This window comes from Aulonocara stuartgranti (genome assembly GCF_965226115.1).
Source record: "Aulonocara stuartgranti genome assembly, chromosome: 17".
In the NCBI taxonomy this organism is placed as follows: Eukaryota; Metazoa; Chordata; class Actinopteri; order Cichliformes; family Cichlidae; genus Aulonocara; species Aulonocara stuartgranti.
The window spans coordinates 17,448,666-17,499,946 of record NC_138953.1 but is presented as its reverse complement, the minus strand read 5'-3'; the positions used below and the strand labels follow the sequence as shown (position 1 = coordinate 17,499,946).

General features: G+C 41.9%; 1 protein-coding gene across 4 annotated transcripts; it reads left to right on the top strand.

Moving 5' to 3' along the window:
• Window positions 1–1,831: 1,831 nt before the first annotated feature.
• Window positions 1,832–49,771, top strand: ptpro (protein tyrosine phosphatase receptor type O). 4 transcript variants are annotated; one of them, XM_082510433.1, is made up of 28 exons: window positions 1,832–1,850; window positions 7,255–7,714; window positions 17,178–17,439; window positions 19,557–19,712; window positions 20,631–20,783; window positions 21,079–21,600; window positions 21,679–21,840; window positions 21,993–22,189; window positions 22,318–22,438; window positions 22,551–22,744; window positions 22,830–22,941; window positions 23,573–23,736; window positions 25,174–25,294; window positions 26,400–26,536; window positions 29,191–29,329; window positions 29,895–30,015; window positions 31,648–31,716; window positions 33,995–34,078; window positions 39,483–39,518; window positions 40,966–41,047; window positions 42,500–42,590; window positions 43,056–43,132; window positions 43,250–43,384; window positions 44,015–44,137; window positions 44,225–44,379; window positions 45,523–45,658; window positions 45,846–45,967; window positions 46,520–49,771. In XM_082510433.1, exons 2-27 carry the CDS (start codon window positions 7,490–7,492, stop codon window positions 45,948–45,950), a joined length of 3,879 nt encoding a protein of 1,292 aa, XP_082366559.1. In that variant the 5' UTR covers window positions 1,832–1,850; window positions 7,255–7,489; the 3' UTR covers window positions 45,951–45,967; window positions 46,520–49,771. The 4 variants fall into 4 exon arrangements, with proteins under 4 accessions (XP_082366559.1, XP_082366558.1, XP_082366560.1 ...); XM_082510432.1 differs by lacking the exon at window positions 1,832–1,850 and adding an exon at window positions 5,124–5,201; XM_082510434.1 differs by lacking the exons at window positions 1,832–1,850; window positions 33,995–34,078 and adding an exon at window positions 5,124–5,201.
• The last annotated feature ends 1,510 nt before the right edge of the window (window positions 49,772–51,281 follow it).

Here is a 51,281-nt window from a genome sequence, read left to right as displayed (position 1 = left end):
TATATTACGTTTAACCCGAGCAGCGAAAGTCCGCGGTGATGTGAAAATGATGTGCCGGGAGTTGTGCCGTTCTCGGCCGCATCAGTAACCCTCGAGCTCCCGGCTAGCTATCGAGCTGGTGGGTAGCAGACGCCTTCGAAAACGTCGACGCACTTTTGCAAATATGCGATATCTTGATAAACCGAGCAGATATTTGATGTTTACACAACTACTTCCTCGCCTGAAAATATGTTAAAAGTTTATTTTGTGACCCAGAAAGATTAGTATGAGTAATTTTAAAACTTAGTAGCGGCCGCCATTGTTGGAAACTGGAATTTGGCTGGGCCGTGCTATGAATTCTGGGATATGGTAGGCCACGAAGGACACACCCGACCCATCCTTAAAATTCGGGGAAAAGGAGGACGCATTTGTCGGCTACATTCGGAGGAGTCTACAAATTTGGACAGCCTTCGGCGCGTCGCTGTGACGTAATCGGTCTACAAATGCGGCCTCAGGAGGATGCAGCCCATGAATTTGGACACGACCAGGGTCTGCAGCCTTAAAGGCCGTGTCACTACCCGATCCGTACCGGAAACCCGATCGGTACCCCGCATGCGCGAAAGGTTTCTACTTCCGGTCGTAGCGTTTTACGATAGTTATGGGTCAGAGTATCTGTTAAGATGTTAAGAATAACAAGTATATCTTAAAATGTTTGCAATAATGAAGCATTTCAGTACAATGTAGACAAAAACGAAAAATAAAAATAAAGTTACGGATCAGGACTCTCCGATCCTTACTGCGCATGTGTAAAGTCTGACGTACAAATCGGGTCTACCCGATCCGTACCGCGCATGTGCAGATGTTTTCTTCTTCTTCAGTTCGTTTAATGGCAGTTTACTCCCCAGTGTACGAGGATACCGCCACCTGCTGACCGAGCGAATAAACCCTATTATAAACTGAATTATCGTCATTACAAACGTGTGTTAAATCTGATTTAGCGATAGTCGAGTGTGTTTATGCTTGTCTGTGAGGAGAGGATTGTTGGAATAGTGATGATGATGTGCGCTATCACTGTCAATTGTCAGTAAACACTTAATCTGGCTGATGAATCTACACGTGAGATATTACAAAGTCTGCATTATTAACTCTGTAATTAGGCGCCATTCTTCTTATTTTACGGCGCTGTTGCTCAATCGGGGGACGCTCTCTGTTGAGGAGAAAAGCATGAATTTCTTTGTATACGGATTATCCATTGTTTAAATGTCCCGGGCAGTCGAAAAGGAGGCAGAGCTGTTGAGAAATGCTAGGAGCTAACTGGGCGCTAACCGTATCATTCAAATATATTGAATGTCGCAATGTTGGCAAAGAGAGGAAGTGACGTAAGATTTGCGCATGCGGGTACCGATCGGGTTTCCGGTACGGATCGGGTAGTGACAGGCCGCATTTTAAGGCCGATTACGTCACAGCGATGCGACGAAGGCTGTCCCAATTCAAAGGCTGCTCGAAATGCGGCCCTCAAATGCGACCTTCATTTCCCTGAATTTTAAGGATGTGGCGGTGTAGACTTCGTGGCCCAACATATCCCACAATGCATAGCGCGGCGGTGGGTGTGCATAATTTTGCCGAAAAACAAGAAGAGTAAACTTTAAGTACTGAATATTAGGAGGGGTGATCGTGGCTCAAGAGTTGGGAGTTCGCCTTGTAATCGGAAGGTTGCCGGTTCGAGCCCCGGCTTGGACAGTCTCGGTCGTTGTGTCCTTGGGCAAGACACTTCACCCGTTGCCTACTGGTGGTGGTCAGAGGGCCCGGTGGCGCCAGTGTCCGGCAGCCTCGCCTCTGTCAGTGCGCCCCAGGACAGCTGTGGCTACAATGTAGGTTGCCATCACCAGTGTGTGAATGTGTGGATGACTGGATATTTAAAGCACTTTGGGGTCCTTAGGGACTAGTAAAGCGCTATATAAATACAGGCCATTTACCATGTCACTTATTTATGTGCAAATGTTTAATAACGAAGAACATTAAAACATTACTGTTGGCCACATGTCGGCAAAGTTATGTGACATTAGTGATGTTTGTACTAACTTGGTTTTAAAGCTTTTACTTTAAAATATACACCGTTCAATAGCTGACCTTAATCTTACAGAGAATGATCAAAGCTCATGTAGAAACAAACAAACAAATGAACAAAAGATTTTCTCCTTCATTTCTGTCAAACAAAGCTATATGAAACGTTTCCAGCTGTTAGTATCATGGTTGCTAGGCAACCTGGGCAGCGCAACTGAGGCTAGACCGTCCCATTTCACAAGCCTCACACTTCCGGCCTTAGCGGTCTTTAAGTACGCGGCCCTCGAAGATCGTTGAGGCTGCGTACTTTAAGGCTGCAGACTCTGAATTGGGATACAGCCTGTGTTGGAAGAAAGATTGCTATGAACCATACCTAAAAGCAGGTCAAAAGAAAAATAACGGTATAGAGACAGACTGGGTCCGGATGCAAAGAGACGGTACTTGCAAAAAATAGCGTGCATTGGAAATGTGGACCCGTATGAAATAACGGCAGTGGAGTAGAAACCCTGAAGACCAACCGCTTTTGACGTAGCCTGATATATTTTCGTACCTGTGGAGTCAGCGCGTACACAGCGAACCAATTTCGCAATTATAAATGTCTGGAAGCGCACATCCAATTCACCAACGGTTGGGTACAAGATTTGACTATTTTTAAGCCTGCACGTCGTGAATACGTCATCATTCAAACAAAGGTAAGTCAGCTTGAGTGCTGCGAGTAAAATGCGTTTGATTTCCTCCCGAACATTCAGATTAGTGCAGCATAAATTCATTCATGAGGGAGAATTACAGTGAGAACATGTGGAGGCTGTTAGAGGGATAACATAGTGAGTTCAGTGCATTGATGTGACATTGTCCTGAAGGATTTAGTCATTCTCTATGGTTAAAGAAATTGCACTAATTAATTCATATTTATTATAAATAATCCTTATTACACATCTTCTACGCATTCTATTTTAGTTTTATACATTGATTCATGACCTGCAGAATCTCCTTATCATGTTAGGTGATTCATAATTGTCACTTAAAATCGAACTTTATGCTTTCTCCCTCTTGAAAGTGTTTACATCCTTGCATTACATACTTTAGGTAAATTTTTTGCTGGCAGATTAAAAAAACAAAACAAAAAAAACCCAGGCAGATTTAGAATATAACATGCAGCGTTCTTTAGATGGATGCATAAAAAGATAAAAAATTACATGTATGTGCCAACTTTCTAAACACTTTTACATTTATGATAAAGTAGATTAAACACATTTATGTCGGCCTTGGCTCATAGTTCTTGTCTTTAAATTAACTTTGCCTGTGTGTGTTTCAGGTCCTGCACTCTCAAAGACTGAATGAACCAGCATTGCAGCCATGGGTCACTGTGAGCATCACAGGGAAGGTTGAAGCCGCCCACTGCACCTGTATGGCCGGAGTCGCAGAGACCTGCAGCCATGTCGCTGCTCTTCTGTTTAATGTAGAAGCAACAGTGCAGATCCGTGGCACAAGGACTGTTACAGATGAACCTGCATACTGGGTTTTGCTGGGTAATATGACCAAGATACAGCCAGTGGTTGGACATAAGATAGACTTCTCCTCTTCAGCTGCCCCAAAAAAGGCTCTTGATCAAAACATAAACAAACCATCCGTAGTGACAGGTAAAAGAAGTTCCACCTGCTACCGTGGAGGAGTTGTCTGAACTGATGGGAAAATATTTCTCCAAGCATAGTTCTGTTCTGAATAACCCATCATGTTGTATTTAGGGGGTCTACATTTATGCCTGAAGTGCACTGCCATGTAAATAACTTGCATTTACTGAACATGTTCTTACTAAGTACCTCTGTTCAAAAGTTGAATAAAGAAACAAACTAATGTTTGCCTCTTTTATTTTAAATTAAAACCACTTTGTAGAACATCACATCAGTAGAATCAATGTCATGTATAGTTTACAAATGACAAAATGTTTACATAAAATCATGACAGCATTTAAATAATATCACCCACTACTAGCATTCTGTAATTTACTGTCTCTTTTGAAAACTTATCACTACATAAACAGCACAAGACTTTTAAGAGTATTTAACAAGAGCATTTTCCCTGGTTTTACTAACACACTGGGGCACATGTTCACCAAAATGCAGCAAACCTTCACCATCTTATCCAGGAGGGTCGGCTCTTCACCCACACATGGAAGAAGTTATCTGATTGGCAGGGTGGTGTGTAGCCAGGCCGTTCTCACTCCCGAGGCGTGTTGATGCAGCATGTAGTTTGAAGCAGGGATTTCGTAGTGCCCCATGTGTAGCGTTGGAACCCATCAGGATTTGTTTCATTCATTCCTTCGGCTGGTTTGCCTGCATAATGAAAAAAAAATTAGCAACTCTATGAATAGAACGTAAATCTACAAAATCACTCATTAGGATGTTTGTTCTAATTTGCTATGACCTCAGAGCGCATTGAAAATAAAACTAATAGGCTAGAAAGAGTGATATGAAATTATGTAGAACTTACCCGAATGAAAATGTCTGGAGCACCAACAGATATCTGTGGATGGTAGAGAACTGGATAGCAGCTTGTCTCACAGCTGCTATCCAGGCTAGACGCCTTCTTTTGGTAACGTCCGATACATGAGCTCCCTCACATTGCTTCCAGGTGGGGAAAGAATAAAAATAGAGCCCATTTTCCAGCTTATTCCCTTCCCGATCGTGCGATCTAACATTACAACTGACAACACAGCAAGGATGAACCATTACTCATGCTTTCGCTCCTTTTGCCCTTTGTTTGGCCTACTAAAATGGCGCCTCGGCAGCCTCTATGACGTCACCGAGATCCCAAATGAGACTGTGTGATAAACACAGTGTTTGGCTTGGTCTGCAGCCTCCTCAGGAACAGGACACACGTGATCAGCTGAACTTTCCCCCACAGTTGCTGTCAGAGGGATAACCTGGATTTCTCATCAGTCTTCGCTGTCTCTGGTTCTAAGGACGCTGCCCTTAAAGCATTTATCCAGCTAGGCTTTATTAGTGTACACCACGGCTGGTTGTCACGTTGTTTGTTACTGCCACACAAGAGGGCGCTGTGGAGCTCCTCTGGTATCACACGTTTCACCTGACAGTGTGGTCAGTTTGTGGACATCCACAGAACTCTTAGGGGAGGACGTATTTTGTGATGGGTCTTTGGTAGGTAACAGTTATTTTTCATCATGATCTTGTGTTTATATTGGAAGCTCTCACAGTGTTGGTCGTTATGTTCCCTCTAAGCTGCGCGCGTGTGCAATTGCGCACTGCTGGCACGGTCTCTGCGCACAGAAAAAAAAATCAAACCTGAATTGAAATTAAAATTAAAACTTTAACAATTCTGATTTGCAGTGTTAGTCAGTAAGTGACTGGCTGCTCCCATATGGGATTAGAACGATGCCACCTTATCCAATAGTCCAGCCAATAATGCGATTCACATTTGTATATGCGCAGCTAATCAACATTGTTGACAGGCTATGACAGCATCCTTATGTGCCAACACCGGTGTTTTAGCTAGAAAAGCAGTGTGGCTGATGTGGAGAGAAACCGCCTTAATGACAACGTGGACAACCATTGGAGATGTGACCAGGACAGACGGAACAATTGGCGGAAAAAGTGTGGACTTTATACCAGTTTTTAAATTGTGTTGATAGGCCACGAAAACCAGAGTTATGATAAAAATATTTGCAATGTTTGGTTTTCTTCCTGAGCACTATTGTTGTTTATATTTACTGCGAAGAAATGGTAAAAACGGCGTTTTATAAGGAAAACGCTCGAAAGCCCTCTCCGCCTGTGAGGAAAGATGAAACCAAAAAAACCCACCCTTTCCTATTGGTGGAAAAATGTACCATGTCAACCAATCAAAGAATGAGATGGCAACATGGCATTTAGTTGTTTAGGGAGGGGGGAAGTTTTAGGAGTGACGGCAGTGTTTTGAGATGTGAGAGATTTGCTACGTTTAGCGCAAATCTTGTGTTAGTGTGTAGTGTAGTCAATAGTTTTGTTGTGTGTGTCAGAACAATGAGGCGACTACTGAATGTTACAGGTGTTACAGGAGTGATACATCTCCTGTTGTCAGGCCTGCAGGTATCAGGCTGTTCTCCTTTATCTCATAGTGGACAGAAATTACTTTTTGGAGTGGCACAAATAATTTGTGTGACATCAAATTTGATGCAGAACAGCTGATTTTTCTGTAAATAGTTTGAAATGTTTATTTAAAAAAACGCCTTAGCTGCATTTTTAGGTAAACAGCTGCAACAAACGTTGTTGTTTGCATAACTAAGTTACTTTTTTGAAGAAGTAACTATATAATTAATTGCCCAACATTGGTCATTATTTACTGTATTTCGCAGACAGAGAGTTACAGGACTCTCTCCCAGACCACAGACTCATAATACAAGTCAGAGCTTTATATATATATAAAAAAAAGAAAGTTGTGTTTTCAAAATTGGAGTTCAAGTTATTTTTACTTCCAATAGTGTTAACATACTACACAGGTCATGAACAAGATTTCTTTTACATTTTTATTGTAAGTGGGCTAAAGCAGTTAATTAAAAGTAGTGTAACATAAATGTAAACGCTGTAATTTGATTATTTTAATAAACCATGTAACTTGGATGGATTTGATGCTGGCGTGACCACAGTGCACACGTCTGATGTTGCTCACAGTGCTTCAAGGGACCGCTCAGGGAATTTGTGTGTTCGCTCAGACACATGAAAAATTAGAGGGAACATTGGTCGTTAAAAACGGGCATGGGGTCATGCGTGAGAGATGTTCTCCAGCTTCTAATGGCAGACATGTTTTTGTCTCTGTGCTTGCACAGTGGTTTGTGTGAGGACGCCTGGCTTCCATGTGGAGACCGCTTCCTGTTCAGGGGCTGTTCATTTCTGTCTCCATTTAAAAACAGAAAAACAAATCTGTTTTGGAATCATTATTTTTACTGAGATCTCATTGTTGAGTACAGAGACAGCCAGACATGCTGGCTCTTTACTTTAAGTTACAGTTACTCTTGAGTTACAGTTGCTTAATCTCAGTTACAGTTACTTACTGTGAGTTATTGTTACTCTGAGTTACAGTTACTCTGAGCTCTGATGCAGTGAAGAGTGATCACTGCGTCAGTGAGCAGCAGAGCGATGTGATTTTAATGTGTGATGTGACGTCACGTGACGGTTGTGTTTTCTTCCTTGTGTTTTTTATGTTTGCGGTGAAATAAAGTTTGGAGACAGGATGTCGTGAGTAATTTCAGTCTGAGCGCCTCTCAGAGGGAGCTGATGAAGAGGAGGAGGAGCGGCTGCGGGGCGCAGGGCGGGGCGTCGGCGCGCAGCAGCAGCAGCAGCTCCATCACCGACACCGTCACCGACCTGCTGGCGTCTGCGGGCTGCGGCATGGACCCCGCTGCCCGGCCTGTCTGTGAGTGTGGGCCGGTCCGGTGCTGCTTCCCGCGGTTCTGATGGTGAAGGCGGTGCGCGCTCAGAGAAGCGGAGCGGACACAGACCTGTGCGCGTGGCGCGGCTCGCGCTCCGATGCAGCAGCGGGAGGAGGAGGAGGAGGCGCCATTGTTTGGATGCGCAGCAGATTGAGAGGAAGAAGGCCAGGGATCGCGCGCGCTGACCGGGACACGCGCACCATGCTGCACCCGTTGTTCCTCGCGCTCCACCTGCTCTGCTTCACCCAGGTAAGGAGCCGCACTTCCGGCCGCAGCGGCTTTGTTCGACCGCAGGAACCGGGGAAGGGAAGGAGGGAGGTGTGTGTGTGTGTGTGCGCGCGCGCGGCGGACACGCGACAGCCAGCAGCTCGATGTGTCTGCGGAAAGTGGGTCAGTCGGCTGCAGCATCACACACACACATAGACTCAGACTCACACACTCAGTCTCACACGCACGCCACACAAATACAGACGGACTCACACACACACACACCCATACACACAGACTATCACATTCAGTCTCACAGGCACACTGCACACACATGCGCAAATACAGACTCACACAAAGACACTTACATACACAGTCTCGCACACATCACACACACACACACACACACACACACACACACACACACACACACAGACTCACTCTTAGCTGGTGCATCTGGGTAAATCTACTTTACACTTACAGGTATTAGGAGCAATGGCTTTATTACTGCACTCCTGCACATGCTCAGTCTGTTCTTTGTAAAGAGACTGAGTGGTCATGTGTGAAGCCAGATGTTCCTGATGTTTCTGCTGAAGCCAGAGGTTACTATAGCACCCCCTGTGGGTGTAGTCCATCAGCTGTTGACATCATCACACAGACTCGTCCATTTGTGCTTGCTGTGTGTCGTTTTTGTGGGCACAGTAACACAAGTGAGGTTACAAAAACAGAGAGGTGCCTGACCAGTGATGATGATGTCACTTTTGTCATGCAGTGCTATTCACCGGGGTGAAGATGGCAAGATGATAATGGCCCTGTGACATGCCACCTGTGGACACTTATAAAGCACCCGTCGGTTTCACGGTTAAAGTCAGCCTGTTGTGAAGGACCAGCGAGTGTTGCGCTGATGCTGGACGACTTCCTGTCTGCGAGTTTCTGTTTCCTGTCCCTGTAAAATCATCTGGAAGCTGCAGACTTTTATTTCCTGTTCAGTGTCGAGATAGTTGTGAAGTAACGTGGTAGGTTTACAGTGTAACGGGTTCCCCTCCACCTCGTTATCCTCGCTATCCGCATGCGGCGTTAATATCCTGCTCTGAGCGCTATCTGATGCTCCAAGCTTCCAATTTCCTGTCTTCTGACAGCTGCTCTGATTCGAGGCGCTGAATGTAAAGAGTATGAAGAAGAAGAATTTATGAAGCATTTCCTGTTTCACTGACATCAGCATCTTAAGTTTTGGACTTTTATTTGGACATAATATGACACACATTTTAACAAATGTAACCGTGTGAGGAACTTTTACTTTGAAGAATAAATGTTTTATCCAAATCCAGATTTGTTTTTATCCAAATCTCCTGCTTTGTCTCTAAAATTTCAGGTTTAACAGCAGCGTACTACATTGCCCACAATCCTAAGGAAGACGCTGAAATCACTGATATGTTGCAGCTGTTAGTAAAACATATTTAAAATCAGTGCCATCAACTGTGGCAGTGGGCTGAAGGCCTTGGGAAGGTTTTATGTGGCCCGTGATGAACAAAGACTGTTCATCTCTCCACTGCACCCATCCACTGTTCATGTTGTAGAATGAGACAAGCCTGAATCTCCTCAGTGCAGGTGTAATTTCAGGTCTGGACAGGAACTTTAACAGCTAAGTTAGCTAAGAGCCATGAGGTGGCACATTGAAATTCACTGTACTACTGTGGCCACGCCCCCCAGTGAAACCTATGTCTCAGAGGTCCTTCAGATGAAGCTGACCAAAAATGAAGGCGACCTGATGAAATGTTGAGTTTGGCACCTGAAAACTTCAGAGAACTTCCTGTTTAGCTGTTACTTATGTATTCTGGCTTCCTACCACAGTCCAAAGACATGCAGTTAGGTTACGTCTACACTAGCCCGGATAAAATGGAAAACGGTGTATACATCTGAAAACACTCCGCGTCCACACTATTGTTTTCATTTGTTTTCACAGAGTTGTTCATCCACATTGAAACGCAATACAGGAAACACGTATTGCGTTCAAGCAAGACAATTCGACCTGCCTGATTTCTGTCTGCCGTTTATTTACTTTTCGGCTCTTTGAAATGTCGCGGAAAAGCACAGAGTTTTTTAAAACAATGAGGTGGAGTTGTTGCTCCAGCGCCCCTGCAATCCTGAAAAGGATAAGCGGCAGAGAATGGATGGATGGATGGATGACTTTTGTACATGCGGGTGTAGAGGTGGGAATAGGGGGCGTGTTGCGGGTCCTATTAGTGTTTGGATGAGCTTGGAGTTCAGAGGTCAGATAATAACAGCGGTTTTTTGTATTTTTAGGAAATTGTTTAATGTCAATCAGCTGTTCTCATTATTGTGGCTGTGACATCATCAGTGAGATTTATGGGTGATGCGTGAGCCATCACGTCCTCAGATCTGCATCATGGTTCTGGGGTCACTTCTGGACTGTAAGCCCACAGTAACCATGTGGCGCCGGCTGTGACTCAGAGATCTGTTTAAGTCGGCGCTCCACACGGTCTCTGAATATTCACACATTCGTGACTTTAATGTGCGTCTTGGATTACGTTGGAGGGTTTATCCCTGTATGTGACAGAGGGCAATAATGTGAGGGCATAATCAGAGCGGCGGAGGGTTAACAGAGGCCCGATTAGAATTTAATCAGAGTTAGATCTGCAGAGCAAACACTGAGCTTCTTCTTTGAGCCGCCATGTCGCCCATGCGATTCAGCTGCAGCCGAGTGGAATAACAACGAGTACAACCTCAGACACCCAGAACAGAGGCTGGACGGGCTTCTTTAGGTCAAAGGTTTATAAAGAGCAAGTGCCAGAATGATCCAGAGCCAATCACCACACACGACCAGTCTTCATCCTTCCTCATCCTCTCTGTAGAACATGGAAGGTTCTTCCTGCTTCAGCCCTCTTTCAGAATAACAGTTATCACAGCTCGACTTTGGGTTTTTATCTCCCTACTAATGGGAACGTTTACTTTGAAAGGTCTTATAAATAAGATAGGCTTCCTGTTGGCTTTGATTGTGTAATCAGCTGATGGACCTTTTACGTGTTGTTAGTCACATGATGATGGTTATGGTGAGCTGATGAAGAGAAGGTGATTCGCCACTTTTCCTGCTGAGCTCTAATGAAACGTTTAGGAAGGTCACTAAAGAAGCTCCTCCACCTCCAGCTCCACCACCATGATGCATTGGGATCTGATGAAGGACTGAAAATGATCAACTTCACCCTGAAGCTCTGTGTCATTTCAGAATCCAGACGGTGAGAACAGAAAGCCTCCACGGAGGGACGCATTGTCATTGATTGGTCCACAGTTTCACATGGGGCCATCTGATTGGTTGAATCTAAAATATATATGGAGCTGCAGATCCTTCTGGATCTTTTCTAGTGACAGGCGATGAAAATGAGGTTCACTGAACCCCTCAGTCCACATTTAAGGTCAAGAAAAACATCACTTACAGTAACGTGTTGAATTTAATTCCAGAAGTTAACTTTTAGTTTCCTTCCTCGTGTTCTTTACCAGAGCGTCTTCACATGAGTTAAGACAAACTTCCCTAGTGGACATTAGAGGAACTGCAGCTTTTGGAGTTGATACTTACTTATAAGAAGTTTCTTCTCCATTTTTTGATTACAGCAATGAGCCCCAGCCCTAAATGTCGGACATTTTACCTTATTGTGGTCACATTACCTCATTAGGCTTGTTATAGTACTTGAAATAATCAACCAATCAAGTCCCTGTTCCAGCTTCTTAAGTGTGGGAAAAACATTTTCAGTCTCTTTCTGTTTTTTTACAGATCTTGAGAGCCGTAAACTCGCTTCCCGGAGTTTGATGCCCGATGTTTGTACCTCTGCGTTCCGCTTCATTCGGTTTGGTTGTTGCAGCAGCTTCTTCTGTGGGAACCTGCTTTGGAGAGCTCGTTGGAAAGGTTCTCATTGTTCTGTGAATGAGGCAGAGAGCTGTCAGCCATCTTTTGTTATTCCGGTGAAAGGAAGCACCGCATGAAAAGACCTCTGAGCCTCACCAGGCTACATAAAGAAAAGTGGAGATTTTAGTGTAACACTCTTGTAAGAGAGAGGCCAGAAACATGATGAAGGAAAGGCCTCAGATTGGATTTCATCAGAAAAAAACACCAAGCTGAACTTTTCCATGCAGGAAAAATAGAGTCAAGAGGAATCTGCAGAAGTTGTGAGGCTCAGGTTGTTTTTAGAGTTATGAAATTTACCCTCACCAGACTACATTCAAAAAAGGGAAGATTTACTCTGCTCTAATCAAGCCAAAAAGTCTGAGGTGAGCCATAAAAGTCTGAAAAAAGCCCATCCAGAACACACACCCCCCCCGTCTTCCCCACCTGCCTCCACACAGCTTTGCAGGTTTGCATGATAATGCTGGCAGCTGCCTGAGGGTGAAGCCTCCCGACCCCTGGCTCCACCCCCTGTTGGCTGTCCGTCTGCAGCCATTCACAGGGTCACATTCATTCACTTACTCAGAATCACTTTCCCCTCATGAAAGGATGAGCTGGTGTCCTGACACAACTCTGAGGATTCAGTGTTTTTAGTTTTAGTTTCTACGCTCTGTTTGCTTCTTTCAGTTCATTTGTATTATTTAGAAATTTTAGTGTTACTTTAATTTTGATCTTTTTTATGATCAGCCTACAGTTGTAAGAAGTTCAGAACAAGTTTTACAATAGAAACACTCATCAGGACCTGATCATTAACACAGTTTAATACAGGGGTGTCCAACTCCAGGCCTCAAGGGCTGGTGTCCTACAGACTTTAGATGTGTCTTTGATGCAACACAGCTGATTTAAATGACTAAATTACCTCCTCAACATGTCTTGAAGTTCTCCACAGGCCTGGTAATGAACTAATCATTTGATTCAGGTGTGTTGACCCAGGGTGATATCTAAAACCTGCTGGACACCGGCCTTTGAGGCCTGGAGTTGGACACCCCTGGTTTAATAGAAGCCAAAACCTGCAGTTCCTCTAGCACCCAGCAGAGGCCAAAGCAGTGAGTCAGTCTCCATAGACTGTAATGTTAAAAACTTTACAGCAGAAATAAACATGTTTACAGCCTGATACAGAAGTGTTGTGGTCTCTATAGATAATTTCCCCCTTCATTACAACTGTACCAAACTTTTGTTAAGGAATAAAGATAAGAGTAAGTAAAAGAGAGGAATGAGAAGAAAAGCGTCTCTATACGCAGATGACACAGTTCTATATACAGGAGAAAAAGGAGACTAACAGTTTATCTGGGGTTTATATCAGGAGTTAGAGACACAAACAACTGCACAAGAGGAGAATATTATTGTAAGTCACCTTATTAACTTGCATTAGAGCTTAAAGTTTGCATTATTAGAAGCGTGGCCTCTACCTGCAACCTGCCTTATGTCAACTAATTTGAGTCTCTTAACTGGACCTCTGGACCATATTTGTGCTGTTGGAGCCTTTGGGAGCATTTTTAATTACTTTATCAGACCAATAATATGGCTGCTGTGAGATTACTGTACTAACAGGCTATCCAGGAAGTCTGAGCACCAGTTTTAGGAATTTATTTGGATGTTACCAATTAGCAGGCATCAGCGTCTGTATGTTGTTCCCATACAGTTTTTTCTAAGATGAGTCCAAAAACCAGTGACTGCTTCCATCTTTTATTTACAGTGTGTCGTTACAGACATTGATTGAAAGAAAATTGATCAGTGCTGACAGACCATTGATGTTGTTTTGTTCCTGTCTGAGTATGTACGGCAGTGCTTGACCCTCAGAAAGTCTGTGATCTGCAGAGAAATCGAAAACCTTTCTCTTTGGAAAAGTGTAAGCGGTGCTGAGTGTGTAGCTCTTGGAGCTGTAGGATTAGTTGGTGAGTTAATGAGTGAACAGTGGGTGAAACTAAAGATAACCTGAGGAAATGTGTTGCAGGTTTTGATGTTCAGGCTCTCAGAGGATCTTCTTATTGACCAAACTCGCTGATCAGTGAAACAGCTGGGGTCATGTGATTCTGGCCCGATGTGGGGGCTGGGGGTACATTAGTAGCATTGAGCCCCCATGCTCTGCAGCGTCTCCGTGGTAATCCTGCTGCGCCGCCACCCACCCTAAACGTGGTGCTCCTTTCATCACTGTTGCCATGGCGACAGCAGAGCAGTGGAGCCTTGAATGAGTCAGTGTGGATTTTCTCTTCCACTCTCACTCAGGCTGATGTCGATGGTTGCAATGTGGCGACAGCTCGGGTTGTCACGATACTTGAATTTCTAACTCATCACTGATCCCCAAGAGAGTATTGCATATATGGGAATACTGCAGTACCACAGGAAAAATTAGAGGCTTTAGTGTTTTTCTTTTAAATAGAGACTGGAACAATACAAACAACAACAGAAGTAACAACAGTAACTATGTGACTGGTACTTTAAGGTTGTTTCTGTGCAGCTTCTGGTCGACTTTTCTGCTTCGGTCATAAAGACAAACCGGTCTGTCCACTGACCTCTGAACTTCCTCCTGAAGCTGTGCCTAGTGTTAGTGATGGGAGGGGTTCTTTCAACTCAGAATAGCTGTCTGATCAGATTGTAATTTAAGTATTGATTAATATCTGAGTATCAATTTTTGCCATCTAAAATAAGTTTTCAAAACTTGATTGTGTGAAGCTGACATATACATTCAGCTCATTTTGAAACTTATTTTTACTCTTGGAATTTGAACTGGATATTGGTGCAGCCCCTTAATTGGTCCTCTGAAACAAGCTGTTTTAGCTTCTCCCTGAAAGCACACTATCTTCTGATTGACTAACTTCACAGGCATGCAGAGGGGCAGCACCCAGAGGTTATGAGGTGTACTACAGTGAAACAATATATCCACGACAGATAATAAGAAAATAAAGAATAGGTACCCTTTAATTTAGAAAGTAGAAAGCGGCTTGTGGATTGTGATTAAATATGTTCTGGAGGTTCGTGTTCCCATTAGGATCAGCTCATCTACCACCTCCATCAGGTTATTGATTAAGCTCTAAACAATGAGAGCCATGCTCCACATATGAATCAAATCAAAACAAAATGACATAATCATGAATTAATTCTAAAAAAAAAAAGTTTTGTTTTTCAAAATAAGGGCAACCTCCACAAGGTTGTAGATAGCTAAGACTTTCCACATTTTAAGAACTGAAGAAACCTCTTGAATAAGAGGTGAAATGCCTTCAAGAAATTTAAAGAAGTCCACCTGCCACCTGCTTGCTTTCCAAGCTCCTTAGATTATCGTGACCTTAATGACAGAAAACCTAGACAGACAGAAGAACAATTTCATTTTGATCCAACATCCAACTTCCTCCAAATACCCTGACTTCCAGCTTCAGGAAAGTAAAGAGGTACAGTTGAGTATCACCTGCATACAGGAAAAAGCTCAGTTAGATGTACTGTTGATGTAAGTACAGAAAAGAGGAGGACCCAGGATCGAGCCATGAGGTGCACCACACAGTCAGTTTCCTTTCCACAAACAAACCTATGTTCTTCCTTTTTCTTTATCTAACTCCACAAATAGACCTCAGCACCTCCTCCCCCACCTCCCTTCCCATCTTTATGGACCTGCTCTGTCCAAATACCGTACCACAGCAGTCATTAAGCCAGAGTGCCGGCCTGGCATTTTAAAAGGCCAAACCAGAGTAGGCTGAGCTTTTATTTGCCTCCTTTCTATAGAGAGAGAGAGAGAGAGATTTATCTTCTACAGTCTAATGTGGAGGCGTGCTGTTAGAGGAGGTGAAGCTTCGTAGGCGGAGGTCGTTCACAGAGAGTTTTAACAGCAGTTGAAGGAAAATACAAAAGTTTTATATCAGGCACAGCAATTACAAAGATGGCTCTTTGATAAAACTGATAGTTTTATTTGATTCTGCATACATCATACAGAACATTTCCCTCATCTCTTTAATGGCTTTTTGAGAGAATTTGTGTGAAACACTGAATGATAACAGTTTTATCATTTTTAGATCATATATACTGTATTTACACAGTGTGTTTTTGTGTTCTTTAAATAGAATTCAATTGATGTTTTCAACCTGAGGGTTTGTTTTTTTTTTCAGCGATCCAAATGTCTGTAAAGTCTAGATTGAGGTTACACTGTATTCTTATTAAGCACAGCGCTAAAAAGACAGTAAAACCAGAGCCTGTGTCCTGCATGGAGGAGTTGGGATAATGGTTGTTCTCAGCTGAAAGGTTCAGAAATGTTTCCTTCCTGGATGTAGGTCAGCTCCTGCTACACTTTACATTTACTAACATTTAACCCACTTCGCTTTCTCTGTTTGTCGCTGAATATTTAACGTCGTCACGGTGTCAGGGTAGATTCCATCATGCCTCGGTGCAGCACACGTTCGTGACTGTTTGAAATGTGGGTCAGGTTCTGTGTGGATGGATAATCTGCTGCTCCGCAGTCACAGCAGGTCGCAGTGCTTTCATGAAGCTGCTGTAGGCAATCGTGTCACTGAGCTGCTGCTGATCCACAAACAGGAAACACAGGCTCTAACCGACCGATCCGACCTCAGCCGGAGCGCAGCCGCTCTTAGATAAGATACATGGAAACTGACGGCACAATAAATACACAGAACCAAAACACACGAATCCAAGAATTAGTTTGACACTTCTGTATGGTTTTATCATCAGGAAGAAAAAAAAAACTCCTTTAAGGTGGAATCAGCTGACATCTCCTGTTTCAGACCAGGAACCAATCAGTGACCAGTATCAAATAGTGGGTTGTAACTGAATGAAATGTGTGGTGCTGTGATCATGTGATTCAATCAGCAGCGTGACCTTTATGCACACGGATGGTGCTTGGCGGGGAGTCGACCTCCTGATGTCAGATTTAACGAAGGCAGACCAGCCTGCTCAGCTCAGGACAGGAGAGACAAGAACACAAATCATCTTTGCGCTCAGAAAGAAGAGAATAGAATAAAACAGGCCGAGATTACGGGAACTCCGATGCTCAGTCTGAGGCTCCTCTTCACCCAGTCAAACGTGTTTAATATTGGTCATTAATTGATCACCAGCCAATGGGAGCCCTCTCTGCATCCTCAGTGTTGTGTCTTCTCTTTCTCTTTGGCCTGATTCTTAGAGCTCTGGGGCCAAAGCATGATGGGAAATCATATTCATGGACACTGAGACTGCAGGGGGTAAAACTGACGGCTGGCTGTTGGCAAGTGTGAGAGGCTGTGCAGCTTTTGAGCTGTTTTCACTTTTGATTTCTTAACTTTCAGAAATAAATCATGTTCTGTTCCATGTTTCTTCCTGGACTCCACCAGAGCTGCTCTGCATTATTCACAGTTAATAATAATCCTTCTTTATCTAAACAAAGCTGTCTCTTTAATAACCCCTATCCGAGAGCCCACTTTCTTCTGATTGGCCTATTCTGGGAATCCTGTTGAGGGGCAGGATCCAGTGCGTTTGGGCCTCACCAGAGCTCAGCGGGTCAGAGTGAAAGGAGCTGCTTCATCTAAGCTGAAATAAACTTTAACCTCTTTGTTTGCTCACATTTTTCTTTTTCAGAGCATGACGGCGTTCCAGGCGACCGTAAACGACGAAGGTTTGATTGTGGCGACTTTGGATAGCTCAGACCTGCAGGAGAACGTCACGGCGTATGCGGTGCAGATCTCTGGAGAACCTCGAACCATCCTGATCCAGTTCGTAAACACCAGCGAGCCTCTGCTGTACAACGCCTCCTTCCACGGCCTCTGCTACACGGTGGGGCTGCTGCTCAGACGGGGACAGGCTTGGTCCCGCCCCATGAAGACAGTTGCCGTGCTCACGAGTAAGAACCTCTCCAATCACGGGGTTGGGGGTTCAAAATCACTGATTCTGATATTACAGGATCGCACCATGTTTAGCTGCTGGCCTTTACAGGAAATAAACCTGAGAGTCACTGCTTTCCATTTTTAATAACCTGGAACGTCATTTTGGACATTTCTGATGTTTTCTGATGTTTTTAAAACCAGTTAAACGATCAACTGAAATAATCAGCAGACTGTTTTTACCTTCAAATTCTCTTAGCTTGATCATCATCGGTGACTGCAGAAGTCAATGCTGTAAAAGTCTGATTTATCTGGATTATTCTGTAGATTTAAGCTTTAAAAGTGGTTGAGGTTTGTTTAATTGATTATGTGTAATACAGGAGCATACAGGGAGTGCAGAATTATTAGGCAAATGAGTATTTTGTCCACATCATCCTCTTCATGCATGTTGTCTTACTCCAAGCTGTATAGGCTCGAAAGCCTACTACCAATTAAGCATATTAGGTGATGTGCATCTCTGTAATGAGAAGGGGTGTGGTCTAATGACATCAACACCCTATATCAGGTGTGCATAATTATTAGGCAACGTCCTTTCCTTTGGCAAAATGGGTCAAAAGAAGGACTTGACAGGCTCAGAAAAGTCAAAAATAGTGAGATATCCTGCAGAGGGATGCAGCAGTCTCAAAATTGCAAAGCTTCTGAAGCGTGATCATCGAACAATCAAGCGTTTCATTCAAAATAGTCAACAGGGTCGCAAGAAGCGTGTGGAAAAACCAAGGCGCAAAATAACTGCCCATGAACTGAGAAAAGTCAAGCGTGCAGCTGCCAAGATGCCACTTGCCACCAGTTTGGCCATATTTCAGAGCTGCAACATCACTGGAGTGCCCAAAAGCACAAGGTGTGCAATACTCAGAGACATGGCCAAGGTAAGAAAGGCTGAAAGACGACCACCACTGAACAAGACACACAAGCTGAAACGTCAAGACTGGGCCAAGAAATATCTCAAGACTGATTTTTCTAAGGTTTTATGGACTGATGAAATGAGAGTGAGTCTTGATGGGCCAGATGGATGGGCCCGTGGCTGGATTGGTAAAGGGCAGAGAGCTCCAGTCCGACTCAGACGCCAGCAAGGTGGAGGTGGAGTACTGGTTTGGGCTGGTATCATCAAAGATGAGCTTGTGGGGCCTTTTCGGGTTGAGGATGGAGTCAAGCTCAACTCCCAGTCCTACTGCCAGTTTCTGGAAGACACCTTCTTCAAGCAGTGGTACAGGAAGAAGTCTGCATCCTTCAAGAAAAACATGATTTTCATGCAGGACAATGCTCCATCACACGCGTCCAAGTACTCCACAGCGTGGCTGGAAAGAAAGGGTATAAAAGAAGAAAAACTAATGACATGGCCTCCTTGTTCACCTGATCTGAACCCCATTGAGAACCTGTGGTCCATCATCAAATGTGAGATTTACAAGGAGGGAAAACAGTACACCTCTCTGAACAGTGTCTGGGAGGCTGTGGTTGCTGCTGCACGCAATGTTGATGGTGAACAGATCAAAACACTGACAGAATCCATGGATGGCAGGCTTTTGAGTGTCCTTGCAAAGAAAGGTGGCTATATTGGTCGCTGATTTGTTTTTGTTTTGTTTTTGAATGTCAGAAATGTATATTTGTGAATGTGGAGATGTTATATTGGTTTCACTGGTAAAAATAAATTGAAATGGGTATATATTTGTTTTTTGTTAAGTTGCCTAATAATTCTGCACAGTAATCGTCACCTGCACACACAGATATCCCCCTAAAATAGCTAAAACTAAAAACAAACTACAAACTACTTCCAAAAACATTCAGCTTTGATATTAATGAGTTTTTTGGGTTCATTGAGAACATGGTTGTTGTTCAATAATAAAATTATTCCTCAAAAATACAACTTGCCTAATAATTCTGCACTCCCTGTATATGAAGGAGAATTATCCTCAACATGAGGATAATTCTCCTTAAAAAAACCTGTTGTTGCAAGGATTAGGAAAATGTTATTATTTTTTAAATTTTGCATATTAGACATGTAGTTCAAATAAAGGGCTTACATCTCTGTTCTGTAGTTCTGTGATCGTGATGTTCGACTCAGTTTCATTTGTCTCCTCAGAGCCGCTTCCTGTCCGCAGCGCTCAGATATTGGACTATAAGGAGGCTCCAGAGACTGGCGTGGTGTTTGAAATCGATCCTCCGACCAGAAACGTCTTCAGCAGAGTCAACATCAGCTATGCTGAAGGACAGGAGCGCCGATCGATGCTCTATAAAGGTAGAACATTTCATTCTGTTTGTATGAGTGGGTGCTATTTAGTGTAATTTAGTGTTTTGTAAACCAATATGAGCCTTCTGCCTGAATGTGAGGACAGTTATTGTAGTTCACAGTCTCACTGGGAGGTGAAGGCACGTGAGTAGCGATAGAAGAATGTGTCTGTCTGAATAAATGCCCGGCCCCTTCCAAACTGAAGATTCTGATTGGGTAGAAATCCTCCGGGGAACTCTGGTGCGCCCTTCTCTAATGGAAAGCATTTCTGAAAGCACGTTATTCCACTTAAAGCGGCTTGAGACAACTGATGTTGTGATTTGGTGTTATATATAAATAAAACTAAATTGAGCTGAACCAAGTTATTTCAAGTTTACCTGCACACACCTCAGTGGAGGCAAATATAAAGGAAAGAGGACCCAGGATTGACCCCCGAGGAACTCCATTTCAATTCAATTCAATTTATTTATAAAGCACCGAATCACAACAACAGTCGCCTCAAGGCGCTTCATATTGTAAGGTAGACCCTACAATAATACACACAGAGAAAAACCTAGCAATCATATGACCCCCTATGAGCAAGCACTTTGGCGACAGTGGGAAGGAAAAACTCCATTTTAACAGGAAGAAACCTCTGACAGAACCAGGCTCAGGGAGCTGCGACCGGTTGGGGGAGTGAGAAGGAAGACAGTGTAAAAGACATGCTGTGGAAGAGAGCCAGAGATTAATAACAAGTATGATTCAGTGCTGAGGGGTCTATTAACACATAGTGAGTGAGAAAGACCAGACCTGATTTCAGCTGCTCCAGACTCATAGTCGCTCAGTGCTTTGGTGTTCATGTCCTGACTGCTGACAGATGTTAACACAGCTCCAGGAATAAAGAGAGTGTTTTTGTGCTAACAGTTTGTTTCTGCTTGTTGTTTGTAGATTTCTACAGGGGGAAGACAGTGTTTAAGCACTGGTTACCGGGGATGTGTTACCGAAACATCACCTTCCAGCTGATCTCAGAGGCCACCGTGTACCAAACTGCACTGGTGACCCACAGTGACATCACTCACACACCGCTGCATCATCGGACAGGTGAGGCCCCTCCCACTGTGAGAGTCCAGTGCTTGCTCTGTACTGAGTAGATTAGATTGGCTCTGAGGCAGACCTTCCTGCATGAAGCTCTAAGTTCTACTTTCAGGAATCGTTGCCTTAGTAAATACAGTGATCAGGTCTGGAGAACATGGCGGCCCGGTTCAGAGGCCTCCAGCGAGGACCTGCTGCCTCATTTTTTTAAACAGTGATGTATGATGAGACGGGAGGAGCTTCGTCTGGCGAGCTGACTAGCCATTTCCTGCTCAGAATAATTCACTCCCCTCTCTCCCCCCAGTGCCCCACCCTCCCCTCAACATCTCCTATAAGATCATCCATTTGAGCCAGAGGGCAGCTCCAGGTCAGCTCCCCGACATGCTCCCACATGATAGTGGGCAGCGATCCCCCCGCCAGGCCCGGGACGTCCCACTGATGGAGGAGCGGGAGGAGGAGGAGACCCAGGCTGAGGAGAATACCTCAGATGAGGTAATAGGAGTCACTTACGCCCCCTTCAACTCCACAAAAGTGTTGACGGTGAGCGCCCCCATTGATGTGAACAACAGCCGCACGGAGGAGGCAGAGCCTTCGAGCTACTGGCTGGATCCGACGGAGCCATCTCCTGCCGACAAGGATGAGGAGTTCGTTAATGGCGTGCTGCCCGAGTACGAAGACTCCAACGAGCCGGGCTCGGCCATGGCACTCCCTGCCGAGCCTTCTGTCCTGCCCACCAGGCTTCCGCCAATCCTTTTGGAACTGCGCTGGCTGCCACCGCGCCCACCCACCAGCTACGACGGTTTCAACGTCTACATCTACAGAGATGGTAAGCAGGAAGCAGCTGAATAAAGAACATCTCAGATGTTCCCGTGTTGGCATCTGAACCTCTCGCTCTGCTCCTCAGGTAACTCGACAGAAACAGCGACGGTGGATGAAAGCACTCACGAGTTCTTTACAGAGTTAACGGAGCCGGGAATATACCGTGTGCAAGTGACCACACTGAGCTCGTCTGGAGACTGCGAGTCCCGAGAGAGCAGTGGCGACACTGCCTTCACCTTCTACCTCAGTAAGTGTACAGGAAGTGATTATGGCGCATGCAGCAGCGTGTGGCAATAAAGGATGGATTCAATCAAATGCATCTTTGTTCTAGTGTTGTCATTGTTAACGTAATCCACTTCCTGTTGACCTGCTCCTTCGCTGGTTTATTAATGGTTACAGGTCCCAGCGGCGAGCTGCTGGAGGACCTGCGAGAGCGTCCTCAAGCCGTTAGCGTCAGGCTGCTGGACTCGAGCACCGCTGCCATCTCCTGGGCGCCATCGTCGCAGAACCACAATGGGAGCCTGGTGTCAGTGGTTTCCACCACCTGCCTGAAGCCCAGCCTGAGCCAGAGGATGGAGAACACCTACTGCAGCGAGGTATGGCACGGCACTCATCACTGGCCGCGCACCGCAGATTGAAGCTCACACAGGGGGGGGGGTCTTTTGAATAAATAATAAAAAAAAATTTTTAATACATATATATGTGTTTAACTATATAATCACAGGAAAACTCGACGAGTGACATCATCACCAACCTGACGCCGGGTGCTCAATACCGGGTGGTCGTCTATCACACCAATGGACCCCTGATCAGCCCGCCGTCGGAGCCCGTCATCATCGATATCGGTGAGCGTCACTTTATCACTTTATGCGTCTTTTTCAGTCCCACTTCCTGTTCACTGCTCCTGTTCTTCCTGTTCCACTCTTAAATCCCGCCTGTGTCGGTGTGCTGTGTCAGAGCCCACCGGCGTGCGCGAGCTCACCGTTTACCCCCTGAGTCCAACGGCGGTGATCCTCAGCTGGCAGCGTCCATACCACGTTGCCTTCAGGAAATACGTGTTGCAGACCTTCTTCTTCAACCCCGTCACGCTTGCCTCTGAGTGGACCACCTACTACGAGATCGCCGCCACCGCCTCCGTCATCGCCTCAGTGGTAACCAGTCTGTCTCCGTCACAGGAAACATTTCATGGCACCATGCCACGTCCACCTCACCGTATTTGTCTCTATTTCCTCTCAGAGGGTGACTGACTTGCTGCCTGCCTGGTATTATAATTTCCGTGTTTCCATGGTGACGTGGGGTGACCCACCGCTCAGCTGCTGCGAAAGCTCCACCGTGAGCTTCGTCACAGGTAATGCCTCACCGCTGCAAGGACGCTGCGAGGGAGGCTGGGCCAGGATCCAGCAAACACACTTAGACTTAAAAATAGAATAAATAGACTTTTAAATTTGTTTTTACTGATTTATTTAGTTTTTATATAAAGAGACATTTAGACACATAATTTCAAGCCATTTTTTCTTCATGAATATTTTTTATTCTTCTGTATTCATCCATCAGCTCTAAAAATAAATAAAAAATAAATTAAGAAATAAAAACATGCAAAATTAAAACACATTTTAGTGTTCAACATTTTAAATTTTTTTTAAAATTTTGTTTAAATATTACTCAATTTGGTCACTCCCTGAAATAATACAATAAATATACAATTTAAAATTTATGCATAAAAATAGAAATAAATAAAATAAATGCATATTTTTAATGATCTAATTCATTTTGTTTTTATTTTATATCTTTTTCTGGGTTTACTGATAATGCAGCTCACAGATGAAGAACAAAACGCATAAATTTTTATTGTTTCTTACGTTTTTTTTTTTTAAATTTTGGCTTTTATTTGCTGATATTTCTTGTGAAGATCCAGACGGCACATCTTTAATGTGTCTGCAAACGTATGATGCAGGTCTCCTTCCTCTTCCTCCTCTCAGCTCCCGAGGCGCCTCACATCTCCTCTGTGGATTACTCTCATGGCGTTCTGTACGTCCGCTGGACATACGGCGAGCTCTTCATTGACCTGTCGCACTCAAGGATGCTGCACTGGCAAGTGGTCGCTGTCGGGAAGAAGGGACCGGAGAAGACGTACTCCGTTGACGTGAGTCCAGACACATCTGTCTAGGTGTTCACGACACTCTGAGACACGTTCTCGCTGTTTTAGGTGTATTTGTGCGTTTGTATGGTGATGAGTGTGTCTCCAGCAGCAGCTCATTATTTCAGGGTCGAGCGGAGCTGTTATTGACTCTCTCCTTCGGGTTGGTTCGATGGTCTGATTAGCAGCAGGAGAATGACCTGCAGACGTCGCTGCTCTACGAGTCCAATTACCACCGTAGCCTGAGCTCGCTTCTGTGATCAAGTGTCTGAGGGTCCCAAGCCATGTTGGAGGTTTAATTGAGAGTGTATACAAATGGCGTGTAGATGTCAACTATATTCAGGATGTTAAGCAGTCTTCATTTCTACTAGATTGCTACTAATAGTTCTGATAAATGTGTAAACAATTAAACCAGCTTACAAAAACACAACAAACAAGAGAAATGTAACTTTATTTTGAAGAATTTATGTGAAATAGAAATCTCAGTAATGAGCATTGACCTCGGGGACTGAAACCAAAAATTACACTTCCTTTTCCAAATGTGGTCAAATGTGTATATAAAAGATGAGCATAGCCACCATGACATCATTCATTAGTTTTGTTAGCATTCTGGGCGCCAGCTCGTTGTTTTCTTGTTTCTTAAAATGTTTGTTTTGTTTGGATAAGAGGGTGGAATGCTAAGTTATCATCTAATGCTAGCTAACTTGGTTAGCATTGTTTAGCAAAGTTTGTCTCTATAATAACCTCACAGCAGCTTTATTATTGGTCAGATAATGTCATTAAAAATGCTCCAAAAGACTCCAACAACACAAACACAGTCCAGAGGTCCAGTTTGCTAAATGTAAGCCTAACTGACAGCTGGCAGCTACAGCCACCTGTCAGTCAAAGAGGCCACACCCCTAATGATGTAACCTGAGAGTTTCTGCGGACTCCATCACTGCTGGGGCCTCTGCTGGAGGTTAGAGGACATGGCTTTGCAAAGCAATGGCTAATGTCACATTGGTGATGTCCATCTTTTATATACAGTCTGTTCGGTCTTTGAGGTTGAATGTAATTTAAAATTATAATTAGATATAAGAGTACAAAGACTGAGTCAGCAGGTCTGCAGAAGTTTAATGAAGCTTCCACACTCAGAGCTGATCATTTATATTTAATCGTTAGTTCGTGGTGGAAGCAGACGGTCACAGTGACTAAACGGAGACACAGACAGCTGTGAGGATTTACTGCAGGGATATTTTTAGTTTTATTCAGGGCAGATTAAAAAGATATTTTAGGAAAATACCTGCACTGTTAATCTTTCAGCAGCTCCGCGTGGGACAGAGGCAGAGCAGAATATGACCCTATCAGATGGAGGAAGGGGGCACTCAGGACTGACTGTGTGCACGCTGTTCAAGTGTTATTTACATGTTGTTTACGTGTTGTTTACATGTGGTGCTGTGTCAGGTGACTCGGAATGTGATGCGGGCAAGCCTCCCTCTGCCTCCTGGAGACATCTACAACCTGACGGTGACGGCATGCACAGAGCGCAGCAGGAACACGTCCACGCCAAACATCATCAAACTGGGTCAGCGAGTATTCACTGCAATTAACAAAGATATAATAACTCTAAGAAAAACAAAGAATACAAAGGTATTCACTGCTAACAGACTAACTCCCCCAAAGTTCCCAGAGTGCTTTTTCAAAAGAATCATCCCAGTTTTCTTGAGAAAGCATAAATGATTTATATTAGTACACTATAACTGAACAATATTTTCACCCCACTGAAAGGCCGACCTTTAACTCTGTAATTCTCAGAGCTGTAAAATTGAGTTAAAGGGAGGGTTAGCTTCTGGATTACACTCAGTATTAAACTCCAGTAAAAGTTTGAGCTGTTGCTGAGAAAGCATCACGCATTAAACCAAAGAAATCACTTTAGACCTGAGAAAAAGAATCAGTTATGCTCATAAAGCAGGAGGTGGATTTAGAAAATTATCAAGTTATAATGTTGAGTAATGAGGCTGCAGACTGAGAACAATTCCACTTCTGCAGAAGAGACACCTTCGTGTCAGACTGAAGTATGTTGAGGACGATCTGGGGGCAGATCTGGAGGAACCTGAGAGGTTCTCCAAAGCAGAACGGGCTGGGATCATTTAGGAGATGAGTGTGAGACACTGAGCAGGCTTTTTTTTTTTTTTTGGAATACTTTAGTTCCTGTGTGCAAATTACAACAATGTAAGCATCCAAAATAAAACCAGGATGTTTGGAAGAGCTGTGCAGCACTTCTTTTTCATGGGGGTAAAAATTCTGTCCTTGTGATAGGATGACGTATAAAACGTGTTTGCTGTTTCTGTCAGTTTGTAGAGAGATAATTGAGAAAATGAAACACTGGGCTGCAGGAGTTTTAAAACGTGAAGGATGTAAGTGGGAAAGACGTCTCGGTGCTGATCGCCGCGCGGCAGCCTCTCTGCTTGTTAATCTGTGCTGTGGGTCTGAGGTCAGACTCACAGAGTGAACATGAAACTTCATTTTCTCCACTTCCCCTTCTGAGCGTATCAGACTATTTCAGTCCTCCTCAGAGGAAGTGCGGGGTCTTTAGCAAGCTTCGGCTCGGCTCGGCCCTGCAGTTCACCACTGCAGTTCGTCCTGTACTGTAAGCTCTCGTGAAGGGTTTTCACTGCTGTTTCCTGCAGAGCCGGCTCCTCCCAGATCGCTGTATGCCGTCAACGCCACTCACTCGTCCGTGACTCTGCTGTGGACCGAGGAGGGAGTGGTCGACTATTACCAGGTCCTCTGCAGACCCAGCAAAGCCAGCAAGGAGCAGCTCAAGGTAAAAGTGCTTCAGCCATGCTCTATATCAGCTTTCATTGCCTCAGCTGCAGGTCTGAGACGATTAGGAAAGGATTACAAAAGAGCGAGATTACAAGTTAGTTTCAGCTCTGCAAGTGTTTTCTGTTTTAACTCATACAAATTCATTCATTTCAAAGATTTTTCTATGTTGTTCAGACATTAAGTCAACCAAACTTTTGTTAATTGTGAAAATAAAAATGTGATGCGCAGATAAATCAATAATAAAGGAACTACTTTTGTGTTTTGCTGATCTGAAAGTTTCTGAGATAATCCCGCAGAAATGTGGAAGTTGTTAAACATGAGATGAGATGACATGCTGATGAGAAATAAACCAGACAGATCGAGTGAGGACCGAGGATCGATCCCTGGGGAACTCCAAGCCTCATTGTAGCTGCTACAACTAAAAAGTTCGATTTTTGCAAATCAGATTTTAATTGCTGTAGAAACAAAGAGGAGGAATGACAGAAGTCGCAGACGTTTTCTTCGAGCATCAGCGTGAATAAATTCATTGAGGCTCTCTCAGGCTGGTGAATTTGTTTCATATTGGCCACATGGGATCTGTATTAACAGTTTTCTGATCATGTGACCCAAAGAATAATAAAATGCAGTAATCAATAATCCCAAACTGAAGCTCCCTGAACACAGTAATGAACCCGGACACAGACACAGGGGACCAGGTTTGCAGAGATAACGAGCTGCTGATGCTGAACACGTGTTTTTACCTGCAGGCTTGAAATTTAGTTTGTTCCCAAGCTAACGAGCTGGATGCCGGCTTTAATTAAAGAACTGAAAGTGTGATCAAAGCTGAAAGCAGAATAGAGTGAGTTCACATCTAAGGGAGATGGTTGATTGTTTCCTTCTTTTATTTTAGCTGTTTAAAACTTGAGAGTAGACTGACTCAAAACAAACTCACACAAAGCCTGAAGTCTGCAGTAAAACATGATGACATGTCATGAAATGCCTGGGTCTTGTGGTCGGGGTGTCCTGCAGCGAGTTGAAAAGCTTTCATGGTGTCTCGAAATGAATCAGATTATATATAAAAGGATGAGTCAGCGTCAAATTATAGGAGGTCCAAAACTCGAGCTCTTCAGCACCATAAACCAGTTGAAACTTTTCACTTTCAGTCTGAGACCAAACTCAGATCTGTGAGGACTCTGATGTGATTGGTTGCATTTGACCCACACCAGCTGAGGTGGAGAGAGCACGATCGGCCTGATATTGTTGGGACAGTAAAACAAGATTATTTTTATACAGCTGGCGTATATCCCTTTAAGCAGTTAAATAATGACAAATGGCAAACAATTGGGAAATCTGTTGTTTCGCATCTGAAAGGAAAAAAATCAGCTGATTTCTGATCAGATTTTTTGAGCGTCTGTCAGTCTTAAAATCTATAGGAGAAGAGTTTAGAAAACATGGTTTTCTTCCCGTATCGAGCTTTCATCCCTGACTGTGTTTTGTTGTTTTTTAACGTCCTTTCAGTGTAATGGCTGGTTTACCGTCTGCAGGCGGAAGTTTTTTTTATCATGAAAGCAAAATGATGTCCCAAAGAGCCGCTCAGCACCTGTGTTTGCTGGTGCGAGTTGGTGTTTATGTGGATCAGTTGCAGCTAATCTCATTAGAAAGCTTAAAAGTGAAATAAATCTTTTATTTTGGAAATAAATCCTACTTTACTTTTAAAAAGAGAGAAAAAATTTTTCTGCCTGTGATGCATTTGGATGATTTGACCACAACCTCTCGGGTCATCTGCACGTTAGAACCCAAAGCCTCTGACAGCAGGAAACTTACAGCTGTTTCCAGCTGTGCTCCAAAACAGCTGCTTTTGGAGTCATCAGACAGGTTTTTTCTGCAGATGATAAAGAACATGGTGAAGGAGGCGTGTTTTCGTTGTGGATGGCTGTGGATCACATATATGTGCTGCGTGGTATCTGTGGGATGCTGTGAGTTTGTACAGCAGCTGACTCGCTAAGAGAACATTTTTGATATGAGTCCAGCTTTCAGGTAAAATAAAGGCGAATGACTGCAGGGAGGTTAGCAGGAACTGGTGTTGGAGGTCTGGACCTTGAGAACAGAAACTTGGTCACATCCATGGTTCCATATGAAGAGGTAGGCGATAAAAGCAGACTAACAAAAAGGATTTAGATAGGCCTAGTGCTGCCAAGGGTAATTTGGCAACACGTGTGCAGAGATGCAGGTCAATAAGATGTCTGATCGTAGAATGGCAAGGAAAGCTTCAGGCTGTTGTTAATGATTCAAACTTGAGTGCACTGCTCGGTGGTTTCTGTCCAGTGAGAAGTCTCTCGTTTGACCAAATTTAAAATTAGAGTTGCAGAAACAGGAAGTGCCACGTAACCATGGAAATATTTGGGAAAATTAAGACAGTACAATTTTCTTTAGCTTCTTCTTTTTAAACGTCTTGACAGATTTAGCAGTGAAGCACATACTGGAACCAGGGTTATAGTAGTAACAACAACAAAACACCAAAGAGTTTTGGAAAATGTGAAATATGTGGTCATAAACAAAAATACAGTTTTAGTGATTCAGTCTTACTGCTCAGCACCAGGCTGGGGTCAGCAGCCGCTCAGCCCTTTGTCTTTATCTGGACTACAAATCTGACCTCTTCTTCCTCTTCCTCAGGCCCTTGAGCCGCAGACCTCCACCTCCCACGTGGTCACCATTTCTGGTTTGATACCATCGTCCAGCTACAACTGCACCGTTACCAGCTTCAGCTACAGCACGCCCAGCAAACCCACACACATCAGCGTCAGCACCGTTGGTAGGTGGCACCATTTACCTGCACTGTAGGAGGGCAGTGACTGTCTTTATTTGAGCCCTGAAACATCTTAAAAGTGAAAACTGAACTAAGTGCAGCTCTTTAATTTGAAGATTTAAAATGTTTTTAGTCACTCCTGCAGGCAGTAAAGTGAACTGCAGCCACTGAGGGTGAGTGTGACATGAAGAAGATTTGTGCTGTGGAGCTGAGCTCAGTGAACTCTTTCCAGCTGCTTGCAGCGACTCAGTGAAACGTTTTGGTGCCGTTAGTCACAGAGGAGCAGCAAGCTCATTGGTTAGCACCTTGTCATAACAGGTGTTAACCAGTGAGTAAGGATTGTGAGATCCACCCCTCTTTCAACACAACAAGAAGCTCACAATTTCTATGTCGATCTTTTATAGTATATCTTTGTAGCAAAGTACAGTTGGAGGCCACCCGCTTGATAAAAGAACTTTAATGTGAAAGTACCATACAGGAAGGGTTCTGTGTTGAGAAAACTGATGAAATCGGAGAGGACTGTGCTGAGAGGTAACAACGTCTGTCTGTGCGTCTGTCTGTATATCTGCAGCCAAAGAGATGAATCCAAGCGTTGCTGCCATCTCGGCTCTGGCTGTCCTCAGCATCCTGCTCATCAGCCTGCTCGTTCTGTTCCTGCTTGTGCTGCGCAAGAAACACCTGCAGATGACCAGGTAACTCAAAGTCAGCACAGCAGCAGTGCCCTCTGCTGTCACGCAGTCATCTGTTGTTCATTTGGCCTTAACAGCTTCACTCTGTGTGACAGTTACAGTGTTTGAGATACAGTGTATGAGTCTATTGTGCATGAGTTGTAGTGTATGAGGTTAGTTTCTGTGTGCATTTCTGCAGCAGATCCTGCAAAAAAAACAAAACAAGCATGCGTCCTGAATGTCTTGTTTTTGAAATGCCCATTGAGATCAGTTTATGGACTTTATTCTAGTTTTAAGAAAAGTAAAGTCCTTCATTTAGAATAGAAATGATGGAATTTGGATCACAGTTATTGGAGTTTATGAGCATGAATAATCTTGGAGCTTCAGAGTGATTCACAGCTGAATTTCTGAGGAAATAACTGAGAGGGTGTCTGCATGCTGTACACTAATCTGTAAAGCGGTCAAGCTGTGGTCTGCTGTGGTCAGCCGTTAATGCCCAGCTAACTGGCATTCATAATTCACAACACCTTTTTTTCTTAGAGTCATGACACGCACGAGTTAGGACGCAAACTACTTCCTCTTGTCAGGAGGCTGAGCGGCATGGGCGGTGTTTACGAGGCACTTTATAGACCTACACGTTATTGAGGAAGCAATATTTACACAGTATTACACTGTGTGTACTGTAATATGTGTGTTTTACAGATTTATAGAATAATGGTATTCTCTTTTGTACTAAAATAAAATACTGATTTTTTTGAATGTATCTTAATGCTACATCTCAAATATAATGTGGAAAATAAAAAATACTTGTATGACAAAAATAAAAGATTTACTTTTTTAACATAAAAATTATGAAAAAAAATCAATTTAATACAAAAGTTAGAATGAATACATTTTAAATCAGTTTCTACTTTGCACATTCAATTCAGGAGTTTTTGTATCATATTTATGCAGGATATAAATGCTGTGACATTAAAATGGTGCATTTAAAAATGTTGACGTTAATTTAAAATTAAATCATATAATTTTTACTCAACAGTTTTCGTTACACTTACGTTATAATTCAGGTTTTTTAATGTAGGTCAGACTACAGACGCACTAGAACCTTTTTAACATTGAGTAGTGTTTTTTAAATGTGTCAAAATAATTGAATGCAAAAGTTAACATTATAAAATTATAAATTAATAGTTCTACATTTAATTTTATGTGGCCAAAGTCGTTAAAAAATGTAATGTAAAGCATTAATAAACATCAGTAAGCAGAATTATTTCAAATTTTTCACATGAGCCAATCAGAATGCGGCATGCAGACTTTTACTAGTGACTCACATGCAGAGGTTAAAATGTTTAAACTGTGTTACAAAGTTATGATTACCTTATGATCGTAACTTTACCCTGCATCATCTCTCCAGTTATTCTATCTTTTTCATTTTTATTTTTCACCTTTTTGAATTTTTATTTTTTAAAATGTTTCTAAAATGTTTGAGCAAAGAAAGTCGTTATTTTCCGATGGCTTGATAAATTCTTTACTTCACTGTAAATTTTCTTTTCATACTCACTTCACAGCTTCCTCCATTTCCTTATAAGTCATCTATAATTTCTGAGTTCCTCAAACTGAGCTGTTCTCACCACATGTGCTTTTTAATTTCTGTTTCAGAGAGTGTGGCGCGGAGACCTTTGTCAACTTCGCCTCGTTTGAGAGAGACGGAAAGCTTCCATATAACTGGTACGAGCTTCGTCATGTGTTTGTTCATCTTCAGATCACAAATTAAGCGTTCACGCACGGGTGGATGTTGTTTTAGCTTGGATTTTGAGTAATCACACAACCTCGGTTTGGATGTGCAAACACCCACGAAAGACCCAATCAGAGGCAGATTAGCAGCCCGGAAGGGGGATTGAAGAGGCAGATTAGGGATTTGAACATATAGGCACAGATTATAGCTCATCTGTGGTGCTTTATACAGCTTGAGGTGACGATGACCATGATGATGATGATGACGACGACAAAGAGCTCAGCACCCTTGCCTGCTTTGTTTGGACCAGCTGAAATGGGGTGTTTGATGATGATGAAAGCTTTGAATTTCCCCTAATCTCAGATTAAAAGGACAAAATGTTGCTTTTTGAGTCAGTCGTGTTAATTTGTTCAAAACAAGAAAAGATAATTCAATTTTATTTCTCCTTTAAAATCAAGCAGAAGAGGCAAAAAGTGCCTGTTTTTAAACTGTGAAGTGGCTGATGGATCAGATTCAGTCTCACATGTTATTTCTGACAAACATTTGGAGATTTGTGATTAATATAACAGCTGAAAGACGGTCAGTTAAGGCAGAACCTTGGCTTCCATCTGCTGTTGTATTTGACCTTCCATCACTAAATGCACATTTCCATCAGAGTGTCTTCTTCTTCTTGATGTGATGGTGCAGTTTGCTTTTAATGTGCATGTGGACAGACTCACTGTGTGATGTCACAGCAGTGTGGATGTGATGAAAACGCGATGCCCCCACTGATGCTCCAAAAGGAAATTCTTTCAAGAGCATTTATCTGAATATATCAAGTTTTAAAGAACTAAATGATCCCTTTTTATGTTATATAACAATGGAACCACTTAAAGAAAAACAAAAACCACAAACAGCATAAAAAATAGAGCAAAACAATATAAATATGATGTACAGTTAGGTTATTTATAGTTGTAAAATATGAAAGGTATAAGCAAGAAACACATCATGATGAACAATTCTCCATATGTTTTGTACAATGTTATGTTTAATTCTGATTGAACTCTTTATGCCTTGAAAGCCTAATAGGAGTTCTTATATGAACTGAGCAGTTTCTGTCATATGTCAGGCTGCTTATTGCGCATCAGAATTTAGCAAAGGTGGTCTCTTCCAATGGACCTACTCTTGGAGAAACCCAAAAATGACTGTAATTGTCATCAAACCACCTCTTCATTAATATACACTGAAGTGTAGAAACTTGCTACACCTCAGGGGAGGTCGTCAAATGTCATGTTTGTGGGGGGAAAAACTTAAGGAAGATAAGTCTTAATGTAATTAATGTAATTTACCTTCTAATTAACCTGATTTTTATGTGAATTCTTTGATTGCTTTCAACAAATCCTGAAAAAAGTCCAAAGCAACCAGTGTAAAACCAGTATGGTGTACCTCAAAGCTCACTTCCTGGGATATTCATTTTTTAAACTCACAGTTTTACACTTTTATGACATAGGTTAGATAATTTTATTAGCAAGAAGGTGATGCAAATATTTTTCAATGATAAAAATTGGAATGAAACTAACCGTGTATTATCCAGTGTATCTAGCCGGCTAAATGTTTTCTCATTTTTATGAACAAGTCAGCAAGATAATTCATCCAGTAAGTTGTTTTAGTATTAGTTTTAGACTTAGTTTTATTACTTGATACTACAGAGACATTTAAGTCTGTGGCAATAAAATGTAGAAGTTTGACATGACTTAAATTTTAATGTTTGTGCTCCCGAGCTTCATCAAGAAAACTCAGGAAAACCCAGACGGACAAAGAGGAGTTCATAAATGTATCGGCATCAGTGGGGTCATTACCCAGGCACCACAAATGTAAATGAGATCATCAGGTTCATAAAGGTGGCTGTCACTGCCAAGTGACAAACTGAGAACTGTTTATACATGGTGTCGGTCCTGGCTGAGGGTTGCATTGTGGGATGGCAGGGAGGACGCAGTGATGTCACAAACTCAGGCTGGGGGGTTGTGTAAAAGAAACAGAGTGACCATTGACGTCCAGCAGCATACAGACTCCTGTTGTCCTCCAGAGACACAACAGGACACTCTCTGAGCGGCTGCATGATGCATTAACTCTGTGTTCAGCACTAATGTGAAGCTCTTGACGCTCTGTGCCTCTTTACTAATGGAGCACCATGTTCTGTCCCCAACCTATCACCCCCCTCGTGTCTGTTTTTTTTTTTCATTTTTTATTTTATTTTTTTTTTATTCTTGTTTTTATTTGAACCCCCTTCAGGCGAAGAAGTCTCTTTGCCTTCCTTACCCTACTGCCATCCTGCCTTTGGACTGACTATCTTTTGGCTTTTTATATTAATCCTTGGTAAGTAAGCACTTGCTGGCCAAAAACACTGCACTTCAGGGGCATGTCTAAGCAGAGCCACAGCCGACAGTATTGATCAGAGACACTGTTTTACTCTCAAAATTAACCAAAGTGAGGAGTCACGGATCACGTCTGGATCCAGAGTTCACAAATAAGTCTGGTGGTGTTTTGTATGGAGTAAAACAACAATCCATTTGTCAGTGTGATGTACCTCAGGGTTTACATCATTCATATTTTCTATTTTTAGGTCAATATTTTTTTTTAATATCAATTACAAAGAAAACCAAACTATTGCCAACAAAACAGTCCTTTTCATTCGTCAACAATGGGCCACATAAAACAAGAGAAGTGAGAGATTACTGGGTCAAAAGCTTTGATCCTTCTTTGTAGCAGTGAAATAACTTCTGATTGGCTATAGGTGTTTTGGTGCATTTCAATAGGGAAACATTGTGGTTTGGGTTAAAATAACCACTTCATCAAGTTTAAAATAATAACCACAGAGTTAAAGTAGTGCAGTGACTGTTTTGGTGGTTGGTAGAAAACAAATAGCCATGTCCTGTTTAAAAGTACAACATTAATAGACCTATCCAACCACCTTGAGCTCCTCCCTGAGTTTTATCCATGCTTCTATAGCCAAAATACACTCATTTATCTTTTAAGAAACTAGTGCCTTCATTGCATACCACGCCTGCATAGGGATGGTGTGGCTGAAAATGTCCTGTGATGGTTCTCTAATTCTAGCAAATTTACTTAGATTAGATAGTGAATCTAGTTTTTCACAAGGGTTCATTTCAAGGCCTGTGTTGTTTTTCCAGGACACACTCATTTAATATGACTGAATGAAGTAGCCTAATTGCAAAGCCATTGTCTTCTTTTGCAAGTTTAAAGTGAATTAAAACCAAAATGTAACAGGTTTCTTCAATAATCCATGCTCCACGTCGCCACCAAGCTTCAGGATATTCAGTTTGGTACTTATTGTGTAAGAACCGCTACCTCAATTCAGCACAATACATAGTTTATGTTACAAATGCACCCAAGATCTATTTTTCTGTCACCAGGGATTTACTGTTTTATTTATGCATGGCCTTTAGTCCTCAAATTTGAATACAATTTTGGGTGTGTGTTTATAGCATTATGTTACACTTAATGCACACAAAAATTCTAACTCATCAATTTATTTGGGACTAAACCAAAAAACAAATGTGATCATTTTTAAGTTATCTAGTATAATCAGCTGGGATTTCTTACTATTCATGTTTACTAATTCATGTTTATATGTAGATAAATATCAAATAAAACAGTCAAATAAAAGAAAAAAAACAAGAACAAAATATTATCTTTAGATGTATAAATAGATCACTTGCAATTCTGCTTCTGTGAATATGAAATCTGGTGTTCCTCAGGGATCCATTTTGGAACCCTTTAGGTTTTTTTGTGTTATAAATTATTTTTATTTGTAATGTTTTCTTTAGTGTTAGTTGCTAGCAGGAGACAAAACTCAGTGTTGGATTGGACATGTGACTGTTTGTTGACAAGAACCAAAATATATCAAACTTAATATATAAAACATCACCAGACTTTTCTTTAGCATTTTGACACTTCATTTTGAAACTACAGGGAACTCCCGACATAAATAGGTAGTCAGATGTAATTTCTGACATGTTAAACTTTGTCTTGCAATGCTGTGTCTGTGGTTACACCTTCAAAGTCACATTGAGTGTATTTCTACTAACATGTTGGATGTACTTCAGCATGAAGCGAACTCTCGATGCTAACTCCGGCTTTGGTGTCTGCATGCTCCCTGTCTCTCTCTTTGTGGACTTTCTCTTTAGAAGTCTCTTTGTTACTCAGTTGTGATTTCTGTTCTCTCATAGATTGTAGATGTGATGTGCATGTTGATGGATCAAGATAAACTAGCGGATTGTGTTTTAGCGTCTCCAGATTTCCTCCCACTTGATGTTTGAAAACTTGGTTGTAAACCAAGGAACTTTCAGGACATCATGAGTGATTCAGGGGGAAATTTGGCCCAATTTAACACAATTTGTGTTAAATGGTTGAATGTAGATACAGAAGTATGAAGAGCAAAAATTACAGAAGATGCATGATTGTGGAGAAACTTAATGGCTCAGTCACACTAGGGTGAAAATAGGATGGCAACCTCCTTGACCTCCTGGGTAATCCAGAGGTTAACTGTGTAACACCTTTAATCTGGGCAATCACAAGATGACTGTACAGGTCGCCTGGTAGGAAGCAACCTGTCTTGAAACGGTCGTATTCCAACTCGGACTGACTGCAATCACTCTCAAAAAAATTGGAGAAGATTGACAAATAAGATCTTGATAATGTATAAATGCAGACAGATTGCCAATATACTGAAGTCTGAGTCAGTCTGCACTGATAATTGCAATTCGTCTACAATCCATCACTTTGTAATAAGGACCTCAACTCAATTGGTTGCCAGCTGATTATAATCTGATTATATTCCTACAGAAAAGCAAGCTTGTGTGTACAAGTAAACTGCTGTGTTATTTGTGTTATTTTTAAATCTATGAGATGAATGTGTTTGTTTTACTTTCTGTGTTTGTTGATTGCAACAGATTTGTAATTTAAGCAAATGTATCCCAGTTAATTGCCGTATTATCACAGACAGATTGCATGTTATTGCCAACTTGACCCAATGTAATTGTAAACTGGTAGCAGACTGACTCCATCTTTTTGTTGTTTTAATGCTGTGTTGACACTTTGAAGCCAGCAACTGACTGAATGGTTGCAGACCTGGTCCCTTTTTTCCAAAGCAAATTTCCAAAGCAAATTCAAAAATTATTTCAGAGGCAAGGCAAGTTCATTGCACACTTTTGCAGTAATTAAGGTTGTGCCATGGTTTGTTTTCCTTAGTGTGACTGTAGCATTAAGCAGGTAGCAGATCTAGATGAAGACGATACTTGTGAGCATGACATTGTCTTGCTTTGATGGGTCGACTTATTTTGAAGTTCTGCTTTGTTGGGTTGGACCGATGCTTGGGTTCGGTACTGGCGTTATATGCAAAAGTGATTTGTGTGAATCTATCTTACTGAAGATAGACCATAACCATAACCCTAGCCCTTTTATTATTGCGTAGATATATGACAGAATAGGAACCTCAATAAGATTTCAGTTAGGCAAAAATGTCTAAAAACTACAACCCATCTTTTATCTGGGACTAAATCCAAAACAAAATGACTTGGTGCTTTTATGCAATTCAGTAAGTGACTGGAATAATTAATGTACGGTTTAGTTGGAAATTATCTATCGGAATTTCAGGACCAGGACCACGCCTCCAAACATGCTCCTTCCGGTTGTCATCTATATAGGTTCCCCCAGTTCTGCAAGCTGTTCATTCTGGTTTACGTGCCCCACCCTCCCTCCCTTCTTGTTCTCAGTTCTTTAACTTCTTCATTTCTATTTAGTACATGGGCATCTGCCAGGCCTGGGAGCCATCGCCAGTCCCCTTCGAGGCTTTCCCCAAACCGCAGCTCAATTCATGCCAAAGCATTCATTTTTACCCACTAAAACACTGTCAAATCTAAAATGAGGACGTGGGCCCAGCTAGTGAAATATTTTATTGTTGCCATGGTGCATCATAAAAAAAAAACTAATACTGAAAGAGGCAATTATATTTGCTCATTCATCATAACCTGGAAATTTTGTTCACGCCAAAAAATGAAATGTGAGATCTAGTCTAGAATAAAATAGAATCCAACCTGTGGCCCTTTGCTGCATGTGTTCCCCTCTCTCTCTCCTGCCGCTTTCCTGTCACTCTTCACTGCTTCTATCAAAAAAGGCCCAAAAAAGAAATAATATTTCTAATTTTTGTCAGTAAAAATGAAGTGATTATTGATAACATTTAAATACTTTTTAAGAAAGATATTTGGTGTTTTACAGTATCAAATGTCTTAATATTTTAAGCATTGTGGCAGTTCACAAATTTGATCTAAAATAGACCATTTATTTATTTATTTATTAATAACCACAGAACCATAATTCAAGAAATGTATACAGGAAATGCTTTAAATAGAATATTCTACCTGCCCATGACTCTTAACTGTGGAACTAAAGTCTGAACCTTCAGCCTCTGGGGCGAAAATAGGCACAAACACTGAAAACCTCCAGTTCCTCTCATCTCTAGCAGAGGCTGCAATCACAGTATTCTAACATGGTGAGCGAAAGCTCCAGGCGATCCAGGAGAGAAGAACAACTGCTGCCTAGTCAAAAACCCTTAGCGTTCCCTTATGTGTCAGGAGTATTGGAACAGTCGACACGCATTTTACTCTGAACACACTGCGCCAAAAATTAGGTCCCCTGGCACAAACAGTGTAATATAGTGTACCCTGTTAAGTCCCAGGAGGATTGCTGTGATTTATACTTGAGGGAAACAAACAACCTCTGGTGAAGTGGATGGCGCGACACAGAAGAGCTACCTCATCAAGCAGGACTTCACAGTCTGTTTACGCCTACAGGCCAGTGGACACTGTTTCAATGATGAGGATGTACACATCCTGGACAGGGAGGAACGCTGGTGTGAGCGCGGAGTCAAGGAGGCCATTTACATGAAAAGGGAAAGACCATCTCTGAATTGAAGACGGGGCCTAAGGGTACATCTGTCACCATCTTACAATACTGTGATTGTTACTGATGGCCATTGATCAGTTGTCATTGATCAAAGGTCTTTGATCAGTGGTTGTTGATCAATGGTCATGACAATTTGGATATTTATCATCAAGAAACTACGCTACATCCACATGAGCAGAATCAACTTTTTAGACTCCCGTGTTAAAACTTTACAGCAGAAACAAACATGCTTACAGCCTTATACACAAACTGTTTTCATCTCTATAGGTGATTTCCCCTTCATAACAACTGTATTAAACTTATTACAAAAAAAACAAAAAAAAAACAACTTATTACATACTTATTACATATTGAAGAAGATTTTAGCAGTTTAAGTGGGGCACATATCAGGAGTCAGAGACAAATATGAAACTGTTAGGGGTGAAATTTTATATGTTGTTATAACCCCCATGTTTAAATTGTAATATGGCTTAAAATTTCTATTATTAGGGGTGTGGCCTCTTTGATTGTCAGGTATATGGAAACACAGGAAGGTGTAGAAGCTAGCTGTCTGCTAGGCTTCATCTCAGCTAATTGGAGTCCTTGAACTGAACCTCTGGATCGTGTCTGTTCTGCTGGAGCTTTTTGGGTTTAATGAGCAATTTACAAACGAACTGAAAACAAACCACACAGCAGGGGGAGATGCTACATTAAGGGGTAAAAACCTGCATCGGTCAAAGCCCAACATGAGCTAATGATGTGAATGAAGGAGGGGTCAGAAATCATCACAAGGACTTGACATGTTTGTATTTTATAGGAGCAAGACTGCTTTAAAGAAACGGAAGCTAACAAGGTAACGACGACTGCATGCAGCTTTCAGCCTGTGGGCTTCATCTTTCTGTGTGTGTGTGTGCGTGTGTTCACCACTAATACCATCCTTCAGCCAGAAAACAGTTTTATCCAGCAGTCTCCTGAGAAATTGAACCAACATTAACTGTGTACTCAGAGGGATTTCTGACTTTTGTGGGTGTTGAAAGGTTTGTTAATAAATTATTTCAGGTGCATGAAATTGCTCATGCTTTACCTTAGTGATGAACTCATTAATGCATTGCAAGAACTTCGACCTTTAGGTGGCAACAGATACATTTTTGCTCCATCTTATTATTACTATGGAGTAAGTGTTCCCTGTGCATTGTAGTACCTATGTGTTAATTACCTGTTTATGCTGGTTACCTGTAACAGTGTTTTAAGAACCAATGCAAAGTTTTTGGTGATCAACAAATGTAAAAGAAGTCTGAAGCCTAACGTTTCTGATACTGTCCAACTTTCTTCAAACTGCCATCTATCCACCTATCTTCTTAACCACCTTCCTAGTACCTATCTACCTACCTACCTAATTACCTCCCTACCTGTCTTCCTGCCTTACTATATGCCTACCTTCCTGACTCCCTTCCTTTCTACCTACCTATGTTACCCTTTCCCTCCCCAAATCCCTGTTATTCCCTTACTGCCTACCTAACTCTCTCCTTAATTACATCTATCTGCCTGCCTACCTCCCTTTTATCTTCATTATCTTTCTACCTTTCCTTCCTACCTCCACGTATACCTCTCTACGTTTCTTCTCATCTTCCTATCTACCTACCTGCCTTCTTCCGTCCCATCTTGCCTAACTGTCCTCTTGGCTATGTCCTTCCTACTTTCTACCTGCCTACCTATTTATGTTCCTACCTATTTCTCTTTCTTTCTACCTACTTACCTGCCTACCTGTGAGCTGGTGCTGTATAGACATAGGCCCATCTATCATTCAGGGCAATTGGATTGTATTACAGCAGTTTGTTCTTTATTTTTCTTGACTAATTTATTTAAACTTACTTAATTTAAAATTTTCCAGTTTAAAAAACTGACATTAGCAAGCTAGCTGTAGCTTAGCTACTCTGAATCAGGCGCTGGTTATTCTCTTGTGATAGCTGAAAATATGACTTGCACAGGGCAAGCTGGCCAGTGAGGCGCATGGATAAATGAGCTGACAGCATCAAGGCTTCTACACTGCTGCAGTGTGAGCTAAAGAAATGTTGCTGAGGTGAACTGAATATACAAGCCTGAGGGTTTCATAGAACCAACTGCAGGTTGTTTGGGGTGAAGAGATCTTCAGGTCCAACATTAGAGCTCATTAAAGGTTTTGTGCAGCAAACATCTGCCCGTATAGGACTTGGAGCTTTCGTTATCGGTGAGATTAAAAGCGAAATGTAAAGACGGTGGTGGGTGTCAGCCATTTGATAGTGTTTTTTTTGTGCTTTCAGCCCTGTGCAGCTGGACGACTTTGAGGCCTTCTTCAAAGACATGAGCAAGGACTCTGCCTACAAGTTCTCCTTGCAGTTCGAGGTACAACTTAAATCACGTCTTCTGAGACCAACAGGCCTGACGTTTGTTCTGAGAAGCAGAGGGAAGCATCTGAAACCCTCTGTGTTTTTTATATCATTTAACTTTGGTTCTGGTGACGTTTCTGTAGGAAAAACCAAAAGAGGAAGTGAATAAATGTCCCAAAATGACCTTGATAAGCTTCTAGGCTAGTGAGTGATGAAATAAAGTCTGCAAATAAAGTCTGATTTAGATCAGCAGGAGTGAATGCTGCTCTAATACATCGCCTGACGTTAGCAAGTGAGCAGGATCTTACATATTTCATCAGTTCACACATAATATTTAAATGTTTACAATTTAAATGAAATATGTCTTTTAGTTATATATTTATTCAGATGCATGGGTGTGCCTTTCAAGGGTGTTGGGCGACACTTCCCCTTACTTGGGAAAACAGCGAGATGCTTAATTATCATGTGGCGCCTGATTTTGTGTTTTTCTTTACGTAAATAAATACGGTCTAAACTGAAGCACAAAAAACTAAAACTGAAAATGAAATCAAATTTTTAAAAATGTTCCTCTAGCGCTCAAACTGCAGTGAGGCTTAAACCTTTTTCTGCATAGTGGGTGTGTCATCTGATTTTAGGGTGCTTTATTCCACAGCCGTTCACAAGTAACAATCACAACATGTCCTGTTAGAGCAGATTCGTGCTGGTAGGTAGCATGGCAACAGTGGTGGCTGCAGACGTGCTCGCAAGAGCATGGGATGGGTTTTCCTGTCGTATGGACACATGCCACTCATTTGAAGGGAGACACATGCAGACATTATATAAAGTTTTCTATGTAAAACTTTATATTCATCCAGGTATTTTAAATTTTTGAATTCCTTAAAAAATACAGCGTTTTAAAATCTGATTAACTTTTGATACACCCAGTATTATACATTTATTCAAAGTGGATCCATTCCCCTTATTTCCACCTGCATTTTTTACTGTTGACTGTTCAAGCAGCTATGCATGATTCACACTTCAGAATAATCCTTCTTTATCTGATGCCAAGATTCAGTTCAGTCGCTCTTTGAAACAACCCGTTTTAGCTCCTCTTCATTTAAACCAGCTTTCTTCTAACACTCACAAACAGAAACATGTCAAATCACTTGTTTTGAACTTGAACAGGAGGTGGGTGGGGCTTCTGTCTACCCTCTCTTACATCATACAGTTCCAAGAGTAGGAAAAACTGTGATAACAGTTAGAACAGGCTGCAGGGATTTGTGTACATGCACTGAGCTGATTATTAGACACTCTGGACATTTTTAATATGAACATCCAGCACAGGAACAGGAAATGAGGAGAAGACCCCTGGGTCCATTTTACATCTCACATAACCTCGGAGCTTTTTAAGAGCATTTTAATTTGAAAATCTGACTCAGATTTAAATGATCCTCATCCTTAATTTTAGTACTGATGTTTTTTTTTCCAGGATCTAAAGAGCATCGGTTTGGATCTTTCCCATGATGCTGCTGACCTTCCCATCAACAGGCCCAAGAACAGATACACCAACATCCTCCCCTGTGAGTCTGCACTAACATGTATATATCTAGATTTAAATATCTAGATAAAAAAATACACAAGATCATCAGAACAAAGAGGAAGGCGGGGCCGGACTGAAAGCAACCCGCTGATCATGGGGAAACCATAAAATCAACCGTGAGCCTCCACTTTTACTGATTTATTGCCCAGAGAAAATTTACTTTCATTAGACGGTCTGTAATAAATGTGTAAAATGGAGCCTCGCGGTGCTTTTTCTCTGACTTAAAAATCCAGCTCGTCAGAGTTGTATTCTGAAACCAGCGCACACCACTAACTACAGTGAAGATGCCATTATTAAGTGCCTTTATAGAAATGGAGAGCTTTCATTTTTTCTGATTCTAAAGTCACGTGAGCGTTTGTGTTCCTCGGAGTACGAGGACAAGTTTTACTGTTTGGTGACGACCTGTAGTTTATCTTGGGACTAACGAGAGAAAATCTGCTCTAAGATGACTTCAGTCGGGTGAAGCTGATCTCGATGCACAATGACGAAGGTTCAGACTACATCAACGCCAATTACATACCCGTGAGTACATCCACAACACAAATGTGAGGAATTAGCATCCATTTGTTTTTCATCTCTTTTATAGTCCATGTTTTGCATGAATTACTTTTTTCTTCTGTGCTTGTGTTTGGATTCCAGGGCTACAGACACAATAAAGAGTACATCGCCACGCAGGGTCCGCTGCCTGAGACCCGCAATGACTTCTGGAAGATGGTTTTGCAGCAAAAATCCCCGATCATCGTCATGCTCACACAGTGCAGTGAACGGCGCCGGGTGAGACTTTATGTTTAATCAGTTTAACTCTTTGTAAGTGGAAAATCTGGAGGTTTCAAGCCGCTTTAAATTTTATACTTAAATCAAAAAAAATAACAGATACGTAAAAATAGACAGACACGTAAAGATGACTCATTAGAATAAGTATTAAAAGACTGATTAATAAATAATGTTTTGAAGAAAAATTGTAGTAGCAAATACTTGCTAAAAATGGTTTTCGAAGGATTCTGATTTTTTGGTGTTTATTTATTGGTGTTTTATTCAGACTGAGCACAAGTAATGTGATTAACACAATCAACAGACAGTCACATTACACATATCCACCTATGGCTCAGCACAGAATCACCATCTTCACCTTTCATCAGATCAGAAAATGATTCTTGTTTAATTAGAAGAATAAAAACAAATAAGATGTTGTGTTTTTTATTTGCATAATGAAATTATTAATGTCATATTTCTAAATTAGTATAAATAAGGGGAAAATACATACACACAAATATTTTGTGTTTGGGGGGGGATCTGAAGACGAAAATTTCTTTAAAAAAAATAAAGTAAAATGACAGAAGTTGCACAATTCTGCCCCCTGGTGGTCATTGTTAACTGTGGCTGTAATTTTCTTCATGTTTTCAGGTGAAGTGTGATCATTACTGGCCCTTCAATGAGGACCCTGTGATGTACGGTGAGGTCAGTGTAGAGTTGCTATCTGAAAGCGAGTCTCCAGAGTGGATCATCAGGAAGTTCAGACTTGGATATGTGAGTTTCTTTGACTTCCAAACGGCTACTGACAAAAGCTTCCAGTTAGTGCATTTATCGAACGTGAACTGTTACTGCCACCTGCAGGCTGATGAGAGTCAGGACGTCCTCCACCTGAACTACACCTCGTGGCCGGATCACGGCGTCCCCACGGTAAATGCCATCGAGAGCATCCTGCAGTTCGTCCATATCGTCCGCCAGCAGGCCAACAGGACCAAAGACCCCATCATCGTCCACTGCAGGTAAGGCCACTCCTTAAAAACATCTGCAGATATTTTATCTTGCTGTGACTCATCTGTTAGCGTCCTCTGGTGGATACATGGAAAATCTAAAATAAATCACCATTATTGAAACTTTTTGTCATTCCTGCTCATTAAATGAAATAAAATGAAACGGCGTACCCAGTGGTGGTGCAGTCTGATTATTTAAACAGAGAAGCAGTGCGCAAATGTCTTCAAAATAAAACAGTGCACAATATATGCCACTATTAATGGTTCTACAAACATGGGCTGGATTTTCTGGATGGTTGCAAAGATTCTAGGATCCTCGATGGAATTGGATCAAGTAAAAAACCGAACCCAGGTCCCAAGAATTAGTGATGTGGCAAAAAATTGGGGTTATTTAAAAGGAAGAAATGGTGGTTTGTGGGAATGTGTGAATCATTGAAGAGGTTCTTTCTGTAGCCCTTCCCTGATCTCAGTGTTTCTAACTTCAGGACCAGTAATCTGTGGAGCTGTGTAGCCATCTTAACACTAGAACCACGGACTGGATCATTTAGACTTATCATTTAGGTATTTTAAAAATCGTGTAAATCTGTCACATTCAAACCCCATCATCTTGTATTTCATGGCTTTTCCTAAAACCCTCAATCCACCAACTTCCTTAGATGTCACTTAAAACTTTTAGAGCCGTGGAGCGTTTCTTTGGTAGAAATACTTGGAACCATGTAGACTCTGACAGATGGGTATGTGCTCGACAGATGTTTAATGGTTTTCTATTGTAACTGAGACATAAAAAGTCCTCCTCTTGGTGTTTTCTGGTAGCCAATGAGGTCCATGTTTTTTCATATTGCTTCTGTATTAGAACCAGAACTGAGTCAGTTCTCCGTTAGTGGAAACTGACCCACCTGCCATTAACGTCCCAGTTTGCGTTCAGGTTTTATGAGCGGTTGGGTAATGTCCTCATTCTTTCTCGGAGTGAATTTATTTATCCAAGTTTGATTTCTGCAGGTTTGATTTTCTCAGAGCAGGAAGGCGACTCGTTTCCTGACAGTCTGAGCCATAAAAATGCAATTAGAGAGATGATGTAATGGCCATTATGATGTCCATTAGTGGACTAGCGACAGCAGCGATTTGGTTTCTAATGATGCCGCCTGTGTGTGACAGTGCTGGAGTCGGCAGGACTGGGACCTTCATCGCTCTGGATCGCCTGATGCAGCACATCAGAGAGCATGAGTACGTGGACATCCTGGGCATGGTGTCGGAAATGCGATCGCATCGCCTGTCGATGGTTCAGACTGAGGTCAGACACTGGCACATCACACCAACACATACATGTGTAAATAAGACAGTTACTTGAAGAAGTCATTAAGTGTCCACACTTTAGAAACCGTCAACTGGATTGTGCCAATGTGTCCTCAATGACCTGAATTTGTGATTGTGAGTATCAAAGGGTGGACGATTAGTTCAAACGTGTTTGTTGTCTGCAGGAGCAGTACGTGTTCATCCATCAGTGCGTCATGCTAATGTGGCAGAAGAAAAAGCAGCAGTCCATCACCTCGGACGTCATCTACGAGAATGCCAGCAAGACATAATGAGGACACCTCCAGACGTGAGTCCAACCCGAAGTATCAGGGCTCATCCCGATTCGCGACATGCTTTATGGTTATTCACGGTATAGAAAGTGATTTAGAGCATCCATCCATCCTCATCTTTGTCGCGGGGGCTACACCCTTTTCCAGCTATTCTAGGGCGAGAGGCGGGGTTTACCCTGGTCAGGTCACATGTCTTTGGACTGTGGGTGGAAGCTGGAGTACCCGGAGAGAACCCTGCTAATCTTCATTGCTACCAATGATGATTAGCAACAACTTTCTAGAGGAAGTGGTTAAATGTCTTGGACTAATTTCAGTGAACCCTGTCAGGTCTGAGTCAAGCCAACCCTAAACTCTGTTATGAAGAAAAGTTTTTTTTAAGTGTATAAATATAAATGCCATGGTCTGATAGCTGTCTACCTCAGAAACTAATCTTTGATAAAAAAGTTTGACCTTAAATTTAAATTGAATTTATCTCTGTATCCATCATCTTCTTGTTGATCCAAACGAATGTCTTTGTGTTTTAGACTAAATCCTCCCTTTGTGCTTAAACCCTTCTGCTTGTTTTGCAGGCTGTGAACACACCCCAACCTCCTGTGCTTCAGGCATCCATTCTCTGCAGAAGAAGACTCGCTTCATCATCAGTATCAAAAACAAAAAAAAAAACAACATAGAACATCTGGGCGAGAGAAAACTATTATCAGTCTCTTTCTTTGAATTGGTGTTAAAGCATGGGATGGAGTTTTGCCTTAAGGAGCCTTCACTGACTGACCAACATGTTCAACCACAGCCCTGCCCTCTGAACTGGACTGACTCACACCAACGTGGGCTCGGAGGAGCGTTGACAAGCAGCAGTTGTTGAGGCAACGAGTCGGTGGAACGGAGTCAGTGGTTTTTCATTTTTATTTATGTTTTTAATCTCAGGAGTCGCTGTAAAACCAGCAAGCACACTGGCCTCCCCTTCAAACCTTTGTTTTAGGTTCAGGTTTTGCTTTGCCCGTCGTCTTGCACGGTGCAGCTTTCCTGGCTTTTTGGGGCGTAGGAGTCGGCGGCGGTAGATTTCATCGTTACGCACTGCCACACCTACCGCACACGTCGATAATTAAAAACCCCAATGGCTCGAGCTCGCTGATTAACTGCCAGGACTGCTGCACAGGAAGAACCCAGCAAACATTCACTAAAGAGCGAACCCAAGATGAGCACAAATCGGATGTTTGGAGACACTTACGTCATCTTTCCATCATGGCTGCATATGCCAAACTTCAGAAGTGAAAAATGAGGAACTTTTCAGATTTCTGCTCCAAATTACGGCAGAAAAATATCATCATCATAACACTATCCGAACTTTATCATGATCAACCCTAGCGGTGTGAATGTTTGCTAGGTCTGTACAACAAGAGGGCACAAACGAGTCGAGGGGAACGCCGTACCCACGCTGCCATCCGTCGCCGCTCGGCGTGTTTGAGGCCAGTTTAGAAGCTAGAGACTGTGGTTGTAGAGCTGTAGTTTGTATTTGCACTGAGGCCTCTGAGCTGCTGAACAAGAAGGGAAGCATTTTGCTGCTGCTTCCCACCGTGGGCGACCAGCACGCAGTCACCATGCTTGGAGCTGTAGATTAACGTTAGGACTACTGTAGAGCTTTGGACTGTCCGATCGGGCTGGCAGAGGAAAAGGACCGTATCCGACAGCATGGACATCGGAGACAGAATCTCTCAAGTTTCCCCGTTACTGGCCCGAAGTCACAGAAACATATCTGCTCAGCATATCAGCAGAGCTCATCTGGGTCCCACATAAATTGATTTTTCACCGTCTAGAAGTGCAGTCAGTTATTGCACAACTACAAATTATACCTTTGAATCTGGACTAGAAAGTATAAATACATAAGTTACAAAAATATCTGCATTTCAATGTCCCGATGCAGTCAGTGGTTTTCTTATACATGCCCACAGTGACTTCCTATAAAGAAGTACTACACCGATAAACGTTTAGCGTACATTTCACTGGACGTCACGTGTGATCCAGCGTTTGTAGTGCAACAAAACAGAATGTACGCATCCTGTAAGTATCTTTGACAGTTTAAAAGAAACTTCCTTCACAACGGTTTGTTTTCTCGTTCATTTTGAACTCTAAGCTTTTCTATTTAATTACAGATTTTTTTGTAGTATTTTCAATGAGTAAAACACCCAAAATTTAATCCTTAGCATTTTATGTAGTATTTCCTACCTTTTTACCATGTCACATACTACAGTCTAGTATGTATTAGACTAAAAGTATTTTAAACATGTGCATTTCACTAAAATGCATTTTGTTGGGTTTTGTTTTTGCCACAGTTTAACATTTTGAAAGGATTTTTCGGGCATTATAAGAAAACCAGTGAGCACGGACATTTAATAAAAAACACCACAGTTCAGGTTTTTGCTGGTTTTGGGCCCCTGGTGTCGGTTTGCGAATGGCTGAGACCGACTCATCAAATTCGATCTGTACAGAAAAGTATTGAAGCATCAGTGTCTGCTAGTTAGATCAGATTCTATTCAGCGATTTAGTTTTCATTGTTCATCTTTCTACTGAGTATTTCACATGAAGGGCAGAAGAATATTCACATTTCCATCATTCCTCAATGATTGTAGAGAATGTCTACTGAGCAGATGAGTGGTCGACTTCAATGAACCCAAAGTTTTACACTCGATTCAGGACATACAGGGTGTCGTCAAAATAAGAGCTCAACTCTGGGGGACGGGAGTATAATCATTTGGGATAGCTATGACTTTGGAATGAATCACAAAAGCTGGTTGAACAATCCAAATAAAAGATTTGGTAAAATGCTAAAAAATTTCATCAAGCTTATAAAATGTATAACACAAACTCTGCACTTCCTACAGTCTACAATCAAAATTTATTGTTATTTTAGAAAGTGTACTGCAACATACATGGTGGGAAAGGTGGAGCGCATTTCAGATGACTGAAATCAAAATTCAATTTGATTTCATACCAAACTGAATTGTAGTTTTTTTTCCCATAATAATTACATTTTGGCACATCGAGCAAAGCTTTTAAATTGCTTTGCTAGTTATTCCCATAATGAATACTAAACCAGGTAACTCTCACTTAATGCTGAAGTACAGATTTTTATTTTGACGACACCTTGCATTAAGTTTGTGCAAATATTTCAGTAATTAATGAATGTTTAAAAAGGCCACTGGCCACTTGTGAAATGATTCATCTTTGTGGCCTTGTGCTTACCACACCTGAAGTCTTTGCCTGTCAGCCGTCTCAGATCCTCAACGGTTGGGTACTTCGGTTCAGTCGCCGCTCGATAGTTTCCATGTCACTCTTAGATATCAGATGTACTGTACATACTACTACTACTGCTTAACTATTCTGTTTCTACTCGTCATTGCAAAGTTATTCTTGTGGAGATGTTGCTTTAGAAGTTTGTTTTTTAAAAGTTGTTGTAAATGTGAATCATCTTTCTCTGAGCTCAGAGCTGAATTCTCGCCGGCGCCGTTTCTTAAGCCTCAGCGTTTAGAAGCGTGACGTGGACGTGGAGGATGCATCTGGGGTCTGAGAAATGCACTTTGGTATGACTGTCAAAAAAAGATTTTTAAAAACTGACAGAACTTGCAGACAGTTTTGTGAAGCTCAGCACTGAAACTCTTCTACAGTTCTTTCTTGCTTAGTGTGTGTCCAGTCGAACTCGTACGTCATTGGTGCCATTATTGTGCATTGTGTCACTTACAGTTTGAAGGATGATCCCGAGCTTGGGTCACCGTCACAGAGTTTTACTGTGTGTGTTGGAACAAAATAAAAATGTTGCAGTAAAAACAGTGTGTGCTAAGTATAACTGTATGATCTTACATAATAATTTAGGATACCATCATGTGTGTTGGCATAATGGCGATATAATTTTTAAATACAATGGTTATGAATACATAGATTTACATAGCACCATGAATATAAAACAGTAGCTCTTTTGAACAACAAGGTCCTGAGTACTACTTAAGGGAAAATTAAAATCAGAAGGTCGCCAACTGAAACGTCAACTTTATGGAGTACAATGTGCCACAATATATGATTCTAGCTTTTCTGACCATCTCACTGTACCGTATTTTCCGCACTATAAGACGCACTTAAAATCCTTTAACTTTCTCAAAAATCAACAGTGCACCTTATGTATGAATTGTGTTTGTGCTTACTGACCTCGAAACAATTTTATGTGGTACACGGCACTCAAAAATGTTTTAGTACGACTTTGGTAAGCTACGAAACCGGACCGCTTGATGGATTGTCGAAACATTATGGCTACCGTAGTCAGGAGCCTCGAGGACTCTGAGTATCTGGGTCCAAAACTCCGTCGCTTCAGGTCCCAAAGTCAAATAAACACTGTGGCATCACTGAGAGTTAAAAACCGTCTAAATCTTTAATAAAATGATCAGCGTTGCTGCTTTACCAGGTGTAACAATTAAGTTTGACATCCAGGCATCCATGAAAACAGAATTTATTAAATTTAACAGTTAGAAGTTAGCAGGAAGTTAGCTCGCTAGTTTCCACCTAAACATGATATAGCATGTTCTGACTGAGAGATTTCTGAAAAAATTAAAACGTACAGCTCTGCAATCACTTCCAACATAAACAAAGACAGAAAACTAAAAAGCAGTGACGTTTGTAGGGTTACTGAAGTTGGACTAGCTGGTATATAATGATGTGCTACGTGATGTACCTGGTAGCGACACGGCTATGTTAGCATAAACACAGTGAAGCTGGAGGCAGTGTTGGTCGAGTTACTTTAAAAAAGTAATCAGTAACTAATTACTGATTACTTCCTGCAAAAAGTAATCCCATTACTTTACTGATTACAAAAATAATTAGTTACTTAGTTACTTTTTAAAAACATGATTTACAACCTGAATAGGTAATAAAGCAATAGATCTTTCAGCCCAATTCTACACAGTGGGCCATTTATAGGGATACACCGTAATAAAATGGGAATGGTTGGTGATATTAAAGTCCTGTTTGTGGCAAACTCCTCAAGATGGGTGGTGACCATGGTGGCCATTTAGAAGTCGGCCATCTTGGATACAACTTTTGTTTTTTTTCCCAGTAGGAAGAGGGCCATGTGGCACGTCAAAGTTATTGGTAATGACAAGAAAAACAATGGTGTGCTTGGTTTAACAGGGTCTAACCCTGTTAAACCAAGCACACCATTTTTAAGTACAGGTACTTAAAAAACGTAAGTACCTGTACGTTTTTTTACATAATCCATCATATAAAATGTAATGTAAAATGAAAAAGTCTGTTTTTAAAACTTGTTTTATTAGTTTTAATCTTTTAACTATA

What these genes read in the sequence shown, in the direction of transcription:
- ptpro (XM_082510433.1), top strand. Translation starts at nt 7,490, where the DNA reads ATGGTGAAGGCGGTGCGCGCTCAGAGAAGCGGAGCGGACACAGACCTG. An exon ending in CACCGTGAGCTTCGTCACAG is followed by an intron (nt 22,942 to 23,572) that starts GTAATGCCTCAC and finishes TCCTCCTCTCAG; the next exon opens with CTCCCGAGGCGCCTCACATC. An exon ending in GGAAAGCTTCCATATAACTG is followed by an intron (nt 31,717 to 33,994) that starts GTACGAGCTTCG and finishes AACCCCCTTCAG; the next exon opens with GCGAAGAAGTCTCTTTGCCT.